The following is a 72089-nucleotide window of genomic DNA, read 5'->3' as shown; positions in this document are numbered from 1 at the left end:
GCCGATTGTGTGTGTCAGAGACCGACATTATTAAGACTATTTGGTGGCTATATTTGCACGGATAAAATACATGTATATATTTTAATTCTACATGATGATGGCAAAAAAGAACTCACGTCCGTCCTGGATGAAGTCCAAACAGAGAGAGGGAGTGGCTTATTTTGCGTCAGAGGAATCAGTACACACAAGAACATGACTTCAAAATAAAAGAATACAAGATTGATAAACGTACAAGAGATATAATTACACTCATTTTTGAAACGTTACTTTATGTGTATGTGTGTGTGTGTGTGTGTATGAGAAACATTGTTTTTATATTTAGTAATATAAAAACAAGCTAATTACCTTGAGACAGAAATTCAAGAGATTTACATTAAAAACCTGACATGTGTCACATGTTCTTAGAAAGTATGTGTTTTTAGCTTTACGATTGAAGCATGAATTGTGTAAGTGTTACATAAAGTTCTTTGGGGGCAATACTTTTGCTAACCACTGTAATAGAAACTGTCCTTTTAAGGGGAAACTTTAGTGCAAAATGGGTAAGATGTTTTTGTTTTGTTTTGTTTTTATGCCAATGCAAAGAGAAGAAACGCAAACCGAAGCTATTTGGGTTCTTTTATTGGTTCGATTATGATAAATGACCTGGCCTTTGAGCTGGCGGGGGCCACTCTTTCAGGGCCTCCCCAGACAAGAGAGTCTTTGAGGGGACCCCACAGATACGGCGCTTTGTCCCAAAGCAGAGACCCCTGTGTTCTACTTTCAGTCGAGATTCCACACATGAAGGAGGCGGCATTAAGCATGAAAAGAAGTTGCGGAGGACGAAAAAGAAAAGTCGGCATCTCTCTGGCACGTTACTCCTTAAAAGAGATTGAGAGCTTTGCCTCAGGGGTACGTGGGTAGTTTTTGGAGGGGAGGCTGAACTCACATCTACCCCGACGGCACTTTACAAACTGAGTCAGTGATCAAAACAAGGAGGGGAGCTCACCTTCACCAAAAGGAGGTCTGAAACAAGACGAGAAAAATAAATCGTTCACATTTTAAAGTGAAATAAACCATTACTGATTTTGTGTATAATAGGGGATTGGCAATGCCCGGGTGAAGGTATATCTGATTCTTTCAATTGGAGGTTCAATTCTTGCCAACAATAATTTATTTAACACTGAGCAAAGCGAGAGCTGTGGTAATATTTTAGTTTTGGATTTAAGTATGCACACACACACACACACACACACACACACACACACACACACACACACACACACACACACATATATATATAAATGTACAGTATCTGTGTCTCAGGGAGCAGATTAGATATGACCACCATCTCTCATAGATAGCTTAGATGTGAAAAATGCCAAAAATGTTGACTCAGTGTTTTTCCTCAAAAAGACATTCCACTCTCTCAGGACTGGAACAGCATTGCATATCAACGCCATATTTTACAGGCAGTCAAGTAAGTTTAAAAAAAAATGACTCAGCCCTTTTTGGTTCTACTGAATCTGCAGTTCCAGAATGACATCCCATCTTTCAAGTACGGTTCATCATTATCAAGGGAACTAAATGAGCTAAATAATGTACTGCGTTCTCAATAAGATCATTAAGCCTGATTTAAGGAAGAATTTGATAATTCATCTGACAAATAAATAAAGGTTTTCAGATAAGTATATACTTAACGGGACACTGTTTCATTTAGCACTTCCTAAAGAAAAAAAAACTTAATTAAAATACAATATTATTTGAATAATGAGCCAAAATACATAAACTATCATTATCGGGCATTTAAAGCCTTAGTTTGACATAACAAGAAAAAATAAAAATAAAAACATTGCAAAAGGCTGAGCAAAACAAAAAGAGAACAAATTGGTGTGGTTTGGTTATTTCAAGTCTCCTTAGTTTGTATTATTTTCCGTGATTTTCAGCACTTAGTTGCATTACAAACGACAGGGCCATCTGGTGTTCAAATAATGCAAACCGTCCCTTTAAGGAAGTATTTTTATGATATCCGAGAAACAAAAAAAAAGTCTTAAAAACAAGAATTATGGACTCGAAATATGGCTGTTTTTTGCGGTGTAAACATGAAAAAACACAGCATTTAAACACTAAATATACTCAAACTAAATGAAAATAGTCTTGGAAAAGTTCAAAATAATATGATTGAAAGAACTGCAAGCTATTGTTCACAAGTGATGGTATTGCTTGACACACTAGGGTTGATTTGCATCATTTTTGTGGTCTAGCGCTTGAAGTTTTCACACAACAAACTCTGAAATGCTACCACGCCGTCAACTAGCCGCTAAACATTTTGCATTTTTGCCACATGGGTGTTTTCAGTGCCTAGCAAAAGTATTGCCCCTTTCCCCCATAAACGTTTTGTCATTTGCCACATTTCAGGCTTCAAACTTAAAGCTAAAAAAAGCTGAACACATGTGAGACACAATCGTAAAGAGCAATCATTTTATTTAAACATTTAAGCTTATGTTTATAAAAACAAAAACAGTCAAAAGTAGGTGTTGCAAAAATATTGCCTTCCTCTTCTCTCAGCCCAGCCAACTGACTAGAGGTTCCCTGATGACTTCTGATTGGCGACCTCAAAGGCTATTTTTAGAATTTGAATTGTCTTAATTGTGATTGATATCTACGTATTCAACAATATTTGACATGTAACTCCAGGGAAAAAAAATCTAATATAGAAGCTTTGAAGAGAAACAAGATGGACCAATCGGAGGAAAATGTAAAATACAATTACTGCATTACGACATAGTGCCGTCATAAGTTATAATAACAACATCGCATTGTACGAATATGAAAATTATTCATTCATTCATACATTATCTGCACCGCTTATCCTCAGTAGGGTCACGGGGTTACTGGGGCGCATCCCAGCTATCTTCGGGCAGTGGGCAGGGGACACCCTGAACCAGTTGCCAGCCAGTCACAGGGCACACAGAGACTGAAAACTCACTCGCTCCTTCACACCTAGGGACAATTTGAACCGGCCAATTCACCTAACATGCATGCTTTTGGAATGTGGGAGGAAACCGGAGAGCCCGGAGGAAACGCAACCAAGCACGTGGAGAACATGCAAACTCCACACAGGAAAGTTCGATTTCATGACTTCAGAACTGTGCCGCACATTCGCTAACCACTGCGCTGCCGTGCTGCCCAGCAATGAAAATAAGTATAACAATATTTTTCGGCAGCAATTTTTAAGCACCCAATATATTTCACAAGGTGTATATATATTATATATAAAATACATATATTTCACAGTTTCATGCAACAGTAAATATTTTTTTCACAGTTCCATTTGGCAACAACAAAAATATAAATAAACCTAACATTGTCACAAGTTTTCACATTTGTCTGCGTTTGTTTAGGGATGTGATGGCCCTAGAGAAGAAGCTGTCCCCAGACATAGTTTTCATAGTTTTTAGGGACCTGCAGCACCTACCAAAGGGGAACAAGTCAAAGGTGGTGGTCAAGGGGGTTATTGGTTCTGCTCTAGTATTGCAATCCGGAAATGTATTCTAGACAAAATGGGAGACACAAATTACATGTGAAACAAGGTGCTCCGGTCAGCTAGGACTAAAATCCAACTTTTTGGGCTGAATACAAAGCATTACATTTGGAGTAAGAGTAACACTCCACATCACCCTGAAAACAACATTCCCACTGTCAAACATCGTGGTGGCAGTATGATGCCCTGGGGTCATTGTTAGATGGGAAGATAGATGAAGCCAAGTACAGGACAATTCTGGCATAATATCTGTTGGCGTCTGCAAGAGACCAAACAACGAGAGAGCAGGTTTACCTTCCAATAGGACAATGGCCCTGAACATAAAGCAAAATCTACAATGGAATGGCTTGGAACTAATATAAAGGTGTTCAAATGGCCAAACCAAAGACCAGGGCTCAATCCTTTCGAGCACTTGTTAAAAGATCTGAAAAAAGGTTGTGCACAAACAATCAACCATCAGACTCTAAGGAACTTGAGCTGTTTTGTTAGTTAGAATTGGCATTTTATTCTGTTTTCAAGATGTGCAAAGTGTATAGAAACTTTCCCCAAAAGGTTGTAGGAAGTATGAAGTCAAAGGGGGTGGATGTTTTTGCAAATCCACCTTTTTAATTTCATATTTACTAGCACAATGTAATACTTTGAATACTGGTTCCTCTTCACTATGTTTTTGATTCTTATAAAATGTTTTGAGTTTTTCATCCATAAATTTAAAGCCTGAAAAATGGCAATATGTCAAAGAGTTCTTAGAAGGCCAATACTTTCCCCTAGGCACTGTGGATAGGTTTTTGTTTGGATCATTTGATACATTTTCCTTTTTCTATCTACTTTTGTATTTTTTTTTTAAAAGGTTCACTTATTTCCCCCAGAGTGCCAGTGGGAAATCTCTACAAAAATGGATTGGGTTTAGATTGAGCGTACAGTAGCGCTAATCCAGAGTCGCATGAGCGTACGGGTGTTTTGTGCTCTACAAATTGGCTCAGCGTGATCATTTCCAAGGTGTGTAAAGCCAAGTACCACACAGTGCCACTGTGCCGTAATCCCCACCCTTGCCCAATGGCCCGGATTAAATCCAGCCTTTGATCCGCCCCCTAATCTGAGCAAATGGGTTGAAGAGTTGGTGCGCCAGTAAGATTTGTTTTCGAGTTTCTCGCCTTCCTCTCTCGTCTGTTTCCTCTTCGCCGCCCCCCTGCTGAGGAACTGGCAATTGAAATCAGCTTTAGGGTTGCTTAATACAGACGCGAGAAGATTTAGGACCCTTAAATGCCTGTCGTGGTCAACGATTATATCAATAGCTGTTTTTGTCACAGCTGCATTGACGTCAAAGGAACGTGACAAAGCTAGCATTTTTTCCCGTCACGTCTTTCTCTTCTTTGTGTTTCTAAAAACCGCACAAATGGAAACAAAGCTAACATGTGTTGCTCGTTTGAAACGTCTTAAAATGTAGCTGGGTCAGGTACCCGTGTAATGGATGTTTGCTAATTGTAAAATCAGCTTTAGCGACGTGGCACTTTTGAAGCAGAGTGAGGCTCGTTCTTTCTTTGACGGGGCGCTAATGCTAAGGTTAGCTTGATTTACTACCCGTCGGCCAGCCCGCGAATGCTCTTTGACCTAAAACACAGCAAATGAGGAGAGGCAAGACTTGTTAAGTCGTTTAGTAGTTTGTATAGACGAGCCCACGGGTGATTAGAGCAAGGTATTTTCATAATGAATCCTTTGCTACACAACACGTTAAATATAATTAGCACCAAAACAATTAAGTTAGAAGGAATCATGACTTCAAGACTTGGCCTTGTCAGTCCGGATGTCAGCTGGGTTTCCTTTAAGCGAGCTCAATGTCCTTTTTCTTTTTTTTTATTACTGCTAACATGCTAACACTTTACCTTTGGAGGTAGGTATGGGGAAATAAATACTAATTTCATACTATAGAAGTGAATAATGTAGTGATATCCCTCACTATTTTGCGGACTCACTGCATCACAAGTTCAAAAAAGGTTTTGCATATTGCTGCAAGCATTAAAACGAAAATTTGTCAGACCCTGGCACTTTTTTATGCTGCCCTGTCCAACAAAAAGTGAACTGCATTTTTGCTGCCACGATACATTACCCCTTGATTACAAATTGCTGCGAGAGGGGAATGGCTAAGCGAACTTTTGTCATATATAGCGTCTGTTTATTAACGAATACTGTATTTCCACCTAAAATGAACTGCACTTATGCGGCTGTGATCAATTATCCCTAAACCCATATTGCTGCGAGCGAGACCAACAGATTTCACTTTTGTTGCGAGTAGTGCCGTTCCAGCCTGCCAAGAAATAACTGTACGGTTTTGGTTCCATTATCCCTATTTGACTATTGCTGAGAGCATGGGCTAGCAGAGTACTTTTTTTCTCGGTTTAGGCCGCTGAAACGTGCCACTGTGGCATGCTTAAAATGGACTGCATTGTTTTGGACGTGTTCCATTATCCCTATTTGACCCTTGCTGAGAGCGGGGCAGGGAGAACCCATTTTAGTCATACTAGGTGGTTCTGTTTTTCTGTTCTTTCCACCTAAAATGAATTTCTGTCTTAGTATTTTTGTATCATAGTATTACTGTAGTGGTATTTTTGTAGAATTACTTTTAAATTATTTACATAGCATGTTTTGTAGTATTTCTGCCATATTTTTGTGATATTCTCATGGTATTATTTTTGTTGTATTTTTGTTATTCTTGTAATATGTCTGTATTTGTATATTTGTAGTATTTCTGGTGTAAAATTTGTGTAGTAATATTTTGGTATTATAGTAATACTCTTTTAGCATTATAGTAGTATTTCTACAGTAGTTTCTTTCTTTTAAAAATGAAAGCAGAATTATATATTAGGTCCAGGTTTTTAACCACGAAATTTGATATATAGTTCTGTAGTAATTCGGTAGTCATTTTTGTCATAGTATTTTGGTTGTAGATACACAAATAGGAGAATGGGGACAAAGTTGGTGACCAAAAACATTTTTTATTAGTGGTACTTTATCTACTCTTATATATTATGTCATTATAGTTTGACCATTTTTGTTTGGTAGGCCAGATGAAGATGGTCACCTGTGGCCTGCGGGTCTTAGTTTACTCACCCTTAGTGTACTTACAAACCAAAAAAAACACACACAAAAAAAAATAAGCACTTGCATAAGTCAACAGCTGACACATCAGGCGTTTTCCTCGCATTCTCTCCTTTTGTCATTAAAGAAGAAAACGTGTTCTCGCTCTGTTTGTTTGTTTACTGGTTTCTTGTCCTCCTCGGGGGAGTCGGGAACAAAAAACAAAAATTTGTTCTCAGCTGGCCGTCTGCCTCCTTCCCCCTTCCTCGCTTTCTCAGCATGGATGAGTAGATTACATATGCTTCCTTTCTGAATGAGTTCACTTGTAAATAATGGATTGATTTATTGTGTGTTTGTGCTACTCTCAAGCGTTCCCCCCCTCACTCACAGAGTCGCAGTAGGAGCTTTAGTTTGTCACAGCAGGATTGGATGCAGTAAGTACATACAGTGCAAGCAAACTGGATGATACATGCATGAGTGAAAGGAAAGGATAAATCATTTTGCAAAAATATACATACACTAGAGATCAGTTTTAGAGAACTTTTTGAATAATTTTGAAATGATACCATCTTCACTGCAAAACAGTTTAAGGACATTGTCTTGTGTCTATACCATGCTACTATAACAAATATTCACAAAACGGATAAGGCATTGCAACAAAAAAACTACATTCTGCCAAAAATGCACTGAAATAAACTAGAGAACACCTTCAGGTGCCTCAAACTCAATAGTGCTAATGTAGGACATGGTGCTAATTTTCTTGATTGTCAATCCCTACTTTACTGCCATTCTAACTGATAGTTTTACTGTCTTAGCGAGATGGTTGGCTGTTCTAAAGTGACTGAAAGCATCCGGCGGCAGGTTGTCTGGTGGAATTTGAAAGGCATTGCCCTATCAGCCATAGCAAGACAATTTAGAGTCTTCACAAAACTACAAACTCATTCAGGTCACCCAAGAAAGCTGGTCGTACACGGAATACAAATGCAAGAGAGGACAGATCACTGCGAAGGATGTCAATGGGTAATCATTTCTACACTGCACAACTGGAATCGCTCCATGTTACACAGCAACATAGGTAAATGATTTATTTGAAGGACAAAACATATAAATATTGGCATGGCCTGCCCAGAGTCCTGGTCTCAACCAGATAGAGAACCTCTGGAAAATCTTTAGTGAAAAATGTATGATCAAGAAAGCCACTCCAATCACCCAGCTGTGGAAGAGGCTTGAAGAAGAATGGACCAAAATCACACCAGTGTGAGAAACTAGTGCTATCCTGTGGCCGCAGATACAGTTTTGCTCATTTTAAAGGTATAACGTGCGCAGAACTGAACAATAATAAATTGTTTTGTTATTATAAGAGAAAAACGGAATACATTAAAATAAGAAAAAAAATACTTATAATTGACAAAACTTCTTTTTTTTTAAATGAAGAAGAAAAATAGCCCTAAAAAACAAGCAACATTTTTCTATTCAGCAGACTTTACATGCTTTTTTTTATTTTTATTTTTTTTAGATAAAGAAGAAAAATATCCCAAAACAGGCAACATGTTTCTATCCAGCAGACATGACATGCATTTTTTTTTTATTTTAAGAAAAAAAATCTTCCGAAATTTGGAAAAAAAATAAAATAAAGCAGGCGACACAGTCAACCATCTGCTTGCTAAAACAATATTGCTCAAATGTATTTTATGTAGCACAACATAGGTTCTTATCGTGTAGCATACAATGTATAAGAATTATTGATCATTGCTCAAATACGGTAGTATGCCATAAAACCTTGTGTAGTAATGCACACTTAGGTATACTGTATGTAGTTCCAATCATATCCATTGTGTTCAGGGTATTGAAGACGCAACCTCCTTTTGCAGCGATCACAGCCACACGTCTTTTTGGCTAATTCTCTATATGCATTGCGTATTTTGAAACAGCCCAAGTTTCTTTGATGGTGAACGTTTGAGCACAGAATTTTCAGATCTTTCTACAAACGATCTATAGGACTGAGGTGTGCACTTTGGCTTGTCCATTTTAACACATTTATGTTGTTGGTTTAAACCATTTTAATGTATATTTTGCTCTTTGTCTAGGGTTTTTGTCCTGTTAGAAGGTAAACCTGCGTCTCTTTCTCAGGTCCCTTGGCTACTCCAAAAGATTTTCCTCCAGAATGGTCCTGTATTTGGCTGTTTCTGTATTCCCATCAACTCTAGGGATCTTCCCAATCCCTACTGAAGAAAATAAATCCTAGCAGGATGCTCCAACCACCATGTTTGACAATGGGGATGCGTTTTTTCAGGTTGATGTTCAGATTCAGATTCAGATATACTTTATTGTCATTCTTGTACACATGTATACAGAACGAAATGTAGATACATCTGACCCACACAGTTTCCTTGAATGTACATATATAAATAAAATGTTGTATTGAGTTGGAGTACTGAAATACAAATAATAAACTAAATAATTATAGCTATGAGTATTATACAGTAGTGCAAGAGTGCAAGAGGAGCAGCTAAACAAATGTGCAAAATGGGCAGTCAGGTAAACAAGTCGCTATACAATAACAATAACAATGGAGTACGGTAGTGCAGAGGAGAACAGATGTGCAAAGGAGTGGCTGTTTAGTGTTATTCTTACGCAAACACTTTGCATTAAGCTCAAGAAGATTGATTTTGGTCTCACCTGACCAGAACACCTTGTTCCACATGTTATTTGTGTCTCTCATGTGGCTACTTGCAAAAGCCAAACTGGCTTTTTTATAATACTCTTTAAGAAAGGGTTTTCTTCTTGTCACTCATTTAAAGGACTAGATTTATGTCTAGTACGACCAATTATGTACAGATTGTCCCACCTCAGTAGTGTATGCCTGCATGTCATCTAATGTGATAAATGTCTTGGTTGCTTCTCCGATTAGTTTTCTCCTTGTTTGGGCTGAAAGTTTAGAGGAACGGCCTGGTATTGGAAGGTTTACAGTGGCTTATGGTTTCTCAATTTTGATATTCATGCTTATACAATAATCTGGGATTAATACATGTTGCAAACTTTTCTTGTATCCCATTTTTGCTTTGAACTTTTCCGAAACTTTATCATATACCGGCCTGAAAACAGGAAGATTTTTTTTTGCAACACCTACTTATCATTGTTTTCGTTGTTAATCTAGGATAAAATGTTGAAATAATTTGGTTCCACTTCACGATTGCGTATTCTTGATATTTTCAGGTTTTTTAGCCTGAAATGTGGCAATATGACAAAATGTTCTTAATGGGGAGTACTTTCGCCAGGAACTGTATTTGCACAAATATCACCCCAAAAACAAACAATAGAATTAGTTCTTCTCATCTTTATCTACGACTTGTTCAAAGGGAGGGGATGAAGTTGAAGAAACAGGGACAGATCCCTGACCTTTCCCCCCAAACATCCTCATGTTTGTGTATTTGTATCGGTAACCAAGCAGAGTGAGAAAAAAACGATACAGGATCTCAAAAGTGGGGGATGGGAAGTTAACGGAAGATGAATGGCCTGAAAGATAAATGCTTGCCGGCAAGAACGAACCGACCTCCCCCTCTGCTCTATTCCGGCCCACTACCATGACATCAAAACAGAAGGGGAAAACATCTCCTCTTTGTGGAAGAACCTAATTGAATTTGTACCTTCCAAAGAGGGGGAAGTATGTTTGATTTGTCTGGCCGGGCCCACCGCGATCTGATTCCGGGTTCTCACGGGAGACCACCGGATACGCGACTTAACTTTCCCCGACAGAACCATATTATAAGTCGCACCCCCAAATAAATACAGACGCTCGCCTACTTGCAAACAATGTACAGGTGCTCCTCAACTTACGACAGTCAGACTTATGAAAAACGGTAGATACGATCATTATTTCCAGGATGTGGAAAAATATCCGGACATTGCTGTAAGTTACATTTTGTATTGTGTGCACCTTTTTCAGAGTACAGGACAATACTATAGAGCTTCTTTCCGCCGTGTGGCGCTGTGAGAAAGTAGTTGGATCGCTCTTTTTTGTCCACTCACTACCACGGAGGAGGACCTCTTGAAGCCCATCTTCCAAAAGTAAGTTGAACTCAACTTTTTTTTAATCTTTATAGAGCATATTATTATCTGAAATGTTTTTTGTTTTAGTACAAAACAATACAGGTTACTTATACAAGCCTTAAACACACTTATATAAACCTTAAACATACAAAATATAGCACTGAAGCAACTTATGAACAAGTTCAAATTACGAATGCTCGTCTGGTTCGTAAGTAGGTAAGTAGTGTCTGTACGTTCCAGACGATTTTTCGTACATTGACTTTGTTCACAAGTTACTTCAGTGCTATATTTTGTATGGAATGTATGTTTAAGATTTGTATCAGTATGTTTAAGGCTTGTATGAGTAACTTGTATTGTTTTTTTTACTGAAGTTAAACTTATTTTTGGAAAATAGACTTCAAGAGTTAGGCTACTTCCTCCTTCATGGTATAAAGAGGCTAAAAAAAGCGATCCAATCATTTTGTCAACCGCATCAAGCTTACTTATTCCACTTTCATTTCAAATGAATCAGCTCGCCTCTTTACACTTCACACCAACCATATTGAATGGACGCACGACATATTAACCAATAAAATGTTAAAGTTCTCGTGCGCTGGAGATACAGTACATTATGTTTACACACGAACTGGGACTGTGACAGAAAGAGGAAGCTGGATTGCTTCTTTGAGGTGGATGCTGGCTGAGCTCTCACAGCGCCACACGCTTGTAGCTCCAGAAAGAAGCACCACAGAACTTTCCTGTACTCAGGAAAAAGGTGCACAATACAAAATCTAACAGCGATGTCTGGATATTTTTGGACATCGCAATTTTCTTTGTATGTACCGCTGCTCGTAACTCGAATGTTAGTAAGTTGGGGAGCTGCTGTAATATTTTTCATGTATAAGGAGCACTGGACCATATGGTGCGTGGAATTAAAATTACAGTTAGAGCTACCATATTTTTGTCCCTTTATACAACGGGAATCGGACTTGAAATATATCCTAATAGATATGAATAAACAAAGTCCGATTTATCTTAGGAAACACCAACGAGTTGTTTGGTTCCGGTTACAGTAATCCCTCGCTCTATAATGATTTACTCTTTGAGGATGCGATACGTTGCTGATTCTTATTGTGCCTTATGTTCTGCATTTGCGTACAATTACATCCGGCGCGTGAAATCATTTTCAGTATTGTTTGTCAATGTTAAATCCATTGCAACCTGGTCATCCTGGAAGGGGGATGACCTCATTTGCGGTCCTTTCTCTAGGTTCCTTCATTTTCCTCATGCTGAGGTTTTTGAGTTTTTTCTTGACCTCTTGTAGGTTTTAGATCAGGGTATGGCGTAATAATAGTCTGAAGTTTGCACTAATCTGTGGTCTGTGCAGCCCTTTGAGACTCCTTGTGATTAAGGGCAATACAAATAAACATGACATGACTAGCTAAACAGTCGCCCCGCCACTTTCCTGCCTGTGCGTCAATAACTTTGCGGTCTCAGTTGTACATGTACGTAAAACAGCTTGATTAACCGTCTTTACACTCCCGCAAAACAATTAAAATTCGGGAAGTATCGAAACTGCGAAAAGTATATGACACAGCGAGGAATTACTGCAAACGGAAAAATCACGGTGAAGGAAACAACTCTTTGGTGTATCTGATAATGAATTGAACTTCGTATTTATTTGTATGTTTTGTATGTTGTATGTTGGGGCAGCAGTAGCTCAGGAGATAGAGCGCTCGTCTTGGGATCAAGGGATCCCAGTTTGAATCCTGTCCGTGTTACATGTCGAAGTGTCCTTGGGTAAGACACTGAACCCCTAATACCCCCAATAAGCAGGTTAGTGCCTTACATGGCTGCAAGGCCGCTATTGGGAAATGTGGAGCACATTGTAAAGCGCTTTGGGAAGTCATTGACTTGAAAAGCGCTATATAAAATGCAGATCATTTCATTTCATTTAGGACAATTTTACTTTCTCCATTATACATCCAGCATTTGTGTCACCATTAGTAAAAATAGTGAAATGATGAGATCCAATCGAATGCATTTTCTTATAACATCTGTATTTCTGGTTGTCTAGTAAATATGTGTCGGTGCTTTCGCTGCCATAACCCAAGTTCACTTCACGTTGCTTATGATGTTTTGCCAATTTTGTCAGGAACCAGGAACGGAGACGGGAACCTAATTGCGTTAGTTTCTTAGTTTTATTTGAAAAGAGACGTAAGCTGGCACCCATGATCCACTGATCGTTGATTGTAGGGAGCAGGTCGCTCGTGACGCGGAAGTGGCACTTCTCTTAGCGGGAGCTTAAGGTTCGCAGCGATCGGATGGACGGCAGTCCCGTGACAGGTAGGCAGACTCAATACTTCTTAGCGGGCAGGTCGATGGCCAGGGCAGGAGAGTAGCTCGTAAACGCGGGGCAGAAACAGGTCGGAACCGAAGGCAGGAATCAAGACAGGAGACTAGTCTTTGGTACTTGCTAATCTGGCGAAACACACAGAAACACAGGAGTACGATCGGACGTCCTTGTCTTAAGAAGTCAGCAAATCAGAGAGCGCGCTCGGCGCGCCAAACGATTGCCACAGGTGTCTTCACTTTGGCAATCATGACAAATTTGGTCAGGAATGTTTTTTAATTGATCAATCACAAATACAGTAGTACAGTAATCCCTTGCTGTATCAGGGTTTACCTTTCGTGGTTTTGCTACTTTGCGCATCTTTATTGTGCTTTCTGACTATATAAACAGTCGCCCCGCCACTCTCCTGCCTGCGTCTGCCTGTGCGTCAATAACTTTGCGGTCTTATTTGGACACATATGTAAAACAGCTTGATTAACCGACATTACCTATGCGCAAAACAAGGCACAATTAAAATCCACGACGTATCAAAACAGTGAAAAGTAAACTATGATACAGCGAGGGATTAAAAAAAGCACGATGAGGGAAACAGCTCTTTGGTGTAGCTGATAACAAATCAAACTTTGTATTTATTTGATATCTTTCAGGACAACTAAGATTTCTCTATCATACTTCTAGTATGTGTCTGGCACCATGAGTAAAAATAGTAAAATAATGACATACAATCGAATGCATTTACATATGTCATCTGTTGTCTGGTTGTCCAGTGATTAGGTGTCAGCGCTTTCACTGCTACAAGCCAGGTGTGATTCCAGTTGCATACAATGCGTTACAGTTTTGGACAACAAATATTTTAGAATTCTGCATTCTGATTAGATAAAGTCGCCCTGCCCCTTTTCTGATAATTTCTGCCTGTGTGTCAATGATGTTGCAGTTTTAAGCCTGCAAATTGGGTTTGTTCTTTGGTTTCAATGGGTTATGGAGTATTGAATTAAAAAAAATGTAGTTTTACTTTGCTGGTTATGACTATCGGGGGACATTTTGGGAACATCACATTTTTGAAACAAAAAAATGTGGATTGTAAAACTTAATGTAACAATGCACACGTTTAAATAGTGTACATATTTGTAATCTTACCCACTGTATTCTGCGCTATTTAAGGCACACCACGTTATGAGACACACTTTCACATTTCTGGCAAATTTGGGTGTTCAGGTGTGCATTACAGTCTGGAAAATATGGTAAAGATGTATAAGTTGTCTAACACAGTGTTCTTTATAGGCGATGGAGGCTTATAGGCGATCTAGGCTTATATGCAAGTATAAATGGTACTTGAAGTTGTTTCGGCTTAGCTGGTCATTTTGATTTTTGACAAAAAATGTGATTATATTCTCCCATCTTTAATTTTAACTGCACAATCCTTCCAATGGATACATTTTTTCGAACATACTGCATTACGGTTTGGTATGCTGGGTGCACATCAGCAGATAGGAAAACACTCCAGAGGGTCATCAAAACAGCCCAGAAAATCGTCAGTTGCTCTCTGCCCAGTCTGGAGGACATTCCCTGCTCTCGCTACCTCAGCAGAGCAGAAAACATCATCAAGGACTTTTCTCACCCCGGCCACCACCTCTTTGACCTGCTGCCTTCCGGCAAGAGTTACAGGTCACACAAAACAAGAAACAACAGACTCTGAGACAGTTTCTTCCCCAGAGCCATTACCACCCTAAACACACATCGCACAAAAAACTGAAAACTCTTGCAAACACACTACCTCATATGAACATAAAATGGTACTCATGTTTATGTTTCTTGCACAATGTTGACTGCACTGTGTTTACTGCTCACCTTGCACAATGTTGACTATTTTTTTGCACTATTTTGACTATTTTTGCACCAAATGCATATTGCACAAACCCTTACGATACCAACTGTATGTATTATCCTACATGCCGTCATTTCTTTGTGTAAATATTGTGTAACCTTATCCTCCTTGTTTAATAACCTTGTCTTCTCTGTTCCTTATCTTCTTGGTTTCTTTACCTCACTGTGAATGTGTGAACCTGGAGTGACATGCCCAATTTCGTTGTCACAATATGTTAACCCATTTTGTAACAATGACAATAAAGGTATATTTTATTCTATTCTATCTATTCTTTTTGATAATTTTTTCGCTTGCATTAGGGCGGAATGGTGGGTCCTGAAGTCAGACCAGTTGAGAAGCAATGGTCTAGCACAGCCCACGGCGGCCCGAACTGGGTTCTCACGGGAAACGGCCGAGGCGCAGGATATCGAGTCCGCCGCGACTTCACTTTCCTAATCTAATTTCTTTGGGCCCCTTCTTTTCTTTCACTGCCCTCTCCGGCTCCATCTGTTCCTGCGCCGGCCGTCTCGCAAGCCCGTCACTCCCCTTCTGTCCGGAGCTCCGTGTCATTTCGCCATTCCCTGGGGATGATCCCACTGACCTTCTCGCCATCTTACTGGAATTTTGACGTCAAAGGTCTTGTGGCTGAGAATGGAGTTTTGTTTAGTAACAAGAATGACCCTTTGACTTTCCCGCTAGCCAGCGAGTCATTCTCGGTCTCATTTGCCCGACTTTCCTCATCTGTTTTCTGGTTGCCTCGGTCCGGACTCGATGCCCCCTCGGGGGTCTCATGTATTAATTTATGAAATTTGGGGAAGCCTCGATGAGCATGCTCATATTCTATGGAGGACCAAACTTGTCATATTTATAAATAAATGTATCAATGAATAAATTCTTACAAATATATGCCATATAGATAAATGAACATGTACATAAAAAATGTAATACCTAAATGTAAGACAAATGCAATTGATTCATGAATGAATGCATTTTGTCATTTATTTTGGTACTTATTTTGCTGTGTTACATATTTCGTCGTGTATTTTGTTGCAAATCAAGCTCTTATTTGGGCACATATTTTGCCATTTAATGTCATGTATTTTCTCACATTTTTTATCATGTATTTCATCACGAATTTGGCCAATTGTGTATTTTGCCACATATGTTATTGCGGATTTTGTATCGAATTTCGTGGCATATTTCCTCTCATATCTCTCCGCATATTTCGTTGCATACTCCGTCATGATTTTTCTATTTATTTTTACTGTCATGATTTATGTCGCGTGTCATGTTACGTATCTCGTTGTTTATTTCGTTGTGTATTTTGTCAGATATTACTTTTTCATTATTTTGTCACAACAAGTTGTTAGTTAAATAAAGGGCAGGACAAACTGTTAGAACTTTTCCAACCCTTTTTTTTACTTTTCAAACAATAGGTGAAAAGCTCAGGCAACTGGGCAACCTCCTTCTTTGAATTACTGTTTGTTGTAAAAAAAAAAATGACAAAATCGACAAATAAATAGAGAAATAAATGAGAAAATACATAAAAAAGTAGATGACAATAGAAAGAATATATATATATATATATCTATATATATATATATATACTACAAAATACATAATGAAACAAATACCCCAAAAAAATAAAATAGCAAAGTACATAAAAATACACAACAAAATACACGACACATGAATGACAAAATACATAATACAAAAGAAAATAAATACCAAAATAAATAAATGACAAAATACACGACAAAACACGAGCCAAAAAAATACCTAAATAAAACAGATGACACAACACATACATGAAAGAATACACAACAAAATACATGAATAAATACACAACAAAACACACAACAATAAAATGACAAAATACATGCCAAAATACACAACAAAATAAATGATTATATACTTGACAAGATACATAACGAAATAAACAACACACTAAAAAAAACATACCTCACAAAAGACAAAATACCCAAAAATATTTGACAAAGTGCACGACAAAAAAACTAAAAACAAAATGAATAAATGGCAAAATACATGCCAATATACATGACAAAATAAATACCAAAATACATGTTAAAAAAAAACATCACAATTCAATAAAAAATATCCCTAAAGATACAGACAAAAATACCTGAAAAATAGATACATGACAAAATACATGACTAATTACAAAATGAAATATACAACAATTAAATGACAAAATAAATATAAAAATACACGACAAAATAAATGACAAAATAAACAACAAAACACAAGAAAATGTAGCCCACAAATTACATAACAAAATACCCGAAAAATAAATATATAACAAAATACACATCAAAACAGTGGACAAAATAAATACCTGAATAAATACATGACAAAACGCATGAAAGAATACACAAGAAAATACATGACTAAATACACATAGAAACACGCAACAATTAAACGACTAAACACACGCCAAAATACACAATATAATAAACGACAACATACTTGACAAAATGTATAACAAAATAATTATATGACAAAATGCATAAATACATGATTAAATCGCATTAGTGTTTATTTTACGCATATTTATGTGTGCATTTATATTATATGCCCAATTTATAGGTATTTAACCATTGATAGATTTATTTCTACATATGTCAACAATGGTCCTCCATCATATTCGATGTAATTACCTCGAGCCCCTGTTCTTGGCTCGGTATCTATAAATCTGCGCCTCTCGCCGGCCCTTTTGAAACCCTACCCTCGCCGACGCTCGGCGGTGAGACTCTGACCCTTGACCTTTCACACCGCCGGGGCTGCCGGGAGTGACCTTTGACCCCACGTCGGGCTCTCTCAGAGGCTGCTCGGTCTGACCTTTGTGAGCCTCGTGACCTGCTAAGTCACAGCTGTGCCTGATCTGTCCTTTGGGGCTGCAGGGGAACATGTCAAAGGCGGGGGTCTTTCCAAAGGGATGGGGTCTTAAAGTTTGAGTGGGTGTGAGTTGATTAATACGACAAGGAGTGTGATGACTGACTACATGTTTTTACGTATGTCTTTGCATGTACAGTGAGCCCTGGTTTATTGCAGGGGTTATGTTTTGGAAATAACCCGTAGTAGGTGGGATCTATGAAGAAAAAAACCTTTATATTTCTCTTTGATTACAGTGTTAGGACCAAGGCATTACAAAGAAACACAGTTGGTAACAAGTAATGCAAAAGGTTATAAATATAATTTCAAAACTCTACTGGCAGGCAGCACGACAGTGCGTGTGCAGCACAGATCTGAGGTCATGAGATCGAACCTTCCTGTGTAGAGTTTGCATGTTCTCCCCGTGCTTACGTGGGTTTCCTCTCGACACCCCGGTTTTCTCCCACATTCCAAAAACATGTATGTCAGGTTAATTGGCCGGTCCATATTGTCCCTGGGTGTAAATGAGCGAGTGAGTTGTCTGTCCCTGTGTGCCCTGTGGCTGGCAACCAGTTCAGGGTGTCCCCTGCCCACTGCCCGAAGATAGCTGGGATGGGCTCCAGCACCCCCCCCCAATCCTACTGAGGATAAGCGGTGCAGATAATGGATGGATAGATGGATGAAATCGACTGTCATTTTTACTTGGTGCTCTATTATTTCTCCTCCTTGATCTGCTACCTTATCGTGGTGGAGGAGTTTGTGTGTCCCAATGATCCTAGGAGCTATGTTGTCGGGGGCTTTAAGCCCCTGGTAGGGTCACCCATGGCAAACAGGTCCTAGGTGAGTGGCCAGACAAAACGCAGATCAGAAGACCCCTAATGATGAGAGAAAACTTTGGTCCTCGATTTCCCTCGCCCGGACGCGGGTTACCGGGGCCCCCTTCTGGAGCCAGGCCTGGAGGTGGGGTCCGCTGGCGAGCGCCTGGTGGCCGGACCCTTACCCACGGGGGCCGGCCGGGCACAGCCCGAAGGGACGACGTGGGACCCTCTTCCCATGGGCTCACCACCTGTAGGAGGGGCCAAAGGGGTCGGGTGCGCAGAGAGCTGGGTAGCAGCCAAGGGAGGGGTCCTTGGCGCGACGATCCCCGGCTACAGAAACTGGCTTTTGGGACATGGAACGTTACCTCTCTGGCAGGGAAGGAGCCCGAGTTGGTGCGTGAGGTTGAGAAATTCCGACTAGATATAGTCGGACTCACCTCTACGCACGGCTTGGGCTCTGGTACCAGTCCTCTCGAGAGGGGTTGGACTCTCTTCCACTCTGGAGTTGCCCGTGGTGAGAGGCGCAGAGCCGGTGTGGGCATATTAATTGCTCCACGGCTCGGCGCCTGTACGTTGGGGTTCACCCCGGTAGACGAGAGGGTAGCCTCCCTCCGCCTTCGGGTGGGGGGACGGGTCCTGACTGTTGTTTGTGCTTATGCACCAAATAGCAGTTCGGAGTACCCAACCTTCTTGGGGTCCTTAGAGGGTGTGCTTGAGAGCGCGCCCCCTGGGGACTCCCTCGTACTGCTGGGAGACTTCAACGCTCACGTGGGCAATGACAGTGAGACCTGGAAGGGCGTGATTGGGAAGAACGGCCCCCCTGACCTGAACCCGAGTGGTGTTTCGTTATTGGACTTCTGTGCTCGTCATGGTCTGTCCATAATGAACACCATTTTCAGACATAAGGGTGTCCATATGTGCACTTGGCACCAGGACACCCTAGGCCGTAGTTCGATGATCGACTTTGTCATCGTTTCGTCGGACCTGCGGCCGCATGTTCTGGACACTCGGGTGAAGAGAGGGGCGGAGCTGTCAACTGATCACCACCTGGTGGTGAGTTGGCTTCGATGGTGGGGGAAGATGCCGGCCCGACCCGGCAGACCCAAGCGTGTTGTGAGGGTCTGTTGGGAACGGCTGGCAGAATCTCCTGTCAGAAGAAGTTTCAATTCACACCTCCGGCAGAACTTCGCCCATGTCCCGAGGGAGGCGGGGGACATTGAGTCCGAGTGGACCATGTTCCGCGCCTCCATTGTCGAGGCGGCTGATCGGAGCTGTGGCCGCAAGGTAGTCGGTGCCTGCCGCGGTGGCAACCCTCAGACCCGTTGGTGGTCACCGGCGGTGAGGGATGCCGTCAAGCTGAAGAAGGAGTCTTATCGGGCCTTCCTGGCCTGTGGGACTCTGGAAGCAGCTGGCAGGTATCGGCTGGCCAAGCGGAATGCGGCTTTGGCGGTTGCCGAGGCAAAAACTCGGGCATGGGAGGAGTTTGGCGAGGCCATGGAAGCCGACTTCCGAACGGCTTCGAGGAAATTCTGGTCCACCATCCGACGTCTTAGGGGGAGGAAGCGGTGTGCCATCGACACTGTGTATAGTGCCGATGGGGCGCTGCTGACCTCGACCCGGGACGTTGTGAATCGGTGGGCGGAGTACTTCGAAGACCTCCTCAATTCCACCGGCACGTCTTCCTCTGGGGAAGCAGAGCCTGAGGACTCTGGGTTGGGCTCTCGTATCACTGGGGTTGAAGTCACCGAGGTTGTCAAAAAACTCCTCGGTGGCAGGGCCCCGGGGGTCGATGAGATCCGCCCAGACTTCATTAAGGCTCTGGATGTTGTGGGCGTGTCATGGTTGACGCGCCTCTGCAACATCGCGTGGACATCGGGGACAGTGCCTCTGGACTGGCAGACTGGGGTGGTGGTTCCCGTCTTTAAGAAGGGGGACCGGAGAGTGTGTTCCAACTACAGGGGAATCACACTTCTCAGCCTCCCTGGTAAGGTCTATTCAGGGGTACTGGAGAGGAGGGTCCGCCAGGAAGTCGAATCTCGGATTCAGGAGGAACAGTGTGGTTTTCGTCCTGGCCGTGGAACACTGGACCAGCTCTATACACTCTTCAGGGTCTTTGAGGGTGCATGGGAATTTGCCTGTCCGGTCTACATGTGTTTTGTGGACTTGGAGAAGGCATTCGACCGTGTTCCTCGGGAGGCCCTGTGGGGGGTGCTTCGGGAGTATGGGGTACCGCACAGTCTTATCCGGGCTGTGCGGTCCCTGTATGCCCGGTGCCAGAGTCTGGTCCGCATTGCCGGCAATAAGTCGGATTCGTTCCCGGTGAGGGTTGGGCTCCGCCAGGGCTGCCCTTTGTCACCGATTCTGTTCATAACTTTTATGGACAGAATTTCTAGGCGCAGCCTTGGCGGGGATGGAGTCCGGTTTGGGGGCCTCAGCATTGCGTCACTGCTTTTTGCAGATGACGTGGTGCTGTTGGCTTCCTCAGCCCGTGATCTTCAGCTCTCGCTGGAGCGATTCGCAACCGAGTGTGAAGCGGCCGGGATGGGGATCAGCACCTCCAAGTCCGAGGCCATGGTTCTCAGTCGGAAAAGGGTGGTATGCTCCCTCCGTGTCGGGGAGGAGGTCTTGCCCCAAGTGGAGGAGTTCAAGTATCTTGGGGTCTTGTTCACGAGTGAGGGTAGGATGGAACGGGAGATCGACAGACGGGTCGGTGCAGCGTCTGCCGTCATTCGGACCCTGTACCGGTCTGTCGTGGTGAAGAGGGAGCTGAGCCGAAAGGCAAAGCTCTCGATCTACCAGTCCATCTACGTTCCTACCCTCACCTATGGTCATGAACTTTGGGTCATGACCGAAAGAACTCGATCCCGGATACAAGCGGCCGAAATGAGTTTCCTCCGCAGGGTGGCTGGGTTCTCCCTTAGAGATAGGGTGAGAAGCTCAGTCATCCGGGAGGGACTCGGAGTAGAGCCACTGCTCCTCCGCGTTGAGAGGAGCCAGTTGAGGTGGCTCGGGCATCTAATAAGGATGCCTCCTGGACGCCTCCCTCGGGAGGTGTTCCGGGCATGTCCCACCGGCAGGAGGCCCCGGGGGCGGCCCAGGACACGTTGGAGAGACTATGTCTCTCGGCTGGCTTGGGAACGCCTCGGGGTCCCGTCGGATGAGCTGGAAGAAGTGGCTGGGGATAGGGACGTCTGGGCTCCCCTTTTAACGCTGCTGCCCCCGCGACCCGACCTCGGATAAGCGGAAGACAATGGATGGATGGATGGATGGATGGCTCTATTATTTCAATCCATTACATTATAAATGCAGATTAAAAATAATTGTTCCCTCTGATTGTTGTATGCTCTTTCTTCAATTAAATTGCCAGATACTTAGCTTAAATTGTCAGATACATCCCTCAATCCACTAGAGTTAATGTCTGTAGAGTGTTTATATTTTTCTACAAAACACAACTAAACAGTTAAACTGGCGCTGTCTCAAGTTCTAGGGAGCTGAAATCCTCCCCATGATATGAAAAGTGATGCCCGAGCCACCTCAACTGGCTCTTCTCAATGCGGAGGAGCAGTGGCTCTACAAAGAGTCCCTCCTGGATGACTGAGCTTCTTACTTTGAGAGTATATATATCTTTATATATATATATATATATATATATATATATATATATATATATATATACATATATGAATTGAACATTTTATCAAAGGTTTAATCGTGGAAAACAAGATTTGGCCGAACTTCATCCAGACCCCAGCTCCTGCAGTCTGCAGTGTATTCAGTTTAAGACCCGTGATCTGGGGGGGCAATGAAATATGTTTGAGATAAAGTAACTAGTAACTCTAAATAGTCACTTTTTTGAGTTACATACGCAACCCAGATTATAAACTTACTTTCAAGCTAATTTCCCGCTGCTCTTTTCATAACCACATGCACTATAACTATAAAACACTGTAGTTGATTAATAGTACTTTATTAAATATTCATGATATTTAAACTTTGTCACCCTCAAATGAAGTCCTCCATTTATCCATCTGAACAGTAGTGGAATTTATTTATCCAAATGGCTGCAACCTTCTTTCCATATCATTGGCGTCAATGTCAGGTTGTATCAGCTTCCTTTAATCCTCGAGGAACAATAACAAGCGAATGCAATTTAATATCGTAATACTGCAACCATGAATGACGACACAAAAAAAAAAAAACTTCCACGTCTGTGTTGCAATCTGGTTAAAAGCCTTTCTTTTTCCTTTACATGTATACTTATTTATAATGATTTTCAATTAGACACATGTAAGTCATACGTACTGATACACGTTTTTGACATTTTATGTTTTGTTTGGGGCACCAGGGGTTCGGAACATGTCACCACAGGCTTCTATCCCCTGCCACACAGCAATTTCACTTTATGATTCCCACCTCAGAACAGATTAACGTTTTATCTCGGGGGTCTTCTTTAGTCTATTATATATTGAAACCAAAGACAAACCCTTTTTGCCCTTTTTTGGCAAGCTATTTTACCTATGTGTACAAATTAAACCAATACGTTATTGACACACAGGTAGAAGCGGAGAAACTGTTTAGCCATTCAGAAATAACGCAACACAGGATTCAAATCAATAAAGTAGCGGAAGTTTTCAAAGTGAACCAGGCTACAAGTCAAGTCAAGCTAAGTCATGTTTATGTGTAAAGCTTTTAATCACAAAGAGTCTCAAAGGGCTGCACAGACAAGAGATTATTGCAAACTACAGACTTTCACTACACAACCCCCTGATCTAAGACCAACATGAGGGCAAGGAAAAACTCAAAAACCTCAGCATGAAGAAAATTAAGAAGCCTTGTAAAGGGATCACATATGAGGTAATCCCCCAGGATGACCAGGCTACAACAGATGTTGCAATAATGAATAATACAGAGATAATGTCAACATAAAATAAAGGTCATTCATAAACTATAGAATATAAGTGTGCTTTAAGCCTAGATTTAAACACTTTCACTGAGTTTGCAGATAGAATCTCAGAGAGCAGAGCATCCCACAGCAACGGGGCCAGAATGGAGAATGGTCCTTAACCAGCTAATTTGTTCCTGGCTCTTGGGATCACTAGTAGACCAGCATTTTCAGAGCAAAGGCTCCGGACAGGAACATAATGGGGAAATTAAAGCTGAAAGATATGAGGGGGCAAGTCCATGAGTTATATTCTTAAACACAAACAGAACCTCAAGTTATATTTTAAGATAACAGGGAGCCAATGCGGGCAGTACGGCGGCGCAGTGGTTAGCGCGTGTGATGCACAGTTCTGAGGTCATGAGATCGCACCTTCCTGTGTGGAGTTTGCATGTTCTCCCCCTGCTTGCATGGGTTTCCTCCGGGCACTCCGGTTTCCTCCCACAACCCCAAAACATGCCTGTCAGGTTAATTGGCTGGTCCAAATTGTCCCTAGGTGTCAATGAGCGAGTGAGTTGTCTGTCCCTGTGTGCCCTGCCACTGGCCGGCAACCAGTTCAGGGTTTCCCCTGCCCACTACCCGAAGATAGCTAAGATGTGCTCCAGCACCTCCGCGACCCTACTGAGGATAAGCGGTGCAGATAATTGATGGACGGATGGATGGGAGCCAATGCAAGTTAGCTAAAATCGGGGTATTGTGAGCAAACTTTCTTGTCTAGTTCAAAGCCTTGCGGCAGCATTTTGTACAGGCTGCATGTTCTTGATGTTGGACTTCGGGAGACCGGAGAGTAGTACATTAAAGTAATCGAGACAGAGGGTAAAAAAATGCATGCATTATAATCCCCGCAACAGACTGGAATATCATAGGGTCAGTTTTAGCAATGCTGCAAAGATGGAAAAAAATGTTCTACTCATATTCTTAAGGTGTGTTTGGACAGACAGATTGGGCTCATATGTGACAACTAAAGTTTTGACTGGGTCACTCTGGTTGATACTACATTTGTCAATATTCAGAGCAATTTTTGAAAACTAGTCAAGGCATTTTGACCGACCAATCATTCACTGTACAGTAGATACAGTTGTTGGGTTACCAAAACACATGATGTTTTCCTGCCAGTTTCAACACCAAGACAGGGTCAGACAAGCTATCAATCAAACAGGCAAAGGTCAGCGGCCCCCTAATGCCGTCGTGTCTGTATGCAATGCTAATGTCATCCGTTGAATAAAAGCAGGCAGGAGATGATTTATCACGGCATATCGATCTAGAAGACGCATCCAATCGGAGATGAAGTAAAAAGTCTGAGACGTGGGATGCTATGGAGATTTAATGGCAGGCGTGAGCAGCTGGGTCACTCGCCGTCCGCCGTTATTAATGGCCGTGTTTTGATCCTGACCTCTAAACACGTTATCCTGTTTCTTCAGTACTTTATCTGATGTTATTTGGATACTTCGCTGGCGTCATCTGCACTTAAGGGGATATTTACGCTCGGACGACGCTGTAAATAAAGGGCGGTGGGTGTCTTTGCGAAAGTTGAATGAATGGATGATTCTCGTTGGGATGTTCGTTAACATTTAAAGAATTTTAACAACGTGGAACGGTTTTTCCCCAGTGATTTGGGATCGAGGAGCGGGGTGTCAAACTCAAACAGAAAGAGATAAAAAGAGACAGAGAGAAAGAGGAAGAGAGAGAAAAAGAAAGAGAGACGGAGTGAGCAAAAGAGAAAGAGGGGGAAAAGGGAGGGAGGAAGAGAGGGAGAGAGGGGGGGAGAGAGAACGAAAGCAGAAAGAAAGAAACAGAGAGAGATAACGGGAGAAAGAGGAGCGGGAGAAACAGAAAGATAAAAACTAACGTAAAGTAAAGTAAGAGAAATTGAGAGAAAGACACATTTAGGGATAGAGAGAGAGAGAGGGAGATAGAGAAAGAGAAACATAGGGAGGAAGAGGCAAAGAGTAAGAGAGAAAAAGATGGACAAAGAGAGAGAATAGACAGAGAATAGACAGAGAGCAAAAGATAGATTAAATGAGAGCAGACAAGAGAGAGGCAAGAGAGAGAGGGAGAGAGAGTGAATGAGAGAAAGAGAGAAATACAGCTTCATTGTCTTAATGAGTGTCTGCCTGGCTTTGGGGACTTCAAAAGATATTTTCAATAGTGCAGTTCATTCAGAAAAAATGTTTAAATGGGTAAGGAAGCCTAACATGACATACATACATTACATTAATTACAAATAGAATACATAACAAAAAAAAAAAAAATGCAAACACAATGTATTGATTGGATTATTTTTTGCGCAGTTATGCTCATTAGAATTATATTTTTAAGATATGTATAAGTGTATAAGATATATATATATATATATTTCTCTTTGGACTGAGAGTCTAATTATTAACAAAAAAGTAGCTCTCAGGTTCAAAAAGGTTGGTGGCCTTTGTCTTAATGATCATTTGATAGGGTTGGGAACTCCACTAGTGATGTAGTTTTGTTCACTACCTCCAAATCTAATGTCACAACAGACCACAATTCTGAATTTTCACTTACTACCTAATTCTTGATTGATAGATGGATGACGAAAGTAACGGGTGGCTGCAGAGAGCGTGCATTCAAATTAAAAGCAGTTTTAAGACTTCCACTTGGAGGGGGTGTCATGTTCTTGCTGTACTCGCGATCTTATTAACAGTCAAGCAGTTGATAGGTTACGGCCATATAATTTAACAAAGATAGCAATTAGTTTACTATCTCCTTATGTTTTGATCGTAGCAAGCTTCGTTTCCATAGCAATCATATTTTAGTTCTTCCTTTAGCATCATTGCTAAACTTTAGGATCCATAGCGAATGGATATAGTACAAAAAATATAGAATTTTATCACCAACTCAAAGTCTTTACAAAGAACATGAGATTGTGAACTGAATGACCTGAAAGGCATTGTGTGAGGTAGTTCATCTAATAGCATATCAGCATGTTCTTGATGCTGTAACATATTCTATTAACAGACCAGCATTTCTATTGGTTTCCATGGTTACCAATTGGGGGAGAAGCCTCCTGTTGTGACTCAGATGCAGCCCATTCACCATCTGGTTGCCGTTGGTTTTTGGTTTGAAGCGCCATCCCACTCTTCAGAGACCTTGCCGGACTAATATTATGTGTATAATTCCCCCTACATGCCTGCTTGGAGCCATTCCTCGGAAAATGCTTGTCTCAAGAGCCAAGAAGAAATCCGCAGGTTCGGGCCCCGGTGCTTTGGAATGCTCTGATCTCCAACTTCAGTAAAAGTATTTAAATCTAAGCTTAAAACACACTTTTATTCAATATTTGATTAATGATGTACATATATTTCATGTTGATGTTGTGTATTGTCAATAAAGCCCTTTGGGACTTCTTGTGATCAAGGGTTGTACAAATACACATAACGTGACTTTAATAAACAGTTAAAGAGTACTGCTAAAGAAAATTAGCTGATTTGGTTTGTTCATTATTCTCATGCTGAGGTTTTTGAGTTTTTCCTGGCCCTCGTAGAGGCTTTAGATCAGGGGTTAGTGTCATAGTAATCTGTACAACACTTTGAGACTTCTTGTGATTAATGGCTATACAAACAAGTATGACTTGACATGATTGCAGTTTGAGTATTGATAGCATGTGTCACCATGGAAACAGATACAAAACACAGATACTATTGAACATGGTTCTCATAAAAAAAATAAAATAAAGAACAGTCCTTCCTAAATAGTCATAAGTAAACTTTGTCACAACCACAAAAAACCCTTCATCGTTTATTCGTTTCCGCCAAAGGAGAGGGGTCATTTTCCAGACCAAAGAAGAAACTCCACTTTTAACTTGTCCACTTTGAGCCGAACACAGAGTCTTGACCTTTCGTCCTGCCGTCTTTTTCCCGCATGCATCCTCTCCCCGTGTATTAGCACCAGCTCCCCCCCCCTGGGGGCCCCAGATCCCCTCGTCGGACCGGAGCGAGGCCCCTGTGACCTGCAGCTGTGTTTACTGTCAACACAGACTAGTGTTAGGACAGCTGGGAGAACAAGAGAAGGCCAGACGCTAGAGCTAGCGCTTGAACGCACATAGCCGGAGTGCCGTATGCTAAACATGCTCATGCGTACCACTTCAATAAGGGCTAATACCAACACGTGCTTTGAGAATTTGGCGGTCCAAATAATCGTGTAATCAGGTGTTGGGGAATACTCAAAGCATCCTGAAAGTTATCTGAAAATTCTGGTGGCATACCTTAGGAGTATTTTCACGATGCTCCACTCAACAAAATAAATGTAAGATAACACTTTTTTTTTACCAAGCATACATACATACATAGTTAGCATGGCCCAAGGCTTACCCTCATCCCCAGCATACAAAATATTCGCTTTACGATGTGGAATAAGATATTTTTCTTGTTCCTCGTTACTGCATTTTCCCCACAAAGTGACATGAATAAGAAATGTGTTTGTTTACCTAAAAAAGTACACATATTAAACTAATAACGACATGAGTCATGGGCCTCATACATCTCTAGCTATATGCAAATGGCCAACAAGATGCTGGTCTGCTATTGGCTGAACTCCCTTACACAATGCACCTTTTTGCTCTCTCGTGTTTAGTTCTGAGTCCCAAGAAATGCAGTGATGCAAAAGTCAGAATATGATAGCATATAAGATTAAAGCAACAACGTATTCTAAGGGCATGAGAATATTTGCAAGTGAAAGTTTTAAATCCAGATTTAGTTTTAATCCATAGTCTCCTCCCACCTCTGCATCCAACCACTAACTCCTGTGTAGCAGCTAAAGTCAGAAGGTAAATTGTGTTTTTCCTAGCTTTAAAAGGTTTGGGGTCACTTAGAAATGTAACTATTTACCTAAAGTAAAAGCACCTTTTTTTCTATTGTCATCACAAAATGTTGTTTTTTTAATGCAATATCTTAATATGTGATAAAGGCCTTCTTCCAGCTACCAGCACTCCAGTGTTCTAATCATACATTGTGTTTGCTAATTGAATTACAAACGCTGAAAACCCTTGTGCAATTATGTTAGCTCAGCTACAAAAAGATTAGCCAGTTAGAAAAGTTGTAAAACTTTGGGCTCATTGAATATCTGGAGCATCACATTAGTGGGTGTGATTAAATGTTTAGAATGGCCAGAATAAGAGAACTTTCATGTGAAACTTGGAAATGTATTCCTGTTATAAAAAATGAGGGCTATTCTATGTGAGAAATTTACAGGAAACTAAAGATCTCCTTCAATGGAGTGACCTGAAGCATGTCAATGCCTGCATCGACCAGCCGGCAGAGATGGGAAGCTGCGGCATTGCTGTTATGGACTTTTTGGACTATTTTAGTGGCTTGAGGCGTTGTTGCTGTCATGCATTTTCCGGACAAATTTCAACATTTTACCTGCATTTCTGCATTTTTTCAGCATTTTTTTAATATAGCGCTTTTCAAGTCAATGACTTCCTAAAGCGCTTTACATTGTGCTCCACATTTCCCAATAGCGGCATTGTATTGCAGCCATGTAAGACGCTAACCTGCTTATTGGGGGTATTAGGGGTTCAGTGTCTTACCCAAGGACACTTCGACATGTAACACGGAGGACCCGGGATTCAAACTGGGATCCCTTGATCCCAAGACGAGCGCTCTACCTTCTGAGCTACTGCCGCCCCTAACCTAGTTTTCTCTTTTATTGATGTTTACTATGTTTGTGTACTGTTACCCAATGCTAAATCTATTCCACTCTGGTCATCCTGGAAGGAGAATTACCACCTGTGAGTCCCCTTCTCAAGGTTTCCTTTTTCCTCGCACTGAAGTTTTGAGTTTTTCCTTGCCCTCATGTTGGTTTAAGATCAGTCGATGGTGTAATTGAAATCCTGTGCAGTCCTTTGAGACCTTTTTGTGATTAAGGGCTATACAAATAAATGTGACTTGGCTTGACTACTCCCTTTAGGGAACAGCACACACAGGCTTTAACCAGAGTAGAAAGAAAAACGAGAGGGCCCCACTGCACAAACAATCATGAGTACAAGTACAATAGTCTCTAGTTTTAGAAATAGACACCTGAAAGGTCCTCAACTAGCAGCTGGGTTAAACTACAGTGAAGTGGCGACTTCAAGATGCTGGCCTTCAAGTCAGACTGGCAAAGGAAAAGCCACTCCTGAGAATGGACAACAAATTAAATAGATTAAAATGGGCAAAAGAACACAGGCATTGGACTCATTTTCTAAATAAAAGTTTGACTCATGGAAACACTAAATGGTCTGGTGATCCAAAACCTTTGAATGGTAGTTAATCACATTTAACCTTGTAATTTCAATATACTCTTTTTTTGCTGATCAAATACTAATAATAGAGAATGTTAGTTAATTAAACCACCCTCACAGTATTCTCGTTTGCCCGCGTCCCACATAATTTTTGCTGGGGACGCATGGTGTCGAATTAACGTGCGTCCCTGGGACGCAACTTTTTTGACACAAAAAAAAAACTGGATTGCATATATCATTTCGCAATACAAACTTTCAGAAGAGCATATTCGATCGGCACCACGATAGTGAAAACCACAAATTAGCTATGGAAATTCCGTTGCTTGAGAAAGCATTACAACTGTGTCGGGACAGCAAACCACGAAGAGTATATGAACTGAAAACCTGAAGTGATAACTGCCTTGTATTAGCAATAAACGGTGATGATTAAAACTGAATGAATATATAGATTTATATTATATATTTGTCGCCAATTTACAATTTGAATATAACACAACATTTTGGGGACCAATAGATATCTGTTGGGACCCATAGTTTTTTAAACATGTGAGTCCCCGTTACCCATCACTTTTCAGACGTAAAATGAACACTGCCCTCACTCATCCATAATTCCCTCATCCCAAATCATCCTCTGTAGAGTTGAACAAGTGTGGGACAGACCAGTATTCACACACTTTGCATCCTGCTTTCTATGACTGACCACACGCATGTTGAGCTTGGACCCTGCACTTAATGTGTTTCATGGGAGCCTTTCATAGTTGCGGTGCAGCTCTCCACATGTGTCGTGTCAAGCCTGTGAGAGAGGAAGATCCATCGAGTTTGTGAGTGTGTGGGGGATCATCTCTAACAGATGATACACATCATAGCCTGTGACTGCTGACCATTTATAACAACAATACATCCGTTTGGCTCTAGGCATGTAAATGATTCATTCCGATTGCTCCAGGAATCTGACTTCTGATCCCAGTCTGACTATTCCATTCATGTAAACTTAGTGTTGTAATTTACTGACGTCTCGCCCCTTCCGTGACATTTATGTTCAAGTGGTATCATGTTGTGAAGCCACTCAAGGAGAATGAGCTCGTCCACTCTTTTAAAAAGGTATTGACACTTCCTCATTGCTATTGACACAACTTATCAGGCGCCAGAGAGACCGGTCCTGAGAGGATATCGACATTCTGCTTTTCATGCCATTGATGCACACGCTGACATGTCCAAACAGTGTCTCATTGTTCACCAGAGTATTCCCTAACCATTTTTCATGGTTCGACTTTAGATTGCATCACAGATTATTTTCTATTAAAAGGTTCCATGGATACTTTGTGGAATTATAGCATCACTTTACAAGTGCCTTAACCCACAAAGGAATTGGAGAAGTGTCCTCTATTTCCTGGGTGCTGATTGGAGCTATTTGAATAAAGTGTGTAGATGTTTAGTGACAAATGAGTAATCCCGTATACGAGCAAATTCATCACAAAATTAGACATTGTTTTCACATATAAATTTGGACTTTACTTAAAATATTTGTTTTTAAAGTTGTGTCACCCACCATAACAGACTAAGTACTGCGCTTGTTTACCCCAGAAGTGTGCTCCATTGCTTCATGGCGTCTGCTTAGAAGGTGTACTCTTACAAGGCTTGCCAGAAGCATGAACTCATACTATATATTGATTAATACAACGTTTTTGCCGTGGGGGCAAAAAAAAATTTTTTCCAGCAAAATCTACTTATACACACAGTGGAACCTCGCTAGTTCGCGGTTCCACTTTTGCGGGTTCAGAGCTTTGCGGGTCTAAAAAATGTACCTTACCTTCTCAATAAAAGCATTTATTGACTTGACGCCATTGAGCGCGAGCTTATGTCAACTGAGGACACGGTGTGGACACTCTTATTGTGAAGGGGAGGGGAAGGCCCTGACACAATGCTTAGTCATTGGGAGTTACCACTTCGCTATCTTCCATTTATTCAAGTCAGTTGAGTGTTGTGAAAAAGGGTGCACTACTGAAACTTCGGCAGATGCAAGTATATACTGTCGGGAGGATATCTCTTTCAGGAAAACTCAGCACTCGTGTACTCTGTGATTGCGATGACACTGCCGTAACGGTATTAAGTTGTATTTTGCAAGTAAATATAAGTACGTCCACAATTATTTTGCATAGGGAATTAAGGGTTTAATGCAAGGTCGTGAACGAAGCAGGAGCATTCAGCAATCAGAGGACATTGTCATGATTTCAATAAGTACAATAAATGTTATTAAAAGCATGTTACAGTAACTGTTACCAAGGAGAGTAGATGCATTTCAGGAACGTGTTTCTTTGTAACAGTGCCTCATAACGTGTGCAATTCGTGACTGATGACACACAACCAAGTATGTAAATTGACTCCCTGATTTCAGTATTTTATTAAATAGTTGTAAATAAGGCTTAAATGTGAGTGTATATGGTTGGGATAATATCTGAATATCAGTGGGGAGAAATTAGGCATTTTCACGCTCTCTGCTTGATACAGCGCTGCCGTAGCGGTATTCAGTTGTATTTTGAAAGTAAATATAAGCACGTCCACCAGTATTTTGCATGGGGATTTAGGGTTTTATGAGAGATTGTGAATTAAGCAGGAGCATTTTCAATCAGAGGACACTGTAATTTGTGATTTAAAATGTTAATAATAGCATGTTACAGTAACTGATACCAATAGAAGTAAATGCATTCCAGGAATGCGTTCTTTGTAACACTGCTTCATAACGTGTGCAATTCGCGACTGATGACACACAACCAAGTATGCGCATGTAAATCGAATCCCTGATTTCAGTATTTTATATAAAAGTTGTAAATAATTCTTAAATATGAGTATATTTGGGAGGGATAACATCTGATTATCAGTAGGGAGAAATTACACATTCTCACCCTCTGTGCTTGAGACAGTGCCACCGTAACTGAATTCAGGTAATTCTATTGTTAATTGCATGTATAGTATTTTGTATCCAGATATAAACATGACCACATGGTTTTAATGTTCTATTTAGCGTTTTGTTGCTAGCAGATAGAGTGATGTATGTCATCTCATGAAGGAACGACCCTCAAAGAACAGAAGGTATTGAAATTGGTGGTGTTCTTTTAATAAGTAGCAGTGTAACGCGTTACTCCCAACACTGCATTTGATGCATACGTTCCAGTGTCCTCCATCAGTCCGACTCCATGCATAGTCACTTTGGCTATGGTATGGTTTCCATGGAAACAGAGAGCGTACGTGAGCAGGAGATGGAGCGTACCTACCGGGAACGCACAAACAAGGGTGAGTTATTTTTTCCTTTTTTGTTACAATTTATATCACACTACAGTAGTGCTCTTGTTTCTATCTGCTGCTCTCTGGCCTTCCATCACTGGAAGTCAACCATCGTGAGGAGCAATCAATATCATTAATCAACACAAGTCGGCTCCGTGGGGAGAGGTGAAGAGGCAGCCAGGGGAACGTCAACACGCCCGGCCCGGAGTAGTCTTAAGCAATGATACATATCGAGCATCACCGCGGATGAGGGCTGAGACAAAGGACGCGGCCTGGAGAGGCAGACAGATCGCGCTGGGATAGAAGGATGCATCGTGGGAAGGCAGCGAACAAGCGAGCGTCAAAAAACAAAAAAACAAAAACGGAGCTGGAGAGATATAGGAGTTATTACTCGGTTGTCACCTGCAGTATAAAATCCCATATGACATCAGAAGTGGAATTGTGATGCTCGTTTGTCTGACTCACTGTACAGTCCAGTCACCTTGCAGCATCAAGTCACTTTTACACCATCTACTGGAGGTAGAACCTCATATACAGTCATATTAATGCATACTGATTACTGACCATCCATTAAATAACATGGATGACCAATATTAAAATGCATATGGATAATTGTATATTTAAATTAAAAAAATAACACATACATAAATCAGGATATACTTAAATTCAATTTATTTACATATTTATGCATTTTGTCAATTGTTATGTATTTATTTTGTCATGTATTTTGTCAAGTATTTTGTCATTTTTATGCATGTATTTATTTGATGTTTAAGAGCTGTACAATGTAGTCTTTTAGGTAGAATTTATTTGTCGTGATTGTCAAAGCCAAAAACGTAATAACATTGTTTGCAATAAGATTAGACATAGCACTCCGGGATAAACACCTAAAAAGAAAAATATAAGATAATCTTTGACAAAAGTATATACAATTTAATGTTTGGAGAAAGGGTTTATCATTTAGCTTACTAGAAAAAATTATCTAGTGAAAAAATAAAATGAAAGGCTAGTTGTTTTGTAGATATTTATGTAGTTTAACACCAATATTTGATGTGTAACATTACCAACAATTGATTGGTTTAGCCTGATCACATGACACAAATATTAAGTAAGTGTGAGCATGAAAACTTCCTTCATTTTCTAAGGCTCTTTTTTCGTGTTCGAATCCTGAAAACAGCTTTGGTTATAAATTGACTGGTTTTATTTAATGTTTAGTAGTTTAATCTGTAACTTATTTTCACTAGTTGTTAACAAACCATATTTCCCAACTTTACTTAGACATCTGAAAGCTAAATTCATCATTAAACAGTCGCTTCATAGGCAACAAAATAACAGCATTGTGTGTATATCACAAATGCTACATTATTACATAGGCAAATTTGTTTATGTTATATACACATTTAAGATAATACAGTAACATGTACAATACATGTCAATCAGGTATTCATTATAATTGGATGTTTTATTTTTATTTAATTGTAACTAGTATTGATGTAAATAATAGCAACACTGCATAAAGCAAAACATGCTAAAGTCAGTATTTAAACAAACAGCACAGAGGGATATTACGAGTCGTCGTCGTCCCAAAACGCTTGTCGTGTCAGGAAAACATCATAAACACTCGTGTAAGTGTCACTCGACGCAAAAACATTCATATTTAGGAAATGTGATTTCTTGGCTTTTGCGGAGGAAAAAACTGAAAGGATTAAAGGATTATCAAGTGTCTTGCTTTGGTCGTAAACTCTCTTGACACGTCTCACTCCCACTTTTTGACAGAGCAGCATTTGGCAAATAGGTAACGTAATACAGCAAATTAGAGCAAATGGGGGAGTACACACTAATCGGGAAACATCCTGAACAGTGTTAATGTTCAGAGTTGGGTTTTGAAAGGAAATAATACGAATATACTCGACCATAATCCATTCGGGATTGTATTCGAACACTGCATTTTTAAGAGTACCAAAACGTTTTTTCTATATGAAGTGATGCTATTTATTTGTATTTGTTACTACACATTTCAAAACACCCAAAATATTAAAGTTGGTGTCCTTAAGTATGTCTTCACAATGTCTATATGAGTTCAAAGAGCCTTTTTTTCTCCACTGTGCCTAACTGCTTTTATCTTACCTTTGCCAAGGCAACACTTTAGGCAGGCGGAATGCGAGGGAGAAGGGAGAGGGTGGAGTTTGACTTTGTGCTTGTCATCAGTTTTTTTTTTTTTTTTTTGCTAGTGTAGCATGAAAATGGTAAAAGTAAGAAAAGGCACATTTCAAATACAGTACAAACCCCAACCTGAATGCAAAAAAACTGAAAGCGCGTTTAAGATATGCATATGATCATGAATTTTTAAACAAGGAGGTGGCGGCATAGAGTAAGCCATGTTTTTTTATTCCGAATAGCACCTTTAGTAAAACATACAGTACATATACCAAAAATCTCAAAATATTTATAAAATATGTACTTAAAAAAAGATAAGAATTTCTTGATTATTAGTCAAAAGATTGTATGTTTTACTGTAGATATATTTATATGTGCAGCTGGTATATTCCTAAACCCAACTATGGCATTTTCGCCCCAAAAGAATACATAGTGAAAATTAAACGACAAAATAATCCTATTCATGTCAGGCTAAGTTAGCGATTAAGCCAGAGTTAATGAAATAATGAAACAATAATGATAGCAACTCCTTCTTATAAAGCAATAATAAACCTTACAAATGCAACGGGGCAACTATTTACTCACAGCAAGACGGACTATGTCAAATACTGCGCCAATTTTCGCATAAGCAATATCAATAGTGACCAAGACGATTCGGATAAAAGCCGAAATGAGCAAGACGAGATCAGTCCATTTTTGTAAACATATTTTGCCTGTACACAAATTGTTTTACGGTGTACACAAATTGAAATGATCAAGAAAATGCATAAAAATGCATCAAATACAGGAAACATGTATTAGTTGACGGGTATGCGACCTCAGTGTCTCCATTTGAGAACACCGTACGGCGACTGTGCTCATAATAAAATACATTTTTAAAAATCGTATTTGTCAAAAAATGTTTCAATGTGTTTTTATTTTAGTTTTCAATTTTGGAAAAGTGTGTGATAGGCATAAGTTATGTGTGAATGTTAAAATGTTCACGTGATGGAGTGGGCATGGCGTTAGAGATAAGGTTGCATGGGCAGGTGCTGAAAGAAGTTGAAAGCTTTAGGTACTTGGGTTGTGATGTGGCTGCAGTTGGTGGAATGGGGTGCAAGGTATTGCACAGAGTGAATCAAGGAAGCAAGCTTTTGGGTGCTCTAAGGAGAGTGATGAGAAACAAGAGTATGAGTATGGATTTTAAGATGGGACTGTATGAGAGTGTGATTGTGCCGACTGTGTTGTATTGTGCAGAGACTTGGAGCCTGAACGCAGATTTGAGAAGGAAATTAAATGTTTTTGAGATGAAGTGTTTGAGGAGTGTGTTAGGAGTGACAAGATTGGATAGATTGAGAAATGAAATTGTGACGAACTGGAGTAGTCGTGGAACTGAGCAAGCGTGTGGATAAGAGAGTACTCGGTTGGTTTAGACACATGGAGAGGATGGATTAGGAGCGAATGTTGAAGAGGATCTACAGAGCTGAAGGAAATGGAAGGAGAGCAAGAGGAAGGCCGCGATTGACGTGGATGGATGGTGTTGTGAGTGCACTACAAAAAATAGGTCTAAGTATAGTGGAAGCTAGAGCTCTTGTTGGTGATAGGAATGAGTGGATAGGTGTTGTAAAAGGATAGCGGGATGTTTTGATGTGTTCTAAGGGATGGGGAGGGCACCCGTATGATGCGGCAGGGGTAAACCAGTGAAAGCTGTCTGGGCCTGCTGTTGAACAGAAGAGTGTGTTGTGTCACCCTGACCCGAGTGACATGGCCGCTTTCTTGTGTCCCGTTTCACCTGGAGGGACGAAAGCACGTGTTTGGGTGTTCAGGCATTTGGGTTGGCTATGGTCAAAAATGTGTGTATGTTTTTTGCTACTTTTTCTAATTTTATTTGTTTTTGTGTATGTGTTTGTCTTGCTGCCGGTCACCCCTCTCGAAAAATATGCCCAGGGTAGATAGATACTTTTCAATTCGGTTTTAATTAATTGGTATGTGGAAAATGCGCTCATTGCAGAGGCAAATCGAGCTACGAGCATAATGCTGAACTTGTTAAAGAAAACAAAGCAAACATAATATGACAGAGGATTTTTTCTAGGGAGGAGTTAAATATAGGTCATTTTCCAATGTGTTAAGTGGAACCGAATGATGTCGTTGAGCTACATGCTAGGCTGCAGAATACCACGCTGTCGTGCTTACAAGTCGCCTCCTCCCAAACTACAACCCGGCGCTGTCATCACCACACCACTTTTTGAGTGGGCAGGAGGTAAGTACTGAAGCCGAAAGCATTGCTTCACATTGTATTTTGAATAGATCATGTTACCTACATTAAACAAATACCGTTTTTATTGTCATTTGCGGTCAAGGCAGCTCAGGATATGATGACAGTTTATTCAATTTAGTCAACAATTTTTCTTTTTTCTGTATTTTTTTCAACATTCTTTAACTTGTATCTTGTAGAATTTTGCAATATTGTTTGTATTGCTTTGCTTGGGAAAATACAACAAAACTAGTACATAGCATGAGCAAAACAAATAATAATAAAATCAGCAAGACTGTGCAAGACATTTTGTAAAAATCTATTATTTATTTTGTTTTTGCATCGCAAACAATCAACATCATCAAACGAATCAACAAAAATAAAATATCCGAGACCTAACCATGAGCAGATATTACTTCATGAATGAATAAAACAATAAAAATAAAAAAAATAAAAAATAAATAAAATAATAAACTTACTACTGAAATGGATGACTGATGATAATTTTGTGATGGACATTTTCAGATTAGTGATTTACCCCCAAAAATTAAAAAAAACACAAGCAAAAACTAAATTGCTAACCCATTGAAGGAAAGCGTTGCTTTTTTAACGTGAATATTTTATAGTTTAATTCTGTTTTATTTTTGTTTCTAGTAAATAATAAATTATTCTTAAAACAACCAAACTAATGTTATCAGCACAAAGTATGTTTTGGTTGTTTTAACCATTCTTTTCTAATCCATTTCTAATGAAATGAGACTTATTAATTCATTTCATTTTACCTTTGTAGTTTTTTAAAACATAGTATTCATTATTAAAATAAGATTTATGTATTTTTTCAGTATTCATCACTATTATTTATCAATGATTTCATTGATTTTTTTTAAAAAATAAAATTATTTCAAGCATTTGCAGAATTATGTATTTAGCAATTTATGTATTTATTATTGATCATTATAAGTTTTTTTTTTAAATACTATTAGTATTTATTTTCAAAACGAGATTTATTCATGCAGTATGAACTATTTATTATCGTTTTATTTTTTGAGAATAACAATAATATCACTATTATTATTATTACTATACATTTGTATCTATCCATCCATCCATCCATTATCTGCACCGCTTATCCTCAGTAGGGTCATGGGGGTGCTGGAGCCCATCCCATCTATCTTCGGGCTTGGGCAGGGGAAACCCTGAACTGGTTGCCAGAAAGTCGCAGGACACACAGAGACAGACAACTAACTTGCTCATTCACACCAAGGGACAATTTGAACCGGCTAGTCAACCTGACATGCATGTTTTTGGAATTCGGGGGAAACCGGAGTGCCAGGAGGAAACCCACGCACGCACGGGGAGAATATGCAAACTCCACACATGAAGGTTTGATCTCATGACCTCAGAGCTGTGCCGCGCACGCGCTAACCACTGTTCTACTGTTCTGCCCAATTAATATCTATTATTATCATTTTTATGTATTAATTTTCTATCTGCATTCATTTATTCTCAAAATCAGCAAAATAGTCTGTCGGTTTACCAGATAAGCCAGTTTTGTTCATTTTCTTCATTGAAAATTGACGCAAAATACCTTTAATAAGAAAAGTGTACTTAAAATGAGCAAGATGCCAATGGAGTAAGAATGTATTTTTTGCGACATGGGTTTCTTAAAATACATACAATTTAATTTCTCTATAAGTAATAATAATAAATATTATAAGTGTCCACCTTTTAGCAATGCTTCAAAACCCCTACCAAAAGTTCAGAATTGGACCACACCCGCTTCTGAGGGAACGGGTTCACGGTGCCGCCAGATTTAGAGACGTGTTTGTTTATTTTCACTAAAGTGCGTGAGTGCAAACGCTCCGTCGCATTAATATGCAGCATCAACTCAGGGGTGGGAGAGGAGGGGGAGAACAGACCTTCTCGCGCTGGCGCTCGGCAGATTATTTTAAGACTGATTGAGACGCCAAGGTGGGACGGATTGGGAGCGTGAAGGCAATCAGGGAAAAGATAAGGTGCTGTTACCTGAAGACGTAGCTGTTTGTGGCTAGTCTGATAACGGCTTACTTTTAATGACCAGTGAAAGCTGGCAGGAGATGGACACTAAACAGATCAACCTCTCCTCCCCTCCGGCTGCGCCTGGCTCGCCTCACCAGATACTGTACACCCCTCTCGCCCCATGCCTTTTTTTACCATTCCTTCATAGCATTTTTTTCCTCAGTGTAGTGAGCCATCAACCTTATTGAATTGAATTGTCTTTATTGTCATTGATATCAACACTGTGAAACACTGTGCAACGGGATTAGACATGGTGCTCCAGGGTAAAACTTGTAATAAAGAATATGAAGAGAAATACGATTAAAGGCGATCAGGATAAATAGGCAAAACAAGAATTACAACGTAGTGCTCAGGAAAATGGCCTAAGTTATAATAATAACACAATGACAAGAAATAGTGCACTGTAACAATAGTGCAAAGAAAATAAGTGCAATGACATTTAGCAAAAGCAATTTAAAGATAAATCAATACAATTCACAAGGTATATATTTTCACAGTTGCAACCACAACAAGAAAAAAAGAAAAATAAATTGCAAGATGCTTTCAAATTCATGCATTCGTTTAGGCTGTTGATGACCCTCGGTAAGAAGCTGTCTCAGAGCCCGTTTGTCCTAGTTTTGGTAACCTATAGTGCCTCCCGGAAGGCAACAGGTCAAAGAGATGGTAGTCTGAAAGAGAATTATTTTTTAGAACGTCTCAGTGGCTCTGCTACAATATCACACGCCAGCAATGTCATCTAGACTGGGCAGAAAGCTGCAGATGAGTTTTTGGGCTGTGTTGATTATTCTATGGATGTTTATCCTGTCCTCTCCTGAGATCTCAGCATAGCACACAGTGATGCCGTATGCCAGAATGCTTTCCACTGAGACTTTGTTGAAAGAAACCAGTAGCTTCTTTTCAGGTTGTTCCTTCTAAACAACTTCACAAAGTGAGGTCTCCGCTGGGCCTTACCGACCACAACACTAGAGTTGACAGATCATGAGAAGTAATTGAAGATGTGTATATAAATGGCATTTCCCCCTCTTGCCACCACCTGTTTAACCTCTGCCCTCTGGTAGGTCCTTTAGGTCCTTTAGTGTGTTGGTATTAGCACGTCCGCTTCACAGTTCAAAGGTTCCTGGTTCAATTCCAGCAACCGACCTCTATGTGTGGAGTTTGTTCTCCCCGTGCCCTCGGCACTCCGGTTTTCTCCCACATTCCAAACACATTTCTGGATGGGCTTAGCACTGTCGCGACTGTCGTTAAGATAGATAGTTGAGAAGATGAATCGATGTGATTTTGGTTTGGTGTTTTGAGGACATCTTTATGAGTACACAGTGGATTTATGCTCATTATTATTTTAATGCTGTTTTGCTGTTTGCAGGTTTGGATTGGCGTTTGGAGTGTATTTGTAGCGGGCATTTTTTTTTACTTTTACCATTTTCAGACTACCCTAGCAAAAAAAACTGGGCATGAGCATGAAATCACTCTCCACCCATCTTCCCCACTAACCCTCTTAGTGCTTCCTAATGTGTTACAAGTGCTGGAACAGCGGTGTTAAAAGTAAGATAAAGCAGATAGACGCAGTGGGGGAAAAAAGGCTCTTTGAACTCAGTTGGGCGTTGGTAACACATACTTATTAGAGAAACTATTCTACTTTCAACTTCATAAAGACACCTCAAACGTCACAACCCACCTTTAAAGATCGTGGTTTTTTTATCTTAAATATGTCAATATTAGATGTATATCATCATTCATGTGAACAATAATCCCCAAACTTATGTTCGGGGGCCAATATTGGTGTTTTTATTCATCTTCTGGAAATAAGATGAGATGTGCCTTTCACACGGCGGCGATCAAATATTAGCATAGAATGTAAAGACACTGGCAGACATATAACATATCCGCCATCATTTTATTCACCCCCTTCCTCCATTATTTCAGTACCCCCCTCACCCTAACCCTCCTTTTGTAAAACACAGTTCTGACTTCAAAGAAGCAGAATTATTAATCCTAGCGGAGGTATCTGCTCCCAGTGTAGGGATCAAGAACCAGGTCGTGATAGATAGAGCTTGTGGGGGTTGGGATCGGATGGAAAGTCAAGAAAGAAAAAATGGATGAGGGGATGCAAATTACGAAATTCAGCTGCTCGTTGAATGGTATCCAGAAAACGAACTAGTCTGGCCTTCTTTGCAAGATAACTGTTTTGTCCTACTAATACGATAACATTTTCTTTTTTAAACTGCGTGTTATATTTACTAAACTGTTTAAATAAAAAAACACACACACAGTCGAATTATTACATTTTATGTTGTTTTACACTACAATAACATGTCTGAGGATTTAAAGTTCGGTGTGTTCATGATGCGAAAATATGTCTCTTCTAAAAAATAAACAAAGGCTCCATTAGAGAAAGGCAAACACGCCTTGGTTTAGAAGACACATTTCAATCCGTCTAATTACTTGGTACTATCTTAGATATATTCAATACATGAAAATGAAAATACAAATGCTGACGCAAAGAGGCTGAATCTACATTGGGCAAATGTAACTTTTGTTCAATTTTGTGAAGCTACTTTTTGGCAACGATGATTTGCTAAACAAGCAAAAAAGTTTGAAATATGTACACCAAACTTTATGTATTTCAAGTACTGAAAAGTGTTACATTGTGTTACGTACCTGGCCAGGCAACTGTCAATCTTAGTCTGTCAATTTTAATTAAATCGGCGTTCACGCTCAAGCACTCAGAGGACTACAACAACGACAAAAAATGTACCTGCCATTGTTCAGAAGCCTGTTTAATCCATATAATTAGCCATGTGAGCTCTCCATGGCCTCGCACACATTATGAAGAGGTGGAAAGGAGACATGACATGTGCTACAAGTTATTTAGAAAATCATAACATATTATATAGCATAATAAGTGATATAAATGCTTTATATCCTTCTAGGTGAGCTCCCCGGTGCCTCGGGCATATTGCAGAGAGGCATAGAGGAGACACGACCAAGTTTTGCTACTACTTCCATAGTAGACCAAATATATTCTGATGAAGAGCATAAAGGCTTTGACTCTTCTGAACATGCGGGTCAATGCAACTGATTAACACTGAGTTCTCTGATACTTCTCGGTAGCCTAGATGGTAGGGCGCCCGCTCTGAGACTGGGAGGTCGCTGGTTCAAACCTTGGCCGAGTCATACCTAAGACTTACAACATTGGTACTCATTGCCTCCCTGCTTGGCGCTCGGCATTTAAGGGTTGGAATTGGGGGATTTGGTCACCTAATGACTAAAAAATGGCTGCTCCCTGTTTGGCTGCGGCAGCATCGGCTCGCTACAGTTTAACTGTACGGGTCAGGTGTATCGACATTTTGTTCTGTGTGCATGGTTACAAAGAATGACAATAAAAGTAAATTCTATTCTATTCTATTCTTCTTACATAATATGAAGAGGTGGTGAGGAGAAATTACCAAATTTTGCAACAGTGTTTACAGAAAATCAAAACATATTCTAATGTGAAACATAAATGCTTGACATCTTGGATTCCTCAAACACATTGCAGGGAAGTAAAAAGGAGACACAGCCAAGTTGTGCTACTACTTCCACATAATATCTAAACATAATCTAATGAGGAACATAAATGCTTGGAATCCTTCTATGAGAGCTCTCGGATGCTTTACACACATCATGGAGAGGTAAAGAGTAGACATAACCAAGTTGTGCCACTACTTCTACCCTAAAAAATCCAAATATATGATGATGAGCAACATAAATGCTTTATTTCTAGGTGAGATCTTTGGTGCCTCAAACACATTACAGAGAGGTAGAAAGGAGATACGAACAACTTGTGCCACTTCTTCCATAGACAATCTAAATATATTCTGATCAGGAACATGAGTTTCAGCGACAGACTGCTGTCACTGTCTTGTACTACGGACAGACTGAAGAGATCTTTTCTTCCTCATGCCATGAGGCTCTTTAACTCCACCCGGCAGAGTAAAGGCCCACATTAAACCACACCACCTACATTGGATATTACCGAATCTTACTGCAATGTGTATTCTGTGTAGCACTATTTAGTTATTCTATATAACACGCTACAGTGGGCATTTGCACGTCACACTGGGTATTTGTATATTGTATTCTTTTGGCTTTATTATTGTACTGTTCTCAGCGAAGGGATGCTGCTGGAAATGTGAATTTCCCTTTGGGGATGAATAAAGTATCTATCTATCTATCTATCTATCTATCTATCTATCTATCTATCTATCTATCTATCTATCTATCTATCTATCTATCTATCTATCTATCTATCTATCTACCTATCTATCTATCTATCTATGAGGGCTTCGAATCTTTCCAAGAAGTGGTGTCAGCAGATTGAATATTATAGCGGGATGTCAAGTAATCGTTGGTTGTAGTCTTTTTTTTACCGTGCCAATAACTGTGACCCTTATCGATTTGATAATCACTGTGCATCCCTACTGTATATCATAGTAAACATTGTTACAATTTGAATGTTGTTCGACATAACAGTTGGAATATAACTAGAAACAATTCAAAGTGTAGTGGTATGAGATAATGAGTCAGAGAACAGACTGCTAGCACTTACACCTATGAAATCGCACGTAGCGTTTGGCCAAAAACTCAAACAACTCCGGCGTATGTTGCCAGATATTCCATATGTGCCGTTGAGGTGGAGGTGCTAATGAGCTGAGGAACTCATGGAACAATGTTACCGCATGGCTCCATAAGCGGCACCTTCGGAGTTTATGATGAAATCGAGGATTTCCAGGTAAACATCCAGTTTGCGAGAATAATGAGCAAACTTTTCAAACTAAACATCGCAAATTGGGACCAGGGGTAAAAGCAGGACTGTCGTTGGTTGAGTTATACAAGCAAAGTGTCTTATCCACTGAAATGCAATTAATTAAAACAAACAATTTGCTGAGAACACAACGAGCCGCTTTGTTTGGAATTGGAGCAGATTAGTTGGAACGACGTTTATGAATCATACCGTCAGAAACGATGCAATGTATTAGAAGCTAAACTGAAAACTGCAAAATCTCCACGGGATAAATAACTTTGGAAAGGCAGGTGTTGTTTTTATGTCAAAATGAAGATGTTGAAAATACAGCAAAAATATCCCATAATAAATACAAAGAAAGTTCTTCAATGTTGTATTTTGTTTGGTTTCAACTTAAGTGTCCTGACCCCATCCATCAACTTCAAATTTCACAAAAAAGGTTTGAATCAGGCAAGCAGCGTTTGAATTTTTTGGTGTTCCATCCAAAATTTAAATAAAACTGGCCCACATTTACTAACTTATTGAAAGAAAAGCTAGGTTAAAATGAATGTTGTGTGAACAGTGGATTAGAAAGAGTGGATGGTATTTACTGATGTGGTTAAACTTAGGAACGCAAGGTGACAATTCCTGGCGTAATACCGGTAATTTATGAAAACAACTGTGAATTAATATTCTACAGATTACAAACTGCAAATGGGGATATATGCAGCCTTACACTTGTCAGCCTGTTGTTTTTGGTTGGATTTTATCAAATACATTCTCCAAAACATGTGATTTAAATTTCTAGTGCAACTTGGACAGATTTTTCCCATTATAATTATTCATTTTTGGCTAGCGTGATTTATAATTTGCAGCGTTTTATAATTCGCAGTGTTTTATAATCTTAACAATATGGTGATTCTGGTTCTTCTTCTTTGTCTTTTTCTCGATCTCCTTTATTTGGTATACTTTTTTCTGGTTATTTTTTCTTATTTTTATTTTTATTATAATTAATATGAAAATATAAGATATATAATATATATAATATATATATATATATATATATATATATATATATATATATATATATATATATATATATATATATATATATATATATATATATATATATATATATATATTATTTTTTTTTTCCTTACTAAAATAGGTTAAAATGATTATGTCATATCATACTTTTTTTACTGTTTCTAAGTAGTATATTTTTAAATGATAATCTATCAGCAAGATATATTTTTATTTTTTATAATATATATATATATATATATATATATATACATTCACCATATTTTTTCTACTAAAATAACAGGGAAAATCAAAAGATAAGGTAGACGAAAAATAAACTTGCTGTTATTTGTAAGGTATTCGTTTTTTGTTATTTTTTTCATTTGGTAAAACAATAAATCTTAAAACTGGAACTCAATACGCAACAATACTCAATTCCCACTAAGACCAAAGGAATTCATCCACGGTGCAAAACCAATTTTAAAATGACTTTGAAGCCAAGTTTTGCCTACTTCCTAGCAACACTAGTGAACCAACCCAATTCAGCCTAATAATCGCCCCGCTGCTGTTTGTATTCCAGAAGCTCTATCACATGTGTTCAAAAGTTTTATTTCCAAGCTGGGACTATAAAGTCGGCGCAACATTTGACTTTGATTAGTCTTTGGATTTTGGCCATGGAGCAAGGTTGCGGGTTCACGGCATCGCAATGCATGGGAATGCGTCCCCTGCCAAGAAATGTGACATAACAGGAAATCATTTTACAGATTTCTTCCTCCAGGGCTTGAGGGGCAAATAACTGTCACTTTAGTTTAGGCTTGCATGCTTTCAGCCCCCACAGTGGCCGCTCAACAATTTGTAAAAGGGGAACTCTCCCCACTAAATATTGTTTTTAATACGGGACCGAGGGGTAATGGAGCGCAGAGACGGGCTCGTTTGGGAGTATAGGGTATCGCCGTATGACTTGGGTTTGTGGGAGTCTAATGCTCCTAAGTTCTTTCCAGTCCTCTTTCCTGGTTTTGGCATTTATTAGATTTTATGCTGTGCACTTAATCTTTATTGGGCAATGAACTGGCGGCAACTGAATAGCAACACGGGAACTTAAAAGATCGGTCAGCATTAATAACTAATTATAGTCTTTGTAAAACTAATGTGACAAAAGTAAATGATATAAGTGATACAGTCTAAGCATCTATTCCGCTAATCGCACAATCGTTGTTTTGTCTTGTGACTAAAAAAACAAATTCAAAGATGTATTTCTTGTGAATAACTCCATATAATAAATCTACTAGTTAAGATAAACTATAAACTCTGGTTTATTTTGGTTAAAAGGGACCAGAACCCTAATCCACTGTCACCTAATCGCTTTCTTGCTCTCTCAGCAATAATTGACTGAGGATAATGTATCACCGCCAAAACAGTCCAGTTCATTAAAGGCAAGCCACATTGGCACTCTTCTGCAGCCTGAAAAAAAAATAAGAAATGAAGTGTTCTGCCGGCTCCTGTGCTCAGGGATAATTGGTGGTGACCATAACAGTGCAATTCCTTTTAGACAGCATGGAAAGCACGCCTCATAATAAAAGTGCCACTCGGGTGTTGTTCATTTCAGGCAGAAAAAAACTGAGAAAAAAAGAAGAAGCTACACTTGATACCAGTTTTCTTTTTTAACCTCTTCTTTCAACAGTAGTTGACTGAGGAAAATGGATCATAGCCAAAATAGTGCAGTTCAATTTAGGTGGCCCAAAACATTAGCATAGTGTCCTTGTTCATCAGGGGGCTGTTTGTTCTGTGCTACTTTTTACAATTTTTTCTTGGCCTTCTCTCAGCCATAGTCGACCTGGAATATTGTAATGCAGCCAGAAGGGTTCAATTCTTTTTAGGCAGGCCAAAAATGGGTTGAGCGGCCCGGGTCAAATAAAGAGTGCTTGTCCGCCCCCTTCTATTGGCAAAGTGCCTCCTGCTTGTCTCCTGCTCGTAGCAATAGTTGACCTGATTGCGGCCGCATAGGTACTGGCCATTTTTTGCAGTGAGGATGGAAAAAAAAAGAGCTGGCATGCATGACATAAGATTTTTTGGGGGGCTCAGCTACAGTCAACTTGGGATAACAAATTTCGGTCAAAACATAAGTAATTTCTGCAAGTATCTGATCCAAAGTTTTTTTTTTTTTTGTTAATTGATTAAAAGCAAAATACAAGGTTAATACACAAAAACGTGCCTATGTATGCCTAATAAAAAGGATACGATAACCGTAATCACATATACCGCTTTGCTTTATCTAATTTAACTCGTGTGGAAATTACCAAAGGCATTAATACAAGACGGCAAAGAAAAAGAAAAACTGAGTACGAGATGCAGGCGGAAGACTGTAAAGCTTGGTGACCGAGGTCAACACTCTCAGAAACACATCACTAAGAGAAGTTATTAAAGTTCAAGAGGAGGTGTCTTTGTCAGCCCGCACAAAATGAACCCTAGCTTTACTATACAAGGACATTGCCGTGCAGCATGTGAGTGGTAGGCGGGGGGGTTGGAGGGGGGTATGCCGAGGCTACGTAACAACAACAAGCAACAAGGACAAAATCGACATAAATCATTCAAGGACATACGGTTACATCTTCCGTAGAGCTACGCCATTTGCCCAAGAAGCTTTACGTCTGAGCACATGCTCATACAATAGCTTCCACTTTCTCGATGTTTGTCATGGGTTTTCACACCATGACATAACACTGTTCACGGTTTACGGATCCCATGACCACCGGGGTCGTCGGGGTCCACTTCATGTGGTGTATCTTGGGCAAGGAGAGCTTGACGACTCTATCCTTTTCCAGGCTGTTTTTTGGGGGTAGGGGTTTGCTTCCCCGCATGAAACAGATAGTACTGTTTTAAATGGTTAGCAGCAGCAGGACAAGTCTCCTGGTCTGACTCAGATACAGCACCTTCATCATCTGGTTGCCCTTGATTTCCGTGTATAGCGCCATCACGCTATTAGGAGGTGGCAATGACGGACAGGAGCGTTTGTGTGACGATAGTGATACCATCACTGGGGAAAAATTACTTTGTGCTAATATTTTGATTATCACAGAGTACATAATTACTGTAAAATCCGGACTATAAGCCGCTACTTTTTTCCCAAACTTCCAACCCTGCGGCTTATTCAGTGATGCGGCCAATTTATGTAATTTTTCTAACGGCCGCCAGCGGCGCTCGAGTACAAAAGGTAAGATTTAAACTGCAACTTCTTAGCTTGTGCACAAATTAAATTAGCGTAGACATATCCTCGTCATGCAAATTGCAAAAAGAAAGGCATATGACACAACTTTCAAGCTAAGCGCAGTTGAGCAAGCTCAACGCAGTCGAGCAGTCCGATATAGGATTTACTTTGCGAACGTGATGCTAGCGTGTTTTCCCACATTGAAGGAAGACAGCATTTACTGTGTTGCGAGCGTGTTCCTAGTAGCGTTTTGCTACCCTTCACAGGCACGGTTTGGAATGAAAGTTATAACGTTATTATTAAAGCTTTGAAAATTCTCTTGGTGTACCGCCTTTCTTTGTAAATATGTGGAACCGTGTATAATATGAATTTGCAACTGTATATTTTTGTAATGTATTTATTTTAGAAACTTATTCTGATATGTTTTGTACGAGCAAATGAGAAAGAAGTGGCGGGGCAAACGCGGGCTGACGGGAAGTGGAGTAAAGGTGAGACGTTTTTGTGGACGCGGCCGACAATAGTGGACATATATTTTTCCCTTCCTTACCTTTGGAAATATACATTTTTTTTCATTGGATTACTTTCAACGGGCACCTTGACTCTGCAGGTCAGCATTAAATGTTAAGTACCGGTATCATTTTCCGTTCATTTTGCCGGCTGTGTTCTTTGGACTGTATCGGGTAAGGGTTAATTTTGTGTTTTTAGTGTTTTTTTTTCAATGTGGGTGCATGCGGCTAATACACAGGTGCGGCTTGTGTATGTACAAAATCGGATTTCCTCCCTAAATGTAGTGGGTGCGGCTTATAATCAGGTGCGCTCTACAGTCCGGAATTTATAGTAACCACTTGTGGCTTTCATATTTTTGTTGAAAAACAAACTTTTGGGATAACCTTTTGTGTTTGATATATTTTTTTTCTGTTCTGTTGGTATTATACAAAATGATGCGTGGCTTGCCCCCTCATACATTTCAGATGTATTTCCCCGAGTGACACGGCCTCTTTCTTGTGTCCCGTTTTATCTGGAGAGACGAGAGCATGACCAACTTGGGTGCCGAGGTGCTTAACTTGTTTGGGTGTTTGGGCATTTGGGTTGGCCATGGTCAAATTTGTTTGTGTTTTTTGCGACTTTTTTCCTTCTTTTTTCTTTTCTTTGTGCATGTGTTTGTCTTGCTGTCGGTCACCCCTCTCGAGGCATATGATAGAAACAGAGAATTACATGTGTATCAAGAGGTGGCAGGTGTAATCGCGTTGTAAATAATGTTATAGGCAAAATATGTATTATATGACCACTAGATGTCAATGCATTGTGTTGTGCAACCAACAAAAGGGTGCACAAGTAAGATTGCAAACTATGGAGATGCAAAATGACCTAACGACATAATTTCTTCTATATTTTTGCTCAGCCTTTTGCAATCTATTTTTCCCCCCAATTACCTGTAATAGCAAGGTAGCAAAGAAATATGTCTGCTTCCTCTAGATGGGGCTATGGGTTATATAAAAAAAAAATGTTTTCGACTTATAAGTATTTTACAAAACTGCACGTTTAAATAATAGTACGTGTATTTGTAGTGATTATTGAAATCAACATTACATTTTTTTTCTTTCAATTAAGCTTTTTTTATATGTATTTCTAAGAGGCGCTAAATAAAACACTTTCACTTTAACCACATTGGTAACAGTGACAAAATACATTTGTAATTCCTACTCTAATTATTGTGTTTAATCAATTGTTATTATTATCAATTTAGAAAAAAGTACATGCGAATCACTAACATTTTGGGACCAATTGTTTTGGACAGAAAAGGGTAAATAAAGCAACAAAATCACAATAAATTGAGATGTGGTCCCCCAAAAAAATTGTGAGACATTAGATCAGTCCCTGGTCCAGAAAACGTTGTGGACTAGTGAAGTAGACCACATATTTTGAAAGAATCGTAGAAACTCTTCTCAGACTATCGTAAATAAGCAAGAGCTCAGACTGTTCATCACTGCTTATTGGTGTATGTACATGCCGAAGCTCTGCTAGAACATGATTGGTCGGTGCATTCATCAATCTGATAGCGATCAGTCCCATATAGGGGAGATAAATCATTAGCTCTGCAGGGGCAAATGCGTGGCATGGAAGATAGTGATTATTGATGGGTTAATCCCGACGCCATGGCTTTGCATTCGAGCAACAGCCTTAGGGTCTATCATGCAAAATGTTATTTATTGCTTTCCTATTGAGACTTTTTAGGATGTATATATTTCAGTGGAGTTAACAAAAATTAGGTCCGGTAGGGTACTGGTTTTCACCTGGTGTAACTAAAGGACCCGCCATTCCGCCTTTATTTCATCACTTTTTTTTTTTTTTTTTTTTTTCAAAAAACTAAATGACCAGAAAAACCAAAACAACAATAAGTCCTGTATATATGAGCATATAAGGCTACTTCACATTTAGCCAACCCCTAACCACATACTAAAATAAATTAAAAATATTACTAGAGGGTGCACCGAAAACATGGATAATTAATTATGTTGTTAATGAATTGTTTTTACTGTCATTATACAAGTATAATGACGTCGGAGTGCTTTTCCTTTCGGCAGAAGTAAATTAGTTAAATGTGCAAAAGAATAAAAATATTCAAAAAATATATATTCACGATATATGATTGATTAATAAGTTGGTAAAAAAATAAAAACATAACTTTTTCAAACTATTTACTGCATCTTCCAGCAGTGCTTCAGTGGCAGACACCATTTTCGTATTTCACAATTGTTTCCTTCTTCGACTTAATCTTTGTTGCCACTATTTACAACTTTTAGTTCCCCGTATCACTGACTTTCTTGGGAGCCATTATTTTGGGCAGAAAAGGGAAAACAAAGCAACAAAATCACAATAAAACGAGATGTGATCCCTTTCAAATGCACAGACTGACTGAACAGTAAAAAGAGATCGAGCAGGGCATGATTGTCACTCACTTTTGAAGAGACTGTTTCACCTTCTTAGCAGTATTTTGCTAAGGCAAAGGGCTGTGATGCACTTTTGGGTCCTGACGCACCAGTTTAGAAACACTGGGGTAGCAAATACAATTCTATGGTTTACAGTGATGCCTTGGTACTGGACCATAATTCATTTGGGATATTTGTTCGAGGACTGAAACATCTTATACCATACAAAGTCACCGTATTTATACGTAGGTAGCATCTCACAATACACCGATTATTAATTAAACGTTTAACTATCATAAATACCAAAAATGTTCAACCAATGTAAACAAAGACATATACTTTACAGTCATATTCCTTCCTCTCATCACCAACTTTCCCATTTTTCATTGTCAACAAGGGCAGTAAAACTCACTAATTTACAATAAATTCTCGACACATGTTGTTGGACTAACATTAGCTCTCTAAATGATGTTAACTGGTCTGGTGTGTCCAAGATGGCCATGCGTTCAACTGTGTTGGGTGTTTTCCGGTTTTCAGAGTTTTCATTTGGGTACCGAAGCATTCTTTGATTTTTAGGTCGATTGCCGATTTGTTCAGATATACATAGTCATTCAAATACCCAGGCATTCCGATATATGTTTGCAGCGGCCCAATAAAATCTTTGCTACTTAGACTTTTTGGGGATATATTTTAGGCCTAACAGAATGTATATTTAGACAGTGACTACGTTTACATGCAGGCTGACGTTGGGGCAAGGTCAGAAATTGTGTCCCTCAGTAGAAATATTAAAGTTGGAATACTTCGATCAAAAGAAAACACACAGAGACACCCGTTACACAAATAGATGTTGGTTTCACATTTTAAGGGTTAGGTGGTGGTCCATTTTTTTTCCGTAGGGAAAGAAAATAAAAATTCGCAAACTCAAGTGAGGGTGTTAAGCAAGTTATGCGGTTTTGGGGGGATAAGTTATCTTATTGAAAAAAAAAAAGACTCACAGAATAACACCATTGAAGTAGAAACAGAGCATAAACAAGAAGCTAATCAATGGTTTCCTTTATTTCACCTTGGCTATGTAAAAAAAATCATTTAAACATTTGGCCATATACAGTGGAACCTCGGTTTTCGAACGCCTCTCTGTTCGGACAAATCAGTGTTCGACCAAAAATTCCGAGAAATTCTTGCTTCGCTGTTCGGTCAAAAAATCGGAGTTCGAACGCCAGTACGCTAGGGTGCGATGCTGAGCGGCGTACGGGTGTTTTAGCCCCTAATTATGCCTCCAAAGAAGGTCGGTGCAAGCAGGACAGGTGAAAAAAGACAAGTTGTTCGTGCCTTTAAGAAAGACATAATAGCTAAATATGAAAGGTGTACGAATTTCCGATCTTGCTAGTGAATACAGCATGGCTAAATCTACTATCAGTACGATAGTAAAGAATAAGGAGGCTGTGAAATCAAGTGATGCGGCTAAGGAAGTTAGTGCTATAAGCAAGCAACTGCCGCAAGTTTTGGAAGAGGTTGAAAAACTTTTGAGGATTTTTCTCTCCCCACTGTCCACCACAAAGATAAGAAATCCTATTCATAATCCTTTTTTTTATTTCTACACGTTCATGTTAGCGTAACATGATAACGCGAATGTACGATTAGCCTGGGTTAGCTTTGTTTACGTAAAACATTCAGGGTGTTGGAACGGAGCTCCCTTTCCAATGAAGTGCTAGCCACTTTTTGTGGAGACCCGGGTGCTAAATGACGTATAAACGAACTGATTTTTTTATTTTTACACGTTCATGATAGCGTAATCTTTCGTACGGAGGATTACGCTAAAGCGAACGTACGATTAGCCTGGGTTAGCTTCATGTTTACGTTCATGGTAAACATTCAGGTTGTTGGAACGGATTAAAACAATTTTACATTACTTTTAATTGGAATAATGATATCGGTGATTGAACAAATCGATTTTCGAACAGGGTTCTGGAACGGATTATGGTCGAGAACCGAGGTTCCACTGTACCAACTTAATGAACTGACAATAAAACCAGATAAGGGCATATTCAGATTTCATGTTTGTTCAGTATTCTGGTTTTAAACAGATTATTTCCTGCGTGTAACTTGTTTTTTTTCCCATTGAATCACTTCTGGATGTAACCACCCGTTAACCTCTCTCTCCCCCTCTTTTGTGATATTTTGCAGAAGTACTTTTAAAAGCCCCAGAGGGTAAATAGTGCTTGAAAAGTAAACAGAAATGAGCTGACCTTGCCGGAGTTTGGGACTCTTGACAAGAGAACCGCTTCAAGACTTCAAGCAACATGGGTCACATTTATAAACACGTTCATTCCAGTGCCAGCTATTCTATGACAAGAGAAAGAACGCAAACAAGTTCTTGGCAGGGTAAAATGGAGAAGAATAAAAATGAAATGAGACATTGGTGGTCTTCTCATGCTAAGTTGTGTAATGACAGGAAAATGCATGAAAGAAAAGGAATTGATGTGAAAATAAGAGAACAGTTTAGAATTAGAATCCCTGTATTCGATTTAAGTTTTTCACATTTTTTTCCAATCAGGGGCGGTGCGGTTTAAAGTAGAGATAATGTATAATATAATTATCCGTTTTTCAACATACAAAATCACCAGCAATACCAAAACGACCTCAGGTACTGTTTAAACTCACATATAAACCTACATTGCTTATAAGCATCTCCCTACAACTGACTTGAAATAACCCTTCGCTTAAGTAAATTCACAAAATAATTACGATTGTACAAAACAAAAAAAAATTAGTTAATATTGATTATTGTACTGGTAGAAAGCTTAAAATATAACATTTTTAAACCAATAGATGTACCTTCTAGCAGCACTTCAATGGGACTTCTACACAATTTTCGTATTTCGCAATAGTTTCCTTCTTAGAATCGGTCGTGGTTGTCATTAGCAGCGACATTATGTATAAAAAAAACATTTTTCATAGGGGCTCAGTGCATGTGTGTCCCACACAAAAAATAGGGAGAAAAGAACAGTGTACCCCAGCTCTCATTTTCTACGCCATCTCATGGTTATCCGCAACTCAGTGGCATGCCGTAAATTTTACCCAAAGGCCTTCACTCCAGTCTGAATTAGTGATGTGTGTGCGGACAATGCGGCTCAAAGGGATATAAATTTCTGTATTGTTAACATTAAACTTGTTAAGTTTAAAATTATTTTAAATGTGTGAGGCTAGATACAAAACTTGAAACCAAAGACCCTCGAAATTTAGCCTGCACCTCACTAAATCTAGACAACATGACAGCTGCACCATCACAACCCTGTACCACAACCTTACCCAGACATTGGTTTTCCAACAAAAATCGGATTATAAGACCTGCAATGCTGTCAGCTGGCTTCTCAATGGTAACATTAATAAATCGGGGCGAGCTGCTCTCAGTTATTCATGTATGTTGTCTCAACTGCCACCAAAAAACCCCAAAAGGGTGCTTGATTAACCCATTCTGAATGTTTCCCACATCACTTCAAGAATAGAAGCGATCACGTTGTTTTGTATTTTAGCCGACGTCTCACTAAAAACTTCATTAGTGGACATGTGGTAAAGTAGATCTGTGGTTCACCAAAGAAGGGAAGAAGCTCTGGAAAGTTATCTCTGTTTCTTTGATGTACCACTCATAGTTAATGGGCTGGAAGTGGCGGACAAAACCTTTGTTACAATTTCTTAAGGATGTTTAGTTTTTCTTGAAAGGTCTATCTTGAAAAAAGCTTTGACAGAATATTTGCGACCACATCAATGCATTTTCCTCCTCCAGCCATTGTGGGTTAACAAAAACACGATGAAATTAACATAAAATACTGTATTTGCTTGTACCGCGGGCTAATGGCGTGCCATTGGCACGCTAGTTTTAGTGGATTACCGCTCCCTAGCTTTGTAAAAAATTAACAATTCTCTACACCATCATGCAGGCCCAATTGAACCAATTTCAATTATGTTCCGTTAAACCTACAGCAATATCATAGCTAAACTATGCTGCTCCACACCTGCACATAACATTTTGAGTGCGTCTGGGCAGATTACTGAACCTAGCAAAAATTAATTATTATAATCATTATTAATTATCAATTAATATTAATATGTGATTGGTTAAATGCTTAGGTATGAAAGCATACGTCTGGAAGCAGCACAAGCAAGGGAGAGAAAAGAAGTGGGCATGCAACTTGGAATTACAGTGTGTATCATTTTTGCCTTTATGAGGCACAGCACAAAACAGCATCAATGATTAATTGACAAGTATTGATGGGAAAAAATATGTTTTACCCAGCAGAGGAGACCTTGCAGGCCCTTACAGCCCACCATTGCCGCAACTGTTCGACATCAAGTGGCGGTTAGGGAATACATTTATATTTTCCTGCTTTGGCATCCCACTCCTGCGATATCTTTACCTATTGAAATGATGGAAACGAAGCAGTCCATGATTCATCTCCACTTAGCTATGAGTATCCCTGCCAGTTTGGAAAGCGCGGAAGCTTAGCCGGTCCCTGAATGGAGTTGCGTGTGAGAAGTTAGTATACGTCGGAGACGCCTCGGATGCTTATAATGCCGACTCTTTTGCTCGGGATTATAGAGTAGGAGGAGGCAAATATATCGACCAGCAAGGTGTTTATCCGCCGGCTCCAACACAACCCTATTACTCAGGCTAGTTTGGAGAAGCTTAGCACCTGTTTGTTTTTTTTTTCTCTTTCTCTACCTCCTTCTCTCTTAGTTTTTGTCTTCCGATGCAAAGAGGATGAAGCTGAGGCAATAAGAAGAGCTCCATTATTGCTGTATTTTCTTTCCAGTTATTTACTAGAAAGATATGATCCGGGTTTCTAATCCTCTTAGCGCTGGATTGTGGTTGTATTTACAGCGGCATGCACCTGCTAAACTGACTTCTTTTAAAGCTGAATAAACACAGCCGCCGGAGCTCTTGCCATCCCTGGCTGAACCCATCACATTTTCCCTTTTTTTGATGAGGAAGGAAAAAAGATTGCTAGAAGTTTAGAGGACGGTTTTGCTCGGACCACATAAAACTGTGAAAGCTTGGATGTGTTTCAAGCTAGGGGTCACCAATGTGTCTGTGGCTTGATTAATTTCACTCACAATTATATATATATATATATATATATATATATATATATATATATATATATATATATATATATAAATAGAGAGTAAAAAATCCCCAAAACAATTTGCAAATTCTTCTGTTATTTCATGTTTTTTCTCATCATTAGTGCCTTTTTTCCCACTGAAATAGGTTAAAATAATCATGTTATACCATACTTTTTTTACTGTTTCTAAATAGTATATTTTTAAATGATAATCTATTAGCAAGATATATTTTAATTTTTTATATAAGATATATATATATGTATATATATATATATAAGAAAACACATACAATTGTCAGGTTTGCTCATTTTTTGCATTACGATTTCTTATTAATAGTGTCTGTATATAAAACACAAATTCTTGATTTTTTTTAGTTTGATAATATTTCAATACAAATAAATAAACAAATAATAAATCTTATAATAAAGCAACATCAAAGATTTTGCTTTTTTTAATTGTATACTATAGACGTACGTATATACTTTATCTTACTAAAAAACGTTTTTTTAGTATTCATAGTAAAATTATGGTTTTAATCTACATCATTTATAAATGTATCTTAAATGAAGCAAAATATACCCAAAATGATCAATTTTATTTCACCTATGGGTTAAAAGTGACTTTTTTCCAGTGCAATCACTTTTTGTGCTACCTCCCCAAATGACCGAATCAGTGATTTCTCCTTCCCCATTGAATTGCCAAGTACTTCATGGAGTGCTGGATGTTTACACCTGCCAGGCCTTCCTCAAAGCTGAGGGGTGGTTAGCGACCTGCCTCCTTTCTCCTCCTTTCTCCTTTTTTCTCCTCCCTTCTCTAAAAGGAAACAATCGGGCTGTTAAGAAGCCATCAATGGCTTTCACAGCTGGAGGTGTTCGAGCTAGCCGATGGTGCGTTCACAACACACTCGGAGAACGTAAGTGGGTGGGTGGGGCACTGGACGCTTTTGCAGCTCATATCACACAATGCAAGCAATTCTGCAGCCTGCTCAAGTGGAGCGAGAAGGGGGATAGTGTTGGCCTCCAGTGGCTATAAACGCAGAGATCAGTGACCTGGCGGGACAAAAGGCCTCTCACCAGCACACCCATTCGCTAAATCTCAAACAGAACCAGGCTAATCCCCTCCAAGCTTCCAGTCTTACCCTTAAAAGTGAAGTGCGCCGTTGGGCTAATTACGGACGGAAAGGAATGGGCTCTCCAAAACAGTCATTTGGTTGTTTCTTTCCTCCCAAAAAATATTAAAAAGACAGTGTGTACATATGTGTATGTGACCACTAGATGTTGCTGTATAGTGTTGTGCAATCAAAAAAACAAGTGCTACAAAGCATAGAATACAAACTTTGTAGTCACAAAATGACTAAACTGCATCATTTTTCTTCAAATTATTTGCCCAGCCTTTCACAAAGAAGGAAAAAAGTGGAGAAGGGGTGGAAGGAAAAAAAGACAGAAGAGAAAATAAAAATAAAAGGGGTAAACAAAAAAAAGAATAAAGAATAAAGAAAAGACCAAAAGAAGGAAAAGAGGAATGAGGACAATATTGACAAAACACAAAAGGGAAATACAAAAGAAAAAAGAATATATATATATATATATATATATATATATATATATATATATATATATATATATATATATATATATATATATATATATATATATATATATATATATATATGGCTACTAGTATTAAGAACACTGCATTTCTTAAAAAACAATGATAATGTCTCATCTCATCTCATTAGCTACACCGCTTATCCTCAGTAGGGTCGCGGGGGTGCTAGAGCCCATCCCAGCAATCATCGGGCAGTGGGCAGGGGACACCCTGAACTGGTTGCCAGCCAATCGCAGGGCATATATATATATATATATATATATATATATATATATATATATATATATATATATATATATATATATATATATATATATATATATATATATATATATATATATATATATATATATATATATATATATATATATATATATATATATATATATATATATATATTAGCGGAGAGGAAACATGACCAAGTTGTACTATAAATTCGATATAAAGAAATATAGATTTTAATGACACAATTACTTGGGATCTTTTCAGGACAGCTCCTCGATGCCTTACACACATTACAGAGAGCTGGATAGGAGACACGACCAAGCTGTTCTATTACCTATATAGAAAAGCAAAATGTATTGTAATGAGGAAGATAAATGCTTTAAATATTTCTAAGCCAGCTCTCTGGTGCCTCACACACACTATGGAGAAGTTGAGAGGAGACACGACTAAGTAGTACTACTACTTCTAAAGAAAATCAAAATATATTGTAATGAAGAGCATAAATGTTTAAAATATGTCATGGTGAGCGCTCCAATTACACACGAACATGGCGAAGAGGCAGAGAAGCAACACGACCAAGTTGTGCTACTACTTCGACAGAAAATCAAAACATATTCCAGTGATTAGTATGAGTGCTTCAAGTCTTTCTAGGTGAGCTGCTCAGTGCTACGTGCACATTATGGAAAGTTAGAGCAGAGACACAACCAAGTAGTAAGACTACCTCTCTAGAAACTCAAAACATATTCGAAGGGAACACAAATGTTTCTCTTTTTTCTCGGTGAGCTCTCTGGCGCTTCACACACATTACTGAGAGGTAGAGAGGAGACACAACAAGTTACTTTATTACTCCCTCATAAAATCAAACAGTTTTCTAATGACCATCATTATGGCTTCAAATATTTCTTGCTGAGCTCTGTGGTGCTTAGTGCACATGACTAGAGGTAGAGAGGAGACACAACCAAGTGCTACTAGTTCTAAAAACAAAAATTAATAATACATTCCAATAAGGAACACATATACTTAATGTCTTAAGAGGTAAGCTCTCCGTTGCATCCCCTCATTCCCCAAGGCTAAAGAGGAGACACGACCAAGTTGTCCTACAACTTCTATAAAAAAAAAAAAAAATCAAAAAAAAAATCAAAACAATTCAAATGACGAACATAAATGCTAATATTTTTCCTATTTGTCTGTTATCGCTTCAAAAACCAGCCAAATGATTATAACAACGAGAGGCCTTTATGCGTTTGGCCATTTGAAATATGAATCTAAAATATTCATACATATCACCCCGATATCTATATTCCTCCCCGTCGGGAGTGCTTATTTGAGATTAGCCCTGTGAAACGGCACTACAAAGCCGGGCCTTTTTCTTCCCCCTCCGCCGCAACCTCTTAGCCTTCCTCCCACCAGCGAGCGAGCGCCTTTAGCTTCCAAGCTGACACGGCACCGTGCTTTCATCCGCAAGAGTTTCAAAGCTTCTCTTCTCCTTGAATACAAAACACTGCCGCCTCCTGAACTTTTGGTGCTGGCTGAAAAGCAAAGAGAAAGTCAGAAATGCCTCTCCATAAAGACATCACAGGCCAGGTTCAGGTGTAGTTCACCTGATACCTATCCATATTCAATAGGCTTGTGGAGAGCCTTGAGTCCCATTGGACTGGAGAGCGCTGCTGAGGAAAAAGGGTCAGTTTCCAATTACTGTACACTGAAAACACTGCAAAAAAATAATTGCACTGCAAAAAATAATTAACTAACCCCATTGGTAAAACATTCTTCTTGTTAAATGCAGTGTATGTATTAGTGTATAACACACTTTTTTTTTTTCTAAAAAGGAAGTCAAAGTTTGGGTATGTGTTACACACAAGTTTTATGGTAGTAAATTATCATATTTCTACAATGACTGATCTCTCGGGAAAATTTCACTGACCCAATATAACAAAACAGGGTGCAACAGGACTCAAACCCGGACCACGACGGTGAGAGTGCTGAATCCTAATCATTAGACCACCAATGACAGAGATGACATACAAAAACATACAGTATTTCATCCCATTGTCACACTATTTATAGACACATTGAACGATAGGGAACGGAGAACAAAAAAGTGTTCAAAAATATACAAACACAAAAAAGAAAAACACTGGAAATAACTATTTTGTAGGCCATTAAATACATTGTACATTTAATATCAGTATTGGAATGAGATGAAATGATTTGCATTTCTATAGTGCTTTTCAAGTCAATGACTTCCCAAAGCGCTTTACAGTGTGCTTCACATTTCCCAATAGCAGCCTTGTATTGCAGCCATGTAAGACGCTAACCTGCTTATTGGGGTATTAGGGGTTCAGTGTCTTACCCAAGGACACTTCGACATGTAACACGGACAAGCCGGGATTCGAACTGGGACCCCTCGATCCCAAGACGAGCGCTCTACCTCCTGAGCTACTGCCGCCCCATTGTGTATTGTGTTCATAGCTTTACATTATCCATAAATGGTTTTAATCATCTCATCAGCTGCACCGCCTATCCTCAGTCGGGTCGCGGGAGTGCCGGAGCCCATCCCAGCAATCATCGGGCATTCTGCAGGGGACACCCTGAACTGGTTGCCAGCCAATCGCAGGGCACACGGGGACAGACAACTCACTCGCTCAGTCACACCTAGAGACAATTTGGACCGGCCAATTCACCTGAAATGCATGTCTTTGGAATGTGGGAGGAAACCGGAGTGCCCGGAGTTAACCCACGCAAGCACGGGGAGAACATACAAACTCCGCACAGCAAGGCCGGGAGCTGGATTTGAACCCACGCAGGAGGTTCCCACGACCTCAGAACTGTGCCGCACACGCGCTAACCACTGCGCCGCCGTGCTGCCCGGTTTTTAATCATGGCCGCACAAATTCAACAAAGATGTCCTTATAATGCTTAGTATGCTGCCCTCACTTCCAAGTATCAGCGAACTAGACTGCTAGCGAACGAAGTCTTGAATAACCAGACTCCTTTGCTTTCGACTGCTGTTTATTTAGGCAATGGCCTCAGCCACTACCCTTATAAGGTCGTTGTAAAACTGAAATAAAAGTACAAAAAGGGTCATTAGCTTGCTTACTATACAGAAACAGTTTGTGCTAAGCTAACACATAAAGAGTCACACAAAAGTACGTACATTTGTACAAAATCCTACAATAAACACATCAAAACACTTCTGAAGTGTTTCAAAGTCTATGTTTCTGCTGCTTTAACTTTCTCTCCCAAAATATTTAATGTGTTGAACTGTAGAGGGCGCTTAAGACCACTCTAAATATTTTACGACAAGGCAGTATACTTAGTTAGACCAATCAAAAATTAAGGGTGAGCGTTATACACAGGCAAATATGGTTTATTTTTCAAGATTTTATTATCAGGTTTAAAAAAAAATTATAACAATTATACTTAAAATGTTGATTGCTTAACCACAGGGGTCGTAGGAGCACCAATTCCTGTGGTGTGTCTTAGGTAAGTACAGCCTGGTGGCGTCCATCTTTCTTCAGGCCAAAAATGCTTTCCACCCGGTCTCAAACCGGGAACCTTTCGCCTGTTAGGTGAGGGATGGACGCCACCAGGTGGTACTTGCCAAAGACACACCACAGAAAATGGTTATCCTACAACCCTAGTGGGTAAGAGATACACGCATCCATAGTGAAAATACTGCAAAAAGAGAACTTTGTTCTTTTTATGTACATTGTTCAATATATTTTTGTCTCGGTGTTCAAAAAAGTGAAAGAAAACCATGCTTAAAATAATAATAATAAAAAAAAATGATGGCATATTTTTATTCCCATTCAAGGAAATAGTTTCTACCTAGAGTAAAGGAAACATGTTTAAAATTATCCAAACACTATACCATGTGCTTGTTTAAATAGTTGTGTTTATTTTAAGTATACATCTTTTTTGCCATCCTCTCAAAAACATACAGTAATTTGCATTAAAAACAAATAACATTAAAAAAACATACTTTTTATGTCATCTTTGGGCCGAAATAATTGTTAAAACAAATAAAATAACACTTTTGTTTATTTTAAGCAGACATTTCTTTGTATAACGACAGAATTACTTAAATAAAATATGTTATTTTCCATTTAAACATGTTTTTTAATATTGCGCATGACAAACAAATCCATCCTTTAAAATATTGGAAAAACATAATATTTTTCTAATTGCTATATTAATAAAACCAAGATTTGTTTTGCAATGCAAAACACACTTCAAAAAAAGAAAAAAAAACTACAATTGCACATAAATAAACACAACAAAAAATCTTACCCCATTGGCAGAATGCTCGTTTTAAGTATGATTTTCCAATTTTAAAATACCCGAACTTATGTTACTAGTACAATAAACTGTATTTAAAAAATAATCAATATAATAAATAAAATCATCCGCCCTTTGATTGAAAAATCTATACATAAAATAAACATTGTCTTTCTCCCCCCAAAAATAAGAAAAAAATATCTTAAAATGTGAACAATTTCTCCCCATTAGGTTGATAGTTTTATTGGGAATATGCTGCATAAGATTATTTTGGTTGGGTTATTGTTTTATTTGAGAATCAAAATCATTAATACATTTAACATAATTTGTCCGTGTATTTATAATATATATATATATATATATATATATATATATATATATATATATATATATATATATATATATATATATATATATATATATATATATATATATACATACATACATATATATGTATGTATGTATGTATGTATAACACACACACACACACTTTCAAAATGAACCATTTTTCTGCCAAAACATTTTTTTTAAATTTCTATTGTAGATTGCCTTATTACTTGTGACTTGATATAAAATAAAGAGCTAAGGAAAGAGAGAGAAAGAAAGAAAGAGCAAAAGAGCAAGAGGGATATAAAAAGAGAGAGAGAGAAGCAGAGAGAGAAACAAAAAGAAAGAATGAGAGAGTGAGAGAGAACAAGAGAGAGAATTATAGAGGGAAAAAGAAAGACAGAAAGAGTCAAAGACAGCAAAATAAAGAGTCAAAGAGAGAGAAAGACAAAGAAAGAGAGAAAAAAAGAGAGAAAGAAACAAAGAGAAATACAACACATATACCATACTAAAATAATATTTAGCAAATAGCAAAATAGTTATTTCTTTGCAATTTGTCCATGGCAGAAGAAAATGATATTTCTCGCAGTGGACAAAAACCCCATTGGAGTCTTATGTCCTAAAAGTACATGTAAATCAATGTGCAATAGCAGCCGAAACGTCGTCTCCAAAGGGAAGATAGTGTTCAAGAGCGCGAGGATAAGTCATTGATTACGGTGTACCTGTGTGTACTTTTTATCAGGCGTAATGACAGCCTGGCACTGCCGGAGAAGGACACCCCATTGTCTCGGAGATAGAAAACATACAGTTTAAGGGCTCTGTAAACATACAGTTTAAGGGCTCCGTATGCCGTGCTAATTGTTTATTGACTCTTCACAGCAAGGGGGAAGATAATTAGGGTCATTAAGTAGTGGAACTAAGCAGACACAAGTTGTCAATTCCAGATCCCAACAGGCTCGTTCGCTCCATCGGAATAAGCTAGGGGTCGATTCCTTTGTGGAAAAACAGCCTGAAAAGTAACTACTTGTATTTTACGCCTTGTTTGTAATTGAAATGCTAGCTGTTAGCAACAATTAGCAAACAAGCCTGGCGAGTGGGGTAAACAACTGGGTCGTATTTTTACTTAGGAAAAAAGCCCGGAAAGTATGAATATTCTTCACTTTTACGTGTTATGGTATTATGTTACTGTTTCGTTCATTCTTCCAATGCTAGCAGTTAGCAGAAATTAGCACATGAACTTACAAGAACAGGAAACAACTGACAGAGCATAAATAGAAGAATGAACAAGTGTGTCGGATTTTCCTGTTTCGTTATTTTTACACTGCCAGCAGGTGTAAAACAGGCGGCCTGCGGGCTGGTGCGGGCATGCCGAGGGTTTTAATCAGGCCAGCAAAGACAACAATGAGAGAAGTGCAAGATAAAAATTAGCTGCAGTTTGAAATGTGTCCACTTGATGTCAGCCAAGCAGGGCACCACTCACAAAGCAACTGTAGTAGTGTCTGTGTCTCTTCCACTCTCCCTCTCACCCTTTCTCTCCTTTTTTTTCTGTTTCTATGTCTATTTCACTCTTTCTCACTTCCTTTCTTTCTCTTTCTCATGTGCTTTTTCTCCACTCTGATTATTTGAATCTTTATCTCTCTTGCTGTTTTTCCCATTTCTTTCTTTCTCCCTTTTCTGCCATTCTTTTTACTTTTTTCTCCCTTTCTCTCTCTCACTCTATTGTGCCCTGAACTTCTTTCATTCTTTCTCCCTCTCTTACTTTATCTATGTCTTTCTCATACTCTGACTACCTTGTTCTCGCTCTCTTTTTCTTTCTTTCTTTTTAATACCTACTACTCTACTACTATCTCCTGATCTACTAGTATCATTATAAAAAAAACGTGTTTTTTTCTACTTTTGTTACCTTAAGTTATTTTGGCAATGCCTTGTTTATTTTTCTAATGCTAGCAGTTAACAATTAGCTCATTCACTTAACAAGAATGTTAAAATATGTTCTGAAAACCCATTCATTTCTTTTATTATTCTTATACCGCCTACAGCCGGGGTCTCTAACCTTTTTGAGGCCGAGAGCAACTTCAAGGACACAAAGTAACACAAAAGGCACCTTGATAACGCACTTCAGAAAAAAAAAAATTTGATTGAATTAATTAATTGATTTCATTTTCTATCTCACGGATAGTTTACGTAAGAACCTTTTCTTAATGATTAATAATTATTCAGAATGATTCAACAAGATTGGATACAGATAAACTTCAACATGCAATATTAGATATCTTCATTACCTTTCCAATTGTTTCAATTGCAAATGCTCAAACAGGAAATAAAAAGAGAAAAAATGACACTTTCACAACATTTTGCAGGAATTCACGTAAATATTGTCAAAATTCTATCATTTTCAGTTTCATGAACTCTCCACCATGTTTAAAAAAGATATGAAGGAACAAAAACAAACTATTTTTGAGTTAAAAACAAATAAAATAAGGCAGCATAGCAGCAGAGTGGTTAGCGCGTGTGCGGCACAGTTCTGAGGTCGTTAGATCGAACCTCTCTGTGTGGAGTTTGCATGTTCTCCCTGTGCTCGCGTAGGTTTCTTCCAGGCACTCCGGTTTTCTCCCACAGTCCAAAAACATGCATGTCAGGTTAATTGGCTGGTCCAAATTGTCCCTAGGTGTGAATAAGCCAGTGAGTTAACTGACTGTGTGCCCTGCGACTGGCTGGCAACCAGTTCAGAGCGTTCCCTGCCAACTGCCCGAATATAGCTGGGGTAGGCTCCAGCACCCCTGCGACCCTACTGAGGATAATGGATGGATAAAAATAAAATTTCTATTAATCATTAAATGTGCAGCCATTAAAATAAAACATTTGTTAAACTAAGTAACACATTTTTAACAGTTTCTTCAAATTTAAACTCGGTTTTTGCCATGGCACTGACCTTTTGCCACCAACGACATTGTCATTTATTTGTTTTCATGTTTGTGGCTTCGGTTTCTTTTCGAGAGTTTTTTACCGCCTGTGTGAAAAAAAGACTGCTTTTTGCCTAAAGTTGCCTTTAACTCACAGGGCTTTTCTGTCTTTGGTGCTCTGCCGGGAGGGTAATCACGGTAGCATGGAAGCTTTTGGGACAAGTGCTTGAGTGGAGCATGCAGTTTTTGTTCACATTAATAAAAAAATGATACTTCCTCCTATTCACTACGGAAATTATAGGGTTTCTTCCTTTTTTCTGCCATGTTCATGCATGTAGAAATTGATTTTTACTCCTCCTTGCTCAAGATAGAGGCTGCGACTGTCATGAGCACTCTCCTTTGCCTGGTGTTACGTCAGAAATCTCAGATAATCAAACTCTGCTACTTTTTTTTTTTTTTTTTAGGTTTTTATATATACAGTGCTTTCGGAAAGTATTCACAGCGCTTCACTTTTACCACATTTTGTTATGTTACAGCCTCATGCCAAATTCTATTAATTCAATCTCTTATCTCAAAATTCTACACAAAATACTCCATTATGACAATGTGAAATATATTTTTTTTTACTTTTTTTGAATGTATTAAAAATAGAAAACTAAGAAATCACATTTACATAAGTATTCACAGCCTTTGCTTAATACTTGATCCACCTTTGGCAGCAAATACAGCCTCAAGTCTTTTTGAATATGATCCCACAAGTTTAGCACACCTATCTTTAGGCAGTTTTGTCCATTCTTCTTTGCAATAAGTCTCAAGCTCAATCATGTTGGATGGGAGACGTTTGTGCACAGCCATTTTCAGATCTCTCCAGAGATGTTCAAACGGATTCAAGTCTGGACTCTGGCTGGTCCACTCCAGGACATTCACGGAGTGGTTCTGAAGCCAATCTTTTGAGATCTTGGCTGTGTGCTTTGGGTCGTTGTCCTGCTGAAAAATTAACCTTCGCCCCAGCCTGAGGTCAAGAGCGCTGTGGAGCAGGTTTTCATCCAGGATATCTCTATATATTGCTGCATTCATTTTTCCTTCTATCCTGACTAGTCTGCCAGTTCCTGCTGCTGAAAAACATCCCCACAGCATCATGCTGCCACCACCATGCTTCACTGTAGGGATGGTATTGGCCTGGTGATGAGCGGTGCCTGGCATTCACACCAAAGAGTTCAATATTTGTCTCATCAGACCAGAGAATTTTGTTTCTCATGGTCTGAGAGTCATTCAGGTGCTTTTTGGCAAATTCCAGACGGGCTTCCATGTTCCTTTTAATAAGGTTGTGGCTTTCGTCTGGCCACTCTACCATACAGGCCTGATTGGTGGATTGCTGCAGAGGTGGTTGGAAGGCTCTCCTCTCTCCACAGAAGAACGCTGGAGCTCTCACAGAGTGACCATCGGTTTCTTGGTCACCTCCCTGACTAAGGCCCTTCTTCCCCGATCGCTCAGTTTAGAAGGCCGGCCAGCTCTAGGAAAAGTCCTGGTGGTTCCAAATGTCTTCCATTTACGAATAATGGAGGCCACTGTGCTTATTGGGACCTTCAAAGCAGCAGAAATTTTTCTGTATCCTTCCCCAGATTTGTACCTCAAGACAATCCTGTCTCGCAGGTCTACAGACAGTTCTTTTGACTTCATGCTTGGTGTTTGTGCTCTGACATGCACACTCAACTGTGGGACCTTATATAGACAGGTGTATGCCTTTCCAAATCATGTCCAATCAACTGAATTTACTGCAGGTGTACTCCAATTAAGCTGTAGAAAGATCTCAATGATGATCAGTGGAAAAAAGATGCACCTGAGCTCAATTTTGAGCTTCATGGCACAGGCTGTGATTTCTTAGTTTTCTATTTTTAATAAATTCAAAAAAAGTAAAAAAAAAAAAAAAAAAATTCACATTGTCATAATGGAGTATTTTGTGTAGAATTTTGAGATAAGAGATTAAATTAATACAATTTGGAATTAGGCTCTAACATAACAAAAATGTGGAAAAAGTGAAGCGCTGTGAATACTTTCCGGATGCACTGTATATGTTTTTATTGTTTTTGGTTTACATGACTGTAAATGCGATTTAAAAAAATGGAAACACAATTTAATCACATTTTCGACATTGATTTATCGTGATTAGGCCTATTGGCGGCCCCAAACCTACAGATTTAAGATTCAAAGTGTTTATTTTCATATGCACAGTAAATAACCACAATTCCCTGCAAAATTAAATTCCTACTTTGCTGTACACACTACATGTATACATAAAATATTATAAATATTAAAAAACTGAAAATACCAGATTAACTCAGCATCTAAACTTAAACATGAGGGTTGACAACTATGGTGGGTAATCTGGTGCCGATAACAAGGAAAACGTTATTTAAATACTTTTAAATACTATTGTATATTCACTTTTATGTCTATTTTTGTGGCAATGTCTCGTTCATTTTTCGAACCGTAGCAGTCAGTAACAATTAGCTCATCCATTTAGCAAAAAGCTGTAGAAAACTGTCCGATTTTTTTTCCGTGGGAAAACAGCCGGATAGTGTGGAAATACTGGGTTCTGTTTTTGTTATTTCGGCGCTGCCTCATTGGTTCTTCCCCTTCTCCGTTTCTGTTTATTTATTTTCTGGGGTGTCCTCGGTCCTTTGGATGTTGACACAAATGAGGACATCGGAAGTTCTCGATCAGGGTTAAGGGCAACAGTTGCGAACTTCGGAAGGTTAAATAACTTCGGGATTTGCTCAAACCTCGGAGTTACTATGGATTCGGCCTATACCATAGAAACACTTTCTACTTGAAGTGTTCCCACTTGTACACTCGCAGAAAGAACAAGTATGCATTATTTTCAAATCGGAGGCGAGACGATCTTGAGTATCTAGAGTCTCAGATGTAATTATCTCTTCTGTTTTATGTGATGCCTGGGATCCCGAGATAGTGAGATGCTAAAGCTAACTAAGTTGTTTCAAAGACGTGACAGATGAGCGTGCTAATATATTCAAAAAAATTAAGAAACAAAAAATACTTACAATTTAGGAAATGTGTAATATTGTATTAGTATAAATCATTGATTAATTTCAAATGTACAGTAGAGTGTATTGTTTAAAGAATCCTTAAACATTTTAAAGTTAAAAATTTCCTTTTGTAAGTATGTGTAAATAATGCCCAAATGAGTTCAAAGAGCCCTTATGCTTTATTTTCCACAGTGTCTATCTCCTTTTATCTTACGGATTTCTCAGTAGGACAATACCCAGGAACATATAAAAACGGGATTTCTGTTTATAAAAGAGCTGTCTGGGGCAGAACACATTAGTTTAGAGGAATTAAGGCTCGGTTAGAGTGTGAGAGAGTGAGGTCCTGCACATCCGTGCATTTTTTCTTTCTATTTGTCAGTGTAGCATGAAAATGGTGAAAGTCCAGACATCATCCCAAACCCACGTCCCAAAGATGAAAAAAAATAAATAATTCGAGCGCGTCTAAAAAAATGCTCGTACTTGCACATGCATCATTAATGAGCTGAATGAGCCTAACATGACTACACAAGCCAGGAGATGACAGCAGAGTTCTTAAACTGTTGAAAAACACTTTCATTACTTAAAAACAATTTAAAGTAGCGAAATAAGTACTATTTTCTTAAATAAACAATGCTAATTTCACCGTCAAGAAGAACATATAAAGTTTTTGAAAAGTACTTACAATTGTAAAAAAAATATAGATTTTTTGTAACAATATAGTTCATTCACCTACGGCTTGTCCTCAATAGGGTCATGGGAGTGCTGCAGCCCATCCCAGCTATCTTCGGGCAGTGGGCAGGGGACACCCTGAACTGGTTGCCAGCCAGTCGCAGGACACACAGAGACAGACAACTTCTCGCGCCCGGAGGACACCCACACAGGCGTGGGGAGAACATGCAAACTCCACATAGGGAGGTTGCGGTAGCTGGAATTGAACCCTGGACCTCCGTAGAACGTTGCTACATGCTAACCACCCATTTGCTGTGCTTCCTAGTTAAATGATAGAGTAACTTAAAAAATAGCATTTATAAAAGTGAAAATGTTTTACTGAAAAAAGGATTCTTTAAAAATTCTATGATTCCTTACTTCATAGAAAATTACTTTGTTAAGGGTAGCTATGGAAGAAATTAGCAGTAAAATCGCGGGAATACTGTAATGTAGATTATTGAGCCATAAAAAAATAAAACAGAAAGCTATTGGGGTTACTGGAGGCATCTCTTAGCAAAAGTGAATTAAAATGGTGTGTTTTTCAAGAAGGACCATTGTACTTCCCACTAATGCTAGCAGGTAGCACCAATTAGCACATTAATAAAACAAAAAGGCGAGTCTCACACTTTTAATCGTTTTATTCTGGTTTTAATGACTCAAATGGGTTATAAAATGTGCATTACTATTCAGTTGACCATTACAGCTTTAATATTAACCTAAAAAAAGAAAATCAACATTTATTAGGAACTGGGAATGATCTCACATGAATATTCATTTCAGAGATTATTAAATAGAGCCAACCACATGCAAACAAGTGTGAAGTTTGGCTGGTGGAATTTCTATAAAGCAGGTGGCGGGGAGCTGTTGAAAGGGTCCAAGACAGGTCGGGCTTTTCACAAGGACGCCTATGGGGTCCTGAGGCACTGGAGCATGTGTGCGAAAAAACATCACTAACTCCCAGATGTTATTGGGTCAGCACGGCAGCTTTGTTTAGCCTCCCGGGAGACGTGCTAACACACAGCTGTGGATAATATTAGGACATATATAAAGTTGAACCGAAGCTAATTGGCTAAAGGATATACCGTACCGTAGTTTAAAAATTTGGCAGATGATTTATTCGATTTTTGATGATCTGCAGATTCAGAATCTTGAATTAACGTAGCAGCGTGTTTTTCGTGAAATTTGATAGTATCAATGTATGATAAAAGAAAATAGCCAGTGCAGGAAAAAAGTAGCTAGCTATTCAAATGTTTTCTATTAGTACCATAAACATCAATGCTGCACTAAAAATACATCAATGCACAAAGGGACACTAGGGGCAAGAATGATACCAAAACAACAACACATTTATATTAGCAATTATTCCCAAAATAATGCTAAATCCTTGATACAGAAAAAAAAGGACAGAAAACATAGCCAAATATTCGAATATTGGTCTATAGTGTAGTACTCTAATATTTCATGCAATACATATATTTTATTTGGGGGACTGAGTGAAACTAGGGACCAAAACTGATGCAGTTTCAAATCCTTAAATGTCAAAATGTAAAAAATAGATGTTTCTTCTTTTATTTTAAAATATATATTGTAAAGGGTTAGGCGCTGCTCAATGGTAAATATCAAGCTTCTAGGAATGATTTTGGTTAGATGGCATTAGTGGCTTTGACTATTTCTTTGTCCAAACATCGAGGAAGCCCAACTTCCATGTGTTGCCTTATGTATCCCTGAATAAGTGCGTGTAGGCGGCCCCATATGGCGAGTAGGCGTAGTGAAGCAGTGTGGTGAGAGTCGCGAGATATGAACAAATAGTAATAGGAAATTTACTATTCACCAGAGGTTGTTCATTTTCAAAAATAATGCCTGAGTACCATTGTCTGGTCAAAGAGGGATGACGTTCCGTGCATGTTTGCAGGAATATGGCCGTCCAAGGGAATGCCATGGTCACAGAGATCATGCGACCCCTGGTGACAGACTCTGCGATTTTTGAAATCCGGAATCACGAGGCGACGATTATCCATCCGAATTGGATGACAGTAGCAACCGATCGCCATTCCCAGAAAGTCATGACGTTTTTTTTTTTTGCTTTATTGCTTGTAAATAATTGTTTTGTGAGTCCGTAGGTACAGGCATGCAAAATAAGAACTATGCTTATAATGTATGCATTTTGTGATGTGCGTATATAATTTGTTTAAACATAAATAATCTGTGGGTATTTAACATAGTTCTTTAAGGAGTGAGTGGAGAGGTTTTGTAAAATGATAGTGGGATGTTTAGAGGTGTTCTAAGGGATGGGCAGGGCACCTGTATGATGCGGCAGGGGTAAACCAGTCAAAGCTGTCAGGCCCTGCTGTTGAACAGAAGAGTGTGTTGTTTCACCCTGACCCGAGTGACATGGCCGCTTTCTCGTGTCCCGTTTCATCTGGAGGGACGAAAGCATGACCAACTTGGGTGCCGAGGTGCTTAACTTGTTTGGGTGTTTGGG

This window comes from Urocampus carinirostris, chromosome 5, assembly GCF_059441175.1.
Source record: "Urocampus carinirostris isolate Australia breed hairy pipefish chromosome 5, RoL_Ucar_1.0, whole genome shotgun sequence".
In the NCBI taxonomy this organism is placed as follows: Eukaryota; Metazoa; Chordata; class Actinopteri; order Syngnathiformes; family Syngnathidae; genus Urocampus; species Urocampus carinirostris.
Note: the sequence above shows the minus strand (reverse complement) of the source record.